This window comes from Phoca vitulina, unplaced genomic scaffold (assembly GCF_004348235.1).
Source record: "Phoca vitulina isolate PV1807 unplaced genomic scaffold, GSC_HSeal_1.0 scaffold30, whole genome shotgun sequence".
Lineage (NCBI taxonomy): Eukaryota > Metazoa > Chordata > Mammalia > Carnivora > Phocidae > Phoca > Phoca vitulina.
In genome coordinates this window covers 14837136-14909224 of record NW_022589733.1, presented here as the reverse complement: position 1 = coordinate 14909224, position 72089 = coordinate 14837136, and positions in this window count along the sequence as shown.

Sequence of the window (72089 nt, the reverse complement as noted above, 5' to 3'; positions counted from 1 at the left end):
ATTTTCTCCAGAAGCCTCTCTTTTTGTGGATCAAGGACAGATTTTATAGCAGGAGACAGAATTTCCTGGTCTGACATGAAAATTCTTACACAGAGTAAAGATATAATACTATGACATCAGATTTTATGGAGGGTGAGTATAAAAAACATCATTTTGAGGAACATGTCTATGTCTTCTCTAAACTTAGGGTAGAATCTATTGTCTATTATACTTGGCAATGCTAGTTATATTCACACATGACTGATAAATACCATTTTACTCTTCACTGATAGGAGACACTGTGCAACTAGAAGGGACTTTAATATTTCCACAAAACAGCAACTTTATAACACAGTATATTTTATATTGCCCTTGTTTCTCTTTCTAAAAAATGAAGAGTAACAGTAACAATTTTTAAAATATGTGAACCTAGCAACAAAAGTTTAACAAATCAAATTCTAATAAATCTAATCACATAGGCTTGGTCAAAAATATACCACTGTTTTTATATTAGTATTTTTTTCTATTTTAAATTTATATAGATAGGTAGATGATAGCTAGCTAGATAGATAGATAGGTATAGGATGTGACAAATAATACTGGGTAAAACACAAAACAGGGAAATATATATATATGGGTTTCAAAAACTTTTATATCTATATCTGTATATCTATATATCTCTATATATATCTACATATATGTATAGATATATATATCTGGGTTTCAAATAATTTTATTTCATATATTGTAACAAAGTATCTTACTATGTAATGTAAAATTATAGTACTTTTAATATATGCAAGAATATGCATAATATTGAAAATGTGTTTTGTGTAATGCTCTGGTGTATATGCATACCTATGAGTACTTACCCCCACCCACCTCTACCAACACACACATTACATTTAAGCTATATAATACTATATATACTGGGAGTTAAACATAGTTTTTATTTTCAGTGGCAACTCTGGATATTTAATAGTTATTTTCTAAAATGCTATTTTGAACAAGATTCAGATGGCTCATCCAACTGCCTTGGGAAAATATATGCATATTAAAGGATAATGCATATTAATATGCATATTAAAGGATATTGTGGTAAAGGGAATTGTTGGAAGTGTATTTCTCATTCACCACTTCTCAACTAAGTATATACAACATCAATGCATATATTGTTCTATATCCTGTGTGCTCGAGTGCGTGTGTATATAGTTAGTTTATTTTTGAAAGTGATCCTAGAGATTAGTAGTGAGGAACTAGAAAGGGAAAATAAGGAAGAAGAAAAAGCCAATCAAAGGGTACATCATCAAACTGGTTATTATTGTTATAGGCACCTGGGCCTCTATTTCTGAGAACATTTAAAGACTCATGTGGAATGCACCTCAGAGTTGTCCATCCTGGGGACAGAAAAGGGAGTACCCAGTTCTTCTACTGCATTAGTCAAGACTTGACCATGGGTTGTTATTGCCTTTGATCTTCCAAGTTTGTGCATTCAAGGGGTTAGGTTCCTCCTGATATCCCATACTTTGACATCAGAAAAATCCTAGGACACTAAGAGAGAGAAATATAGTTCAGCTGAGACAATCAACTCTAACTTGCAAAGCTTGTTATTGCAGTAATGGCTGGAATAAAAGGTGGAGCATGAGAAATGGCTGAAACACATAGGTCAAGATAGATAGATAGATAGATAGACAGACAGACAGACAGACATATATATCCTTATATAGATAAGATCTTCATATGCAAGCATTTGTTTCCACCCAGTCTTTTTCCAAAAAAGGTTTTATTAACATTTTAAAGTACACATGTATGCATCCCTATATGTACATACACAAATGAAAATGATTTTCCATGGGAAATAAATGATTTCCCATGGTTTAAACCAAGGTGAGCAAACATTTCAGATAACACATTGAATTAAAATGTGCAAAGTACATCATCATTATCCAGGGCCATCTTGGTACAATCAAGCAAAGAAGCCAAACAGGTGAAGCAACACCAATACAGGGGCTGTGTTTAGGGTCAGAATTTCAACTCTGTGGAAACACCCTGGACAACACCAGTGGTAAATATTTTAGGCTTTGCCGGCTATAAAGTCTCCAAGTCTCCATTGCAAATACTCAGCTCTACCATTACAGGACAAAAGCAGCCTCAGGAAATTAATAAATAAATGAGTGTGGCTGTGTTTCAATAAAGCTTTATTTACAAAAGCGGTTGGTAACTTGCTGGACCCTAATTTTAATAATGGGAAAATAATTTTTGTAATATGAGATTACATATATATATACATATAAATATTACATACATATAATATCTAATATATACACACATATTTGAGGTATTTATTAAATTATTTAATAAGAAGTTTGGAAAACAGAGATAATGAAGAGAAATTACTGAGCATGATCTGAGCATGATGTGTTAAATCCTATCAAGTAAAAACAGAATGAATGAGAGGTACATGCTGAGAGCATAGGAAATAACATTAATATTGGAATCAGGAAACTTAGTTCCTAATCCTTTCTCTGCTACTTCATCTTTGTCATTTTAGGCAAAACACTTAAATCATCTGTGCTTAAATTTCAACATTTTAAAAAATGGAACAATATTAGAAACTTGCAAAATTGTTGTGAAAGTTAAATGTAACTGTATGGAAATGCATCAACTCTGTGCCTGCCATACAATAAACGTTCAATAAATACCAGTTAAATCTCAATCAGATAGCTTACACAGAAGCTATGATCATTTAAGTTACTGAAACTGACCTCTGTGTCCACACATGTTGTCTGTATCTACAATAATAAGGCCATTTTGCCTAAAATCACAGATCAGCTGTGTGAGAGTCAGCAATAGTACGTTCTGCCAATGGTAGGACCCTGACCGAAGCCTCATGGAGGAATGTCTAGGCAGGAATTCAGGTATCGCAGCAGCCCGAGGTAATTTCTGAGGCTTCTTTGGAACATGAAATTCTATGATCCTGAATCACATCTCTTTTTGCTTTGAGAAAATGTAATTAACATGGGGCACCTGGGTGGCTCAGTAGGTTAAGCATCTGCCTTCGGCTCAGGTCATGATCCCAGGGTCCTGCTTCCCCCTCTGCCTCTGCTCCTTCCCCCTGCTCGTTTTCTCTCTCTCTCTCTCTCAAATAAATCAATAAAAAATTAAAAAGAAATGTAATTAACAATAATATAGCTTCCAACTTTTGGTAACAGCTGAATTATAAAGCAAAAGCTACCTAAGAATATTTCAAAGCAGAAATGCTAGCAAGCAATTTATTTTGGCAAGTGAGAGCATGGCATCTTCCGTCCTTAAAGATTATTGCCTAATGGATCTGCTTCCCTAAGAGATAGGTAACTATGTGACTCTCTCAAAATGAGCTCACATTCTGGAAAAAAAAAAAAAAAAAAACCTTTCCAGGAATATATCACTAAGGGATGGGGAAGTCTCATCAATTTCTTCAGTAGAGTCAGTGGGTTATGCATAACATCTTTTAGAATGGGTTTTAAACTTCAGTATCATGGAGTGAGAATTCACAGTTGTAACATTCACTTATCAAGGATCAATAAGCTTCATTCTGAAAACCCTTCCATCATCAGCAGGGACAGGAATCTCCCTGCAGTTGCTGTCTTTCTTAGCTGCAGTTTTGGAGTGCCCACTGTTTCAAGAAATAGTGTAAGCCCCTGTCAGAAGTGAGTGCAATTCAGCATGAAATCATTCTTCTCACAACATCACTTCTTTGGGAATGCATCTCCAAAGTCATTAAAGGTTTACTGAGTGCCTCTTAGGATGCTGCTTATGTGAAATGTGGTGAAGAGATGCAGAGACATGGATAGGAGGGGAAAAGGAGCTAGTATCACCCAATTTAGCTAGGTTAGTAAAATGTTTCAGTAGAACCTTCTGGGAAGTGTTCTTATAACTATACTACCATTCAGTTGATTTTCTTGTTGCAGACTGATGATAACTTTTCATTCTTAATTTAACCAACATTCATTGCCACTTAGTCTGGCTCATATCTTGGATAAATACAGAATTAACATGATAAATAAAACTCCATCTCTATTTTCAAGGAGCTCATATTCTAATTGAGGAAATACATGATTTAGGGATTATGAAATCACCATGAAGATGCTTATGTTACGGAGGTATCTCTTTGCTATGTATCTCATCTTCTATGTATCTCAGCTTCTATGTGGACATTTCTCAACAAATAGACACAGATAAGGAGGGGGACAATATTTGCAATAGTGTTAGATAATATTAAGTTCAGAACTTATGTACAGCCCCTGGTGATTGCCTCCTTCTGCTAATTTATTCACTTGACTTTCCTGGTTTCTCCCCTTGGCTAATTCTTTTGGCTCTGTAACTCAGTAACTGTGACCTTCTCAACTCCATTATTTAGAATTTGAGTTTCAGTTAATTTTTTCTGATTTTAATCTTGGCACAGTTTCATGCAAATGTTTAAGTATGAGCACATGGCTTTATATACCAAATTTTCTGTGGGAAATGCAGAACACCCTCCCCACCTCCCCAGGGCATTCATCCAAGGACTCCCTAAATTCATACACCTCTACTCAAACTCACTAAAATTTTAGAGGATCTGGATAAATACACATGATGTGCAGGAAATGTAATCTCACAATCTTTCCTAGAGTCAGTTAAGTCTTCCCAGAGGAGGAAATATTTGAGATGAGACTTAATAGACAAAAGCATTTTGCTACATAGATAAGTTTAAAAGAGCATTCCAGATGGACAGATTCTCATGTTCAGTTGTCTAGAAAAATGCAAATATACTTCAAATAACCATAAAGTCACTGGGAATTGCCAAATTATCAAGTCAAAGATGAAGTGCTTAGGGAGACATGGTTATATCATGAAGAGGCTTGTAGATCTTGATAAAGATTCAAATTATAATATATATCATCATGAACAACCAAAGGATGCCAACAAGACAGTGAATTAACAAACTGTAATATAGTCATCAATTCAAAGAAGATGGGTTAAAGAAAGTAAAAAGCAGAAGCAAGAGACAATGACTAGAGTCAAGAGGCCAAATGGCAAGGGTCTGAAATATGACACAGTGGTCAGGGATGGAGAACATGAAAAAAGTGGGTTTTGAAAATATTGTCTGGGGAGCCAGTGTCATAATAGATGGCAAGTTGGCAGAGCTACTTACAGATTTGGAGGTCAGAGAGAATCTGATTTGAAGACATTTATTTGGAAGTTTTCTGCATAGGCATAATAGCTGAGACCATTGACATAATTCAAATTGACTAAGGGAAATGTGCTGGGTGAGAACAGAATATCAGGGATACAGTCTAAGAATCAGGAACCACAATTCATTCAATATTTATTTTTTTTAAAGATTTTATTTATTTATTTGACAGACAGATACAGCACAAGTAGGCAGAGTGGCAGAGGGAGAGAGAGAAGCAGGCTCCCTGCTGAGCAGGGAGCTCGTCACGGGGCTTGATCCCAGGACCCTGGGATCATGACCTGAGCCGAAGATAGACGCTTAACTGACTGAACCACCCAGGCGCCCCCATTCAATATTTATTGATGAGCCTTTTTTAGGCCTAAAATTGGGATACCCTCAAGACTCTAACAAAAGAGGGGTGGGAGAGATGCAAGAAAAAGAATTTCACATTTAACATATTTTGAAAATAAGAACAAAATACAAAATGCCATCACTGAAGTTCACTTACTTATTTATCAGTTTATTTTATTAAAAAAATATTCAGGAAGCACCTTTTATTTTGTCAGGCACTATGCCAGGCAACTTGGATGCAGCAGTGAAAGAATCACATAAACTTGGTTCTCAGCCTCTTGACGTTTTCTCCTTGTACTAGCTCCATGTACTATCACATGACTTCACCAAATTACAATCTGTGGCACATGCTGTTGACAAAACGTCACTTGTGGACTAATGGGTGCTACAATTAATAACTAGAAAAATAAAATCTGACAACATAATGAGGATTATGAGAGAGACACAAAAATCTGCACTGCATTTCTCAGTGCTGGGGTTATGTGAGTAAATTCATGCATTCAAATAAAAACTTATTTTATCTTCTGAGGTAATTCACCTCTTGAGAGAGAAAAATAATCGACTGGGAATAGAGTGAATATGATTTCAATTGCATTGTCCTTTAGACTTTTACTAGAGAAGACAGTTGATGCCATAAGTGATTATAATGTATTCTGGATGTTCACCCTCACTGACATGAATACTCCGTTGTGTTCTATGGCTAAAAAACACACTCTTCCAAGATACAACTTTACTAACATTAAATAAAAATCTATATGGACTGCTTCCAGTTGTCTCTTTTATGACACAGGTGCAGATTTTATCCTGTGTCAACTTCTACCTGTAGAAATGATACTTTGTTTAATGGAAAGAGGAGGGGAAGGAAAAACAAGAACGAAAAATATCGGTTTATTATTTTGCCTAACTGGATACACTCAGCACCTGTGGTTTTTCAGACATATTCTAATATCATGTAGTGGGAATGTTTCAGTAGGACTTGTTGGAATAAACTTAAGACAGATGAACAAACCCAGGTTGCTGAGTTTCAAGAGAATCATTTGATGTCAAAAGCAATTCTAAGTTAGTACTGAACCAGAGTGTTTAGTTATCATTGGGGAACCAAGAGGTCCCATCTAAGGAAGGACACTGAAAGAAGAAAAAGTCCAGATGGATGGGGTATCTCAAAGTCCAGGGAGACAGGTGAGGCAGAAATCTGTGGTAGGCAGTAGCACTCCAAAGTGAGAAAATTACCAACTATGTTAAGACTATGTATTTTGTGGGTTTTTGCCTCTTTGCTTTTCTTTCTGTGTGTGTCTTTGTGTGTGTGCATATTTTAGGGTCAGAGAAACAGGTAGCAAGAGATGCAGACAGATGTCTCATGTTAGGACTGGGTTTTACCTTTTTTAAATGTTTGTTTTGCTTGGTTTTGTTTGTTTCTTTGTTTTTCCAAAGATCACAGCAATATGTCCAGATCAGGTACATAGCAAGTTGGCAAGTTGGCATAATTAAAAGGTTAGATTAAAATATTAAATTTCAATTAGAACAGAAACACATCATGTTTGGAGCATATATATATATATATATATATATATATATATATATATATGCAGTCTCTGTATGTATACATGTGAGCTTTGTTTGAATCCTTTTTGGCCCTAAAAGAAAAGTTAAAACAAAAAGATGTTACCTCCAAATATTTCTAAGTGACATTATGTAAACAAAGTGTTTGGTGACTGTGTTTGTCTCCCTATCTATCTATAGCTATCTATCTGTCTGTCATCTATCTATCCATCCATCCATTATCACCATCACCATTATAATCTATGTTCCCTTTAACACAGTATCCTAAGGAAGAAAAAAAACAAAAACATTTGATAATTTTAGAATATAGCCAAGTGACACTTGGGGAGATATACTATTTGAACCTTAGTTTCTTGTGAATAATGTTGTTTGGAAGGTATATATATGTATATAGAGCATTTATCACATTGGTTTTGGTAGTTAGGTCTTTTGTGAGAGATTTTTAGTTGGTTTCTGTTTAACATACTTTTTTCATACCACCAATGAAATGGATTTTAACCCAAAAACAGGAGGGGAAATTAAATTATGTAAAACTGGAAAGTTAATATTTATTTATTTTTATTACCCTGAACTGAAGATGATGACATTTATAAGGTTAATCCTTAGGGCAGTCATTCTGTAGGATTCTCAGTATATGTAGATACTCTTGCATTGTGCCAGAGCTCTTGGAAAGACTACATGCATTTTCTCCCAAGGTGACTTTACTCAGATGTTCTATGGTATGTAGATACAGATGATTGCACAATCCAAAATTTACTTGTGTGTGTGTGTGTGTGTGTGTGTGTGTGTGTGAGACATGCTTACATCTTTCAAGAAACATTAATTGAAATAAATATTATATATGTACTTACATGTTAGAGAGGCAACCAAAGTTGGTATCATTGGCTTTTGTTTCTTTTCTGCTTGCTATTTCTCTCTATAAAAATATAACCATCAGTGCTTCAAGGAAACCTATAGGTCATTTAGCATAACCATCTCAAATTACATAGTTGAGAAAATTAATGTCCATAAAAGTAAACTGACTTGTGGTAAGTCCTATAGCAGGACTAGAATGCATGTATCCAATTTTCACTCCAACCACCCCCCAAAAAGTCATTTTCCTCAGAGACTTTATCTGTAATCTACAGTTACACTCTATCTAAAAAATTTCTGAGGCAACTATTCAAGTTCCTGTGACTTTTTCTAAAACTGAGTCACTCTAAGGAAATGAGGACAAAATTTTAACCTTCTATCATTTATAACCTGAATTAGGATCCAGCAGCATTTCATACTTTTACAATAAATCCTGATGCTGGATATTGAAGAACCATAATCGAATTCAAGCAGTTTTATTTTCTTTTTCTTATCTTTTACTGCCAAGCCAAAGGCATCTCTAACATTCTACTAATAGCTACACAAGAGTTAGCTGCTATGGAATATAGGTAGATTAATGGAGAAGTAGTAATGATAACAACAACGATAATAAATACTTATTGTATTTAATATAATACTTACATTAGTTTGCTAGGGCTGCCATAACAGTACCATAAAATGGGTGGCTTACACAGCAGAAATTTATTGACTCTCTTATAAAGGTTAGAAGTCCAAAATCAAGGTGTCCACAGGTTTTTTTCCTTCTGAGGGTTGTGAATTTATTCCATGCCTCTCATCTAGCTTGTAGTGGTTTTCTGACAACCTTTGACATGCTTTGGCTTGTAGAAATATTACTCTGATAGCTGCCTTCATCTCCAGCTATTTTTCTTATGTGCGTGTATGTCTCCAAACTTCCCTCCTTGATAATGACACCAATCATATAGGACAAAAGTCCACCATAAAAGTCTAATTTTAACTCCATTACATCTATAAAGACCCTGTCTCTAAATAAGGCCACATTGTGAGTTACTGAGGGTTAAGACTTAAAAGTACGTATTTTTGAGGGACACAATTCAACCCATAACAATAACAGTGAGTAAAAGAACAATAACAATGATTAAATTCCCAAACATGTTTAATAATCACAACTCTGAGAGTAATATATTAGTAGCCTAATTTTATAAAAGGAAATAAAAAGTTGATAACTTTTCTAAAGCCATGTAACTAGCAAGACATTCATTTGCAAATGATGGTGACTTTGCACATCAAGTCACATTTGGCAATGACTGGAAACATTTTAGTTGTCATTGAGGATATTCTATTAGAATCTGGTGGGTAGAGTCCAGGGATGCTCATCCTAAACCTTCTAAAATGCACAGGACAACATCCCTTCCCCAATAGCAAAGAACCCAAAATGTCAACAATGCCAATGTTGAGAACTCTTGGTATAAGAGTACAATCCAGGCCTTGAAACACATCAGACTAACCCTAAGGCCTGTGTTCTCAACTACTAAAGGACAAAATCAGTAGAAGGAGGACTTCTTGCCTGTCAGGAGCTAGTGTTCTGAGTTTGTGTATAAGTGGTCAGGAGAGCATGGCTCAAAATGGTGGGAGTGGAAGTCTACTTTTCCTTAAAAGCCTCATAGGCACTTTCCATCCTAACACTAATTTTTTAAAGTTTATTTTGCTGTTTCAATGTTAGTAGTAATGTAAATTTTCAGATAATATTGGAAAAATGCAGAAGAGTTGAAAAATAAAAATCGCCTACTTATTTAACTACACAAAGCCACCCATTTGATATATTTTAATATATTTCTTTCTGGGCTGTTTCTTTAGCACTAATTCTGATGGTTTTGGTCATACTGCATGTGTGCTATAATTTAGTGCCTAAATTTTAAAAAATAACAGAGTATATAGTATTTTTCTTATATGTGAAATCAGTATTTTGAACAAATTCATGTAGTTTTCCATATACAAGTCATATTATTTCTGTGTAGTAAAATACCTTAGACATTAGGTGGTATCCAATTTTTTTTCTTTCTTTTATTTTCCTTTTCTGTCTTTCCATCTTCCTTCCTTCACTCATTACATGTAATTTACTTTTTCTTATAATATTTGTCTCTCTATAAAACAGATAGCCAGAATTAGGATTAATAAAGCAAATAGTATAAAAAGTATTCTTGGGGCACCTAGGTGGCTCATTTGGTTAAGCATCAGACTTGATTTCGGCTCAGGTTATGATCTCAGGGTTGTGAGATCGGCCCTGCATTGGGCCCCATGCTGGATGTGCAATCTGCTTAAGATTCTTTCTCTCCCTTTCCCTCTGCCCTCCCCACCCACTCTCTCTCTCAAAAAAATTCCTAAATCATTTTGTCATATTCTTTTTCCAAAGTGTTCATCTATCTTTCCTCATCAGGATGTGCATGTCTGTTTTTTTTTTTTTTTAACCCTTTCCAGTATTGAACATGATGATTTAAAGGTGAAAAGGCATATTTCATTTTCCTGACTTAGAGAAGTCTATTACTTTTTCTATGGTAGCCATTGTATTTTCGCACCCATATTTTGTATATCTTTATGTTTTCTGTTTGTGTAAGAGAACATCTATGTGGCTTCTATGCACCCCATTCAATAATGATATTTTAACATTTTACTGTCAAATTTATTTGAGACTCAGTTCAATCTATTTTTTCCTCCATTACTTATGCATTTTATGTAATTTTAAATTATAAATGTTATAATTAATGTTATATATATATATAACAAATTATAAATGTAATTACAACAACATGGGTGGATCTAGAAAGTATAGTACTAAGTAAAATAAGTCAATCAGAGAAAGAAAAATATCATATGAGTTTATTCATATGTGGAATTTAAGAAACAAAACAAATGAACAAAAGGAAAAAAAAAGAAACAAACCAAAAAGCACTCTTAACTATAGAGAACAAACAGATGGTTACTAAAGGGGAGGTGAGTGGGGGAATGGGTTAATTAGGTGAAGGTGAATACTTATTGTGATGAGCCCTGAGTAATGTATAGAATTGCTGAATCACTATATTATACACCTGAAGCTATGATAACACTGTATGTTAACTCTGCTGGGATTTAAAAAAAATAAAATTAAAAAGAGAGTTGGGTAAAATCACTATTTACTGAAATGACAATGAGACAGGTAAGGAGAAAAGAGCAGGCTAATTTTTTCAACAAGTGTGGTAGATGAGGGAGTTGTAGCTGCCATAGAAGGGAGGGAGTCAAAACATAAATGGCTTCCAAGGAGGAAGACTATTAAGAAGTTGGGCAATTTGCCCTGCCGAACTCTTGAGGGACTCAGAATTTGGAGGTGAGGAAGGTGCAAAAACATGGGGATTCTTTATGTATGTGTGTATATATATATTTTTTTTTTCTTTTGTTGAGCAGTTAACATCTCACGGGTTTCCTTTTCATGCCACACTCTTGGAAGATTACTCCTTCCTCTCCCACTGATTCTTCTTTCTCACCAGAGAAAAGAAGCTTGCTATATAGAAATATTTAATCAAAACATTTACACTCAGCCATGCTAGTCGAAATGCAAAGCTAAGATGGAAAGACAGTTAAAGAAAAGTGAAAAAAAGTAATGGTCTATATATTATACTGTGGGACATTTTCTTCATTATCCACCCTAATCACAAAATTTAGGAAGCATGGCCTGTACACACCAAAACAAGAAATTAGAGGATTTTTCTGTCGAGAAACTGAATGATCCCAATAAATACCCCTACATGATATTTCCAGGACAATGTCAAGCATGTATATGTAGACAATAAACCGAGGATCCCTGACCATCACTAATTCTCCTATACACAAGTTTTAGTACTTTGTTGAATAGACAGCCAAGAATCACCAGATGTTTCAGGAAATCTCCAACATGAAAAAGACTAATTTAAGCAAACAGAATATGATAAAATGCAAAGAACAAATAAAAATGAAAAAATCTTTAAATATGAAAATGATTTGTACATAAATAAAATAAAATCTGTATGTCCTTAATCATTCGAAAGTTAGAAAGATAACATTGAAAGAATTTACAGAGTAAGCCAAAAGCAGAGAGGTATGGAAAATAGGAGAGACAAATAAAAAAAAAAAAAATTGATCAGGAGGCTCAACATTTAATTCAAGTTTTAAACAGAGAAAACAGTAAAAATAAAGGCTAGGAAATCCAAAAGGATCACCAAGAACCTAAAGAAAAACAAACTATTGTGTGCATGCGCGCACACACACACACACACACACACACACACACACACACAGAGTAACATGCAAGCATGCACATCAAGGCATAGAACTGTGAAGTTTTAGAATCACCAAGGATAAAAAGGTAATCCTTAATGCCTTCTAAAGAGACTAGCAGGTCGGGGCACCTGGGTGGCTCAGTCGTTAAGCATCTGCCTTCAGCTCAGGTCATGATCCCAGAGTCCTGGGATCGAGCCCCACATTGGGCTCCCTGCTTGGTGGGAAGCCTTCTTCTCCCTCTCCCACTCCCCCTGCTTGTGTTCCTGCTCTTGTTATCTCTCTCTCTGTCAAATAAATAAATAAAATCTTTAAAAAAAAAGAGAGACTAGCAGGTCATGTACAAAACAATGTAAATGCACATAGTATTGGACTTGCCAACATTAATACCGGATAATAAAATATATTGCAGCAATGTCTTCAGAATTCTTATGAAAAAAATAGCTGCTTCCTATATTTCTATATCAAACCGATCATCAATGAAATGAGAGAGCAAAACACGGAAGGGCTAAAAATTATATATATATATATATATATATACACACACACACACACTGTATGTTTTTGGTAAGTATTGAATAAGATGTGAATTCAGCTATTTCATTATGGTTATGATATCCTCATGCATATTACAAGCTACTGCCACCCCTTATTCAACATTTAGTTTACATCAGCCACTATGCTAGAAGTGGCTATCTGTTACCTCGTGTGATTATTACAGCAGCATTATAAGGCAAGTACTGATCCTCAGAGTAGTTGAGTAACTTATCAAAGTTTACACCACAGAGAGAAAAGCTAGGATATGACACTAGATCTATCTGAGATTCAGAACATTTGTTGGAAGCAGGAGGATGCACAGCATTAGGAAACATTGAATACCCCTTACCAGAAATGCCCCCATCTACTTGTGGGCGCCTCTTGTTACAGAAACTGTTTCTTTCCCCTGGGTCTAGGGGCATCACTTGATCAGGTGGACGTTTCCATGGTGACACAATGCTGGGCTGACAACAGTCTGTTCAGAGAATTTTTTGTTGGCTATCTATCTATCGATCTATCTATCTGGGCAGGAGGGAGGATGGGCATCTAGAACTCTTTTGTCTAGTTTAATTTCACCGCACTTAAAAACAAACCCTGCCCTATAAATATGGTTGGCACCAATGATCTATTATCTATAACTGTCTAGGAACGAGGGTAGTCTGCTCACAGAGCATCATCAGCTTATCTTCTCCTCAGCACTCAGTCAGGGGTAGGGTAAGCTGTGCCAGCTGGAGCTCAACACACAGAACTCATCCACTATTAATAAATTACTTTTCAGGCACTTAGTTTCTTCCAGTGAAGTCCCCATGCAGTAGTGGACTGAAATGAAACGTAGAATTCAGCTACATTCTCTTTTCTTACATATGACAAAATAAGGCTTACAATATTCTTTACACATCAAGATTATTTGGTGCTGGAACATAAAAACAACAAAATGACATTTCTTCCAATACATTTTTTATCTTTAAAATTATTTTTTTTATTTTCAAGTATGCACAATATACCTTCATGCTCTGTTCCCAGTCTCTATTCATACAGGGAAGAGAAGACTTGGCATTGAGAGGCAATTTAATAAAGAGCAAGTAACAGACATTATATGCCAAATCTCAGGACCAAGCATGAGATAATGCACTATAACTCACATTTTAGTGTTATCTGGCTAGCCTTGTTAAGCCACCCAACCTTATTGGACCTCAGTTTTTCATTGTACAAAGTGAATGGGTTGGGTGAAATCAGTATTTTTGAAGGTGGAACACTGCACTAATATGGTGAGATAATTTTTCAAGAGTCCAAAGATAATGAAATAGAAACAAAATAATAAAAATATAACCATCAAGATTTGGAAATGGTTTACTTTAAAAAAATAAAATGATTGGTTTCAGTTTTCCACTTTAAAATATTTGTTGTTTGAGATAATAAGAGAACACTTTAAGCTGGCTCACAAAAAAAAAAGGGGGGGGATTTGATTATAACAATATTTGCGTCTTAATTTCACAGACTCCAAAGCCTGAGAAGTATTATAGCTAGAGGATATAGAAACTGGAACACTATCACTGATCAGACATCTTCTCCATCTCTCAAGATGTATATTTTATCTTTTCTTTCCATGATGTGACTCTTTCTCCTGCCTTGCTCTGCATTCATATATGGCTTAGCTCCTTATCCTACATGTATTTGAGTGTTTGTACAACTTAGCTTACATTGTCAATAGAGAGAATTATACAGATACCTATTAAGCTAATGAATTTTCTGGTACACACAGCTGCCTACATGGGGCCTGTAAACTGAGAAAGTGAAATAGGCAATGGCTGGCCATCTTGATATGCTTTCTTAGTACGTAGATCTACAATTAAAATTTAAATTGTGAAAAATCTGAAATTTACCTTATCTAGGTCTGCAGTGAACAGAGCGATATTAGTTCGTTCTTAATGCGTGCGGTGACTAGGTATTACTGTAGTGGTTTATACTGTTGCTTTTTTACCCAAATAGACATTTCCCATATGTGGTGTTTGCAAATATGGTTGTTATTTGTCTTGCAAAAGGAATGATTGACAATCCCTAAATGCAATGATCCCTACCTTTCCTTTGGGTTTTGGAGTTTTATAAAGGTATAAGACAACTTCTGCTGAGGGGATATCTTAGTTGATTTTTTTCTTCAGTTCAGCACTTAGCTTGTACCAGCCATGGTGTTTAAAACCAGTGACACACAGGTGAAAAGGCTGAAATATGTTTGTTTTTTGTTTGTTTGTTTTTAAATTTTATTTACTCATTTGCCAGAGAGAGAGTACAAGCAGGGGGAGTGTCAGGCAGAGGGAGAGGGAGAATCAGGTTCCCCGCTGAGCAGGGAACCCAATGTGGGACTCGATCCCAGGATGCTGGGATCATGACCCGAGCCTAAGGCAGCCACTTCACTAACTGAGCCACCCAGGCATCCCAAGGCTGAAATATTCTTAAGGGGCCTACAATGTGCTAGCAGAGACAGACAAAATAAGTGATGCCGATGTTTTATTGTAATAACCATACCAAGCTTTAATAGCGGAGCTCCTGAGAAACCTTCAGTGAGGACTGTCCTAAAGAAATAATGTGGTATTGTATCCTAATAAGGAATTGAGTTCCCTATGATGAATATTGTAGGGAGAATAAACACTATGAATAGAAACATAAAGGCATGACATGAACAGGGTTGACCATACAGTGTTAGAGAAATGCTGAGGTCAGTTTTGTAGTTGCAAGAACAGTTCTGGGGTGGGAGACAATAAATTACCCCAATGAGCATTTGGATTAATTGAATTAAGACAGTCTTCTAAGGAGAAACTGACAACGAAGGCTGCCTTGGCTCCCCTTAATCTTCTCACTATGGATTTGCTGTCAGAATTTTGCTACCTTTAATGAATTGCGAACACTGTGTGTGTAATTTCACCCCAGAATTCTTCTGAGAGTCAACTCTACTAACATATTTACCATACATCCAGCCAGCTTTGCATCTTTGAGTTGCAAGTTAAGATACCCTAAGGCTGATGAGAAGAAGCTCCCTGTACAAAGACTGTGAGGGTGATTTGGCTCTTCTAGTTTCATTCTTTCCATCCCCTGCCCAAAAACATCTGACAGAAGACCTTGGAAGCTAGTTAAGAAGCCCTTGTACTAGAGAGGGATGCTGACTGAGAGCAGATAAGGCCCAGTCTGGGAGGGGCCTCATTAAAGTCTTGCTTTAAAATATGGATTTAGTAAGCATCAAATGTCCTCTTGTGTAGCCCATTAGAATGTTTCCCACATAACCTCAAAAAAGAAATATACTAGATATATAAGATGTAAATCATTCTCCCATATCTCCTCATCTTTTTGCACAGTGCTGGGTAAGTAGTAAGACTCAATAAATGCTTGTTTAATTGATGATATTGGCAGCTCATTCACTTTATTCTAATTAAATTTCTCTCTCTAGGTGTAAAATGGCTTTTCATTGAGCACATTTCAGATAGAAGTTTTTAGACAGAAACAATGGAGCCACAAAATGAACTCAAATGCTGTTTGGTTTGATGAGTGCATTTTATTATCTGCTGTTTGCTAGCAGTTAGATACCAAAAATCTGAAGTTTTGTAAACACAAGGGGGATTAAAGTAGGGTGAGCTCACCAACTATTTGTGATGCTTTTCAAAGCAATTCGGATGAACTATCTTGTTTTTTATTGCTTGTTTTGCTTTGTTGTAAAAGATTCTTTGAAGCATATCTGCTCTCAGAGGAACTTGGTGAAAGTGGCATTTGAGTATTTAAGAAAAGAGCCTCAGGACATATAAATAGACTCTCATTTATCCAGAGGAGAGTAAGTTGGGAAGATCTTCTTGCACAACCCACTTCAATCACCTCCCCAAAAGATCTTCATTTCAGCTTCACTGGTGAATCTGGGAAGCTCATATGTGTTTTGTCACAGCTGTGTGTGAAATATTATGTAATTAAATTTTACATTACGTCAGTCCGCCTGCATAATAAAATGTCATCTGGTTAATTTTGGTTTCCAAATGTACTTTATAACCAACTCAGAGAAAATATTACATGTGATTCATGCCACAAATTGTTATGTAGGCATGTCCTAGCATATTTATGGTATTATACTGCATGCCAAATGATGCACTAAATTCAAATATGGACATGCTAATTTCCCTTGTGTTGACAATATGAAGTTCTAAGCATTATTCTTTAATCAGAACACAACCAGTTCACTGAAGTCATAAAGTGGACTTCTCCCAAATCTGCTTACTTCCTTCCTTTTTTCAAAGAAGTAAGCTCATTAATTCTTCAAAGTATCGGTAGACAAATGTTCTTAAAAGATTTTATATATATTATATATATCCATATATATATATGTATATATATATATATATATATATATATATCTTACAAATTCACAGTTTAATTACAGAATGGGATGCAGGGATATTCTGGAACAAATATTACTTATCTGACTATAAATGTCTTTGATAGTCTTCCTTGTCAAAATTATTAGAAAATAATACAGGTAAACAAATTGCCTGGATATGGGAAATGCCTGAGATTTGGTATGGTGTTTTATCAGGCTGTCTTAACCAGAAAAAAATGGAAGTGATGATATTAAAGAGTATTTTACTGTATAATGGAAAAAATGTGCCCTTAATTTTATTCTTTTTCCAGAATTTAGAAATTATCTGGAAGAGAATAATATTAATTGTGCTTATACTAGGTTCTATGCATTGGGCTTTGTAAGTGTTATCTAATTTTATTATTACCAAACCTATTGTGGTTGGCTTAACTTTTTTCTTTCTTTTTTTCCTTGTTTTTAATATGAGAAAAACTGGGATTTGGTCAGGCAGCTACATTATGATAAAAGTGTAACTATTGGGTAGATTCCAAGATGACATATAAGTAACAGGTGAGTGGAGAGTGTACCAGGTACCATGTTATTTAAATTAAATGTATGGATTTATCAGCACTCAAGTACTAGTTCATTTATTTATTTAACAAATACTGTCAGCAGTTCCTTGAATACAATGGAAACAATGAAAACAGTGGTACTAGGGATAGTGGCCAGAGGGTAGTTTGGGAGAACTTTAGCTACTTTATTAGGACTCCAACATTACTGTCAAGAGAGTACCACTAATGTGTATTATAATATGAATGGTCCCTCCTGGAGTTATGCAATGTAATGTAGCAGCTCCTCTTGTAATTTTGTCAGTGCTGATTCCCCAATCCATGCAAGATAAACAAATAATCCAAGTAATAACAGAGTTTACTATGCAAATGTAGCCCCCAGGAAAAATCACTAATACACAGATTGACAACTCTGAGGTCCTCTTACACAGATATGTTAGATTCTCTAATCTTAATGAGCTATTAACACTGATCAAGACAAAATTTGTTTGTTATGTTTGAAAGTTTGGAAAGGTTCTTTGTTATTTACATATATTCATTCTCATTCATTTTTTTTTAGTCAACATTGCTTGAGTAATAAGCACATCCCATGCATTATTGTAGTCACTAGGGATGCAATTGTCAAAATAAAACAAAGTCAAATCCATCTATTTTCTTAGCGATCTCACATGCTGGGGGAGGGGAGAGTTAGGATAATTAAAAAGTACATTTTTAGGGGTGCCTGGGTGGCTCAGTAGGTTAAGTGACCGACTCTTGGTTTTGGCTCAGGTCATGATCTCGGGGTTATGAGATTGAGCCCCACATTGGGCTCCACACTTAGCACTGAGTCTGCTTGAAATTCTTTCTCCCTGCCCCTCTGTTCCTCCCCGTGCTTGTGCTCTCTCTCTTTCTATAAAATAAATAAATAAATAAATAAATAAATAAATAAATAAATAAATCTTTTTTAAAAGGGTACATTTTTATAGAATGTGATAAGACTTTATATGAAGAAAGGGCAAGATGCAAAGAAAGCTCCTTGGAGGGACACCTAACACCACTGGGGGGTAAAAAGAAAGGCTTCTGGATTATTCTTTATTTGTCCCCCAGATCCATTTTCTACCCTTCTCTGTTTTGTCTTGATCTATGCTGTCTAAAGAAGGCATCTCCTGAGTTCCCATACTCTCTAACTTCTCTTGGTTTTGGCCAATGGGAGGCATCAACAGGAGATAAAAAAGGCACGAGAAGAGAGAATATAGGGATTATGCTCCTTCCTTTGTGCTTTTCTGTGGCTCTGGAAATGGCTTAATTCCCCTATAAATATAGTTGGGTGGACTTTTCCCAAAACTCCCATTCATACTACATTCTAGATAACTCAGTCATTCCCCTTGCATTACCCATTCTAGCAGTGGTAACAGCTTCCAGCTATCATAAGCCCACGTGTGACTCATCATCTCTTCTTGGTTTCCATAGCCTTATCTACAACTCTGTAAATAATTCCTCAGTTACATTCTCTTTAGTTAAATCATTCTGTGTGTGCCATAATTTCCTTTCAGGTTCTAGATGAGAGAGTTTCTTTAAAAAGATAAGCCTTAGATAGTCTGTAGACTACAACAATGAAGAATGTTAGCTTTATAGTTAAATAAACTCAAGTTAAGATGTTCAGTGTACAGCTTAACCCTGTGAGGAATTTATATTGGTCTCTCTAAAGCTCAATCTTCTCATCTGTAAAATCACAAGATCTGGAAAGCCATGAAAAAAGTTTTGACTTTGTCCACAAGGCAATGAGAAGCTACTTTTATAAGCAAAGAGATGTCCTGACTGTTTCATGATGTCAAAAAGATTATACTAAGATTTTTGGGCCAGAGAGAATAATGTGTGTAACACTGAAAGCCAGAAGACTGAAACTTTTTTGTTTTTGTTCTTAAATTTTAGACAGGGCAATTCTATAAGGGTGATAAGAGAAGATCAAAGGGTTGATGTTGCTTATGCAATGTTGGGTGAGTGGCTTTCATCTCATTTCTAACTCCCTCTCGTTCTCTCTCACTCTCTCTCTCTCTTTTTTTTTTTTTCATTTGCTTTCATTACACTGATGAGTCAGCCTATCAGGAAAATGGAAATGTGGTTGAAAGCAGAGATGGGTGTAGTGTTTTTACTAATCAAGGCCTCAGGAAGCCTAGATTGAGTAGAATTGAGAATTGTTGGTGAATCAGTAACGTGAAAGGTAATTGTAAAGACTTGAAGACTTAATAGGGATTACATTTCATATGGCAAGAACCAGCCATCTACAACATATTCAGTTGATCTGGGGGAGCAGCTTATGATCCTAATGGTTGAAATTAAATAATAATAAATATATCCAATAAGAGAACTAAATTAGATACAAATACAGCTATCTAGGGAAGCTTCATTTGAAGTTGTGGAGAAACTAAAAAATGTGGATTCTGGTAGTGACTTTATAAATACTTTAAGTGTCTGTGGAAAGTAGTATATAAATTAAGATTGAGAATATATTTGACCCTTAAATCACATGGGGATTAGGGGTGTTAAACTTCCTCCCCAACACAGTTGAAAATCCATGTATAACTTTTCGCTTCCCAGAAACTTAACTACTAAAGCCTTTTTTTTTTTTTTTTTAAAGATATTATTTATTCATTTGAGACACAGAGATACAGAGAGAGAGAGAGCATGAGCAGGGGGAGAGACAGAGGGAGAGGGAGAAGCAGGCTTCCCGCTGAGCAGGGAGCCCCATGTGGGGCTCGATCCCAGGACCCTGGGATCATGACCTGAGCCAAAGGCAGACGCTTAACTGACTGAGCCACTCAGGCGCCCCACTAAAGCCTTTTGATGACCAGAAGCCTTACCGATAATATAAACAGTCAATTAACACATATATTCATGTTATATGTATTATATATTATATTTTTATAATAAAGTAAGCTTGAGAAAAGAAAATGTTATTAAGAAAATCATAAAGAAGAGAAAATACATTCACAGTAGCATACTGTATTTACAGAAAAATATCCATGTACAAGTTTGAACAGTTCAAACCCCTGTTGTTCAAGGCTCACCAGGCTTTTCATATAAAATAACAAACACATAATGTAGGGGATATGTTGAATATAAATTAGTTTAAAAGAAGAAAGGAGATGCTACCTTATAAAAGAGTTGAAATAACAGTAATATAGCAAAGTGGTTAAGAACATGATCTATAAAAATATTCAGACAAAACTGAGCTTGAATCTGGCCTTTGCCAATTATTTCCTCAGTGACTATGGACATATTAATTAATCTCTCTAAGCTCAAGTTTTCTCATCTGAAATAGGGCCCTGGCCTCAAATTCTGAAGATAAATAAGTTTATTTATATGAATGTTTTGTACAGAACTATTGCTCACATGTAATTGCTGCTATTATTACTGTTAAAAATTAAGTTTTCATAAACAGAAGAAAGTCCAAGAGGTTTATAGGCCATAGGTAAATATCCTTAAATTGATGATTATTAAAATACATTAATAGAAACTTTTTATGATAAATATTAAGGAAAGTCTAAATGATGTATTATTAGTTATCACTCTTTCTCCCCTCTCTCCCTTTGTATCACTTTCCAATATTCAAGTAAATATCATCAAGTAAATACTGGAGATTTGGGGGAGACTTTTCTTTTATAATATAATTAATATCATTATGCATATTATGCCACACATTAATTTAGAGATCATTTCAAGTAGAGTTCATGAAATAATCCAAATAATTACGTGTTCAATGTTGGAGTTGATGCCTTTGGAAGTATAAATAATTTCACAACTAAAAAGATATCTTTAACTCAGTCCAATTAAACCAACTCAATTGCTATATGGTGGCAATTTAAATTATGTTCCTATTTTTAATGAATTTATTACCTGCTAAGCATCACCATGCAAATTATGTGATCTTCTCCTGCAGTAATTCTTTTTTTTTTTTTTTTTTAATTTTAAGAGTGTAGAGAGACCAAGCAACTGTAAAAGAAGATGGAAATTTGAGCCCATAACTTTTTTCCACAGTAGATGAGATAGTACATGAAGTATCTCCTGACTGTGCCCTCATTTGTGATGTTCAATGAATATGGATTAGCAATTAACCATGGCTACACTCAAAGCTAAGATAAATTACAGGAATAAATTCAGGGTAGACATGTGCTGTGCAATTCGTATTGATCAGCTTGCAGAAAATGACCCCGGAACTACTTTCAACTCTATGTGCCTAGAGATAGTTCTTGTATCAATGTTTTGTTTTTTACATAGGAGCTGTCATTAAAGATGGTGGAAAATTGCTAAGAAAGCAATTAGTCTAGGATATACTCCAGAAGAATCATATTTATTTGGAAACTCAAAGAAAATAAAATCCATGCTTGCAATCTCATAGAATCATGATTTTATTAATAGCTCAATGATTCCCCTTATCACTCTGGATTGTCATTATCATTTACTCATCAGTTATTCCTACTAGCCCATGAACACCTTGGGAATTGATGCTGTATTTTGATGCTCTATGCACTCAATATCTGACATACAGTAGAGAGTGATAAATGTAGGTTAAATTAAATAAGGAATCTGGCATTCTTTAGAGCCTTGGAAAATACAGAATATTTTCTCATTCCACACATTTGATTTTTTCTCAGTAATTCTATAGGTCAAGATTTTTCACATGAGGAAATACAGAAATATTTCCAAGCTATAAAGAAGAACAAGGACAAGCCCTTTTCTATTCTCAAAAAAAGATTAATCAAAAATTAAAGCTCAATGATTTTTATATATTGTCAACATCAACCCTTCTTTGGGCAGAATAGCAAATTGAGAATGAGTTTTAAGTATTTTACTAAAGAAGACATAGCTAGTAAATAACATTTTTATTATCCAAATGGGCTCAAAATAAAGCTATTTATACTTGATATTAGGCAATAGAAATCTAGCAGGATAGGGTGTCATTTATATTTCACAAAATGTCTAAGAACTTCCAACATATATGGAAACACAAATGAATTATTTCCCAAGATAATGGTTTATTCCAGTGTTGGTTTCTTCCATCCAGGACTTGTGCCTTCTAAATTTTTAAGAATAACTTGAAGGTTCTAGATCACTTTGAGACTGCAGAAACATAGGAGATTTCTTTGACCGCGTAAGGATGAGAAATGTCTTGATTTCAGCCTCAGATAGTCAAATGTGACAAAAAATATGTATAAGATCCAGGCTAGCAATATTTTATTAAGTTCTCATCCTGATGTCAATGTCTCTTCTAAACTACATTCCAATGACAAAAATTCAGAGGGATTGGCTGCTAATGTCTTGGCGTTCCTTTTCTTGATTTTGAAATCTCTGGGGACAGACCCAAACCTTTCTATTTCTACTTTTGTACCCCTATGTTTTTGTTGTTTTTTGCCTTGTTCTTCTTAAATCATTTTCCACAAAGAAGTCAGAGTCATATTTTAAAATATAAATTAGATCATGCCCTTACTTGGCCTTACGTAAAAATAATCTCAGTGTCTATAGAACATAAAATTATATTCAAATTCCTTATCAGCAACAAATTTTCATATAATCTTGAAACTCTCTAACAAATTTGAGCCACTTTCTCCTTCCTTCACTACAATCTAGTTCTCTAATTTTCCTTTCAATTTTTAAAATAATTTTTTTTAAGTTTCAGACACTTTGTGCATACTCTCTTCATCTTGGAATTCCATTTCCCTCTTGTCTTATAAATCTTCCATTGATTTTTTTTTTTATTGTTGTTGCTGTCTTATCAGGTCTTTCAAACTAAACTTATTCCAGTAGATTTCTTTAATTGATCTCCATTGGGATAGTATTTTGTTTATTAACATCATAGCATTCATTTATCACTATCTGACTGAATGATTATTGTTCCACCTATGCATTGGCATTCTTTCTTCAGTAAACATTGTGTTCTGTGAGGTCACAGGTGATCTTTATTTTACTAACTACTATAGATCAATTACCTAAGATAGTTCTCAACATATGTTAGGCACTAGTAAGCATTGCTTGATTTAATAAGTAAAAGAACAAATAAACCATTGTCTTGAACATACTAGCCACCACATTATTATAAAGATGCCTGAGGGCTGGTATGGATCCAATTCAGGGTATACATATGCTGTTACAATGACAGAGTTGTAAAGTTAAGGGTCCAACTTCTAATCATCAACTATATTCTCCTCCATTTTTTAGATAGTCCTCATTGGCCAACAAAATGCAGACGATTCAGAAAATATACACGATTCTTTAGTATTCCTCTCCATGGGCTTATTGTTTAAAGGGTCATAAATAATTTGCTTTGAAATTAATAATTATTATATTTTTTATTAATAACTTATTAACCTTCCCTATAAATGTATGCTACATGTAATGTGTTTATATAGATTTATATTAATCATTTGATAAAAAGAAACTTATCACTCCTAAAAAGATGCTAAAATTAATTTTTTCTAGTTTGCTAAGTTATATATTCTCTGTGTGTAATACCCTCTTAGGTAATAAGATGCATGCCATGTTTGGATAAGATTTTTCAGGGCACACTAGCCTCAAAAGATTCCCTAAGGGCCTAGGAAGAAGCTCAGGTTCTTTTCTTTCCCAGCACTGTGAGCACAGCATAGAGGATCAAGGGAATATTGGCTGAACATTGCAGCTCCTTACCATTCCAAAAGTGGCAGAGAAGAGAAAATCTGTTTATCTCTATACCATAATGTCTAAGGCAAATTAATGACAGACTGAATTGATGGAAGAGTTCAAAATCTAAGGAAATCTCATAATGAAACTTTGTAAAATGATTCATCTTCCAAGACAATTAGAATGGTAAATGTCTCATGGTAAACTGATGAGGATACGTTTTTATCAGTAAAGAAAAACAAGGCTTACTTTGAAGTATGAATTTAGTGAATATTTACTGAATGAATACATATACCTGAGGCTATTTTAATCAATAAAGTGTTTATCCATCTATGTATTTTTTCATGCATTCACCTATTTAGCTAGCTGTTCAACATACTTTTGAGAAATAGTTTTATTTTAGGTACTGGATTTGATGGTACAAATAATATATTAAGCAAAAATAGTCAGTTCCTCCCTCTGATGGAGAATTTATCAAGTCATAACACACATTCTTAACTGTAATATATTGTAAAGGGCACCTGATAAAAATAAATGAAGCATAGTAACTATCCAAGGAAGAGATACATATATATATATATATAGGAATAAATATGATTCAAATTTTTAAATACCATAAGAAGTACATGTTCAGTATTTCAGCACCAACACTTGCAATTGGATTAGGACATTAGGAAACATTTTGTGGAATAAGTGTCATACAATCTAGCTGAAGAATGAGCAAGAATTTGGGGGAAAAGAAGGCAAGAACATTTCAGGCAAAAACAAAAGCTCTTCAGAAGGAAAACAAATACAATAAAGATGAGGTACATAGCAATGGATACAAAATATGGTGGTATTATATTGAGTTCATTATAAGCCATGCAAAGAAGCTATGACTTTGTCCTATCTATAGTCGGACCTTCCAAAGCGTCAGGGAGAGTGAAGAAACAAACATTTTTTTTGTCTTTAAATGGATCACTTCAGTAAAACTATTTGAATTTGTTAAATATATATGTTATAGATATAGCTATATAGACATTCATAAGCAATAGCTAGATGTTCTACCTCACTTATTTTCTTAAAAAAATAAGATATAAGAATTATTTTTCTACTTTATAAATGAGGAATAAAGTACATTTTTCTAGGTTATTCAGCTAGCAAATTGCCAGGATTGAATTTATGTCTATCCAACCCACTAAACTTGTTAGTTCCTATTACTTGTGCTAGACATCTGATACTTTCTTCCTAAGACTAAAGAAGAAGCAAAGAGAGAGAATGAATTGTACCAATCCAGGTAAAATGGTTATGTCTAGTACATGGGCAGTGACTATGAGAATAAATTCAGTGTTTAAAATGATGGAGTATAAAAATAAATAAATAAATAAATAAAATGATGGAATATAAAAGAAAACATGGAGGATGTATCCAGGACAACCGATGCACTGATGGTTTTTATTTAAAAAGGAGAGCTCAGAGAACATGGGAAGACAAAAATACTTAAAGAAATAGTAGAAGTATGCTAAACATGATAATAAATAATAAAATAATTCAAAAAGATCTTACTTGATTAGTAAGCAAATTAACCTAAAGAGTCTACATGCTAGACACATTAGTATATATTCATATATATTCATTCCAATTTTTCAATATTCCATCCTTCAGAAAACTATCTTTCTCCCATTCCATGTGGTCCTAATTGAACTGCCAATCTTAGCAACCTATCTGGCTCTGTGAAGATAGACCATAACATAGGGCCCGGTAAAACACACTCTCTATTCCCCCAGTGATTTTCGTTGTTAACTCAAGTATTAATTCAAAGGCAGTTGCATCACTGAGGCTAAACCAAGCAGAGGAGTCTTCTCAGAAGTTGATCTGCAGCAATTGGATGAAGAAACTCTATTTTTACAAGACAAATTCTAAGGCTAAGGAGTGTGGCTATGGAGCTGTGACATACTTTTTAACTGCTATATGTGGAAAGCTTGTTTTCAGAGTAAAACTGGGTAGAGCTAAGCAGAAAGAGAAGACGGAGGGAGGCCTATCACTTCATGACCCAGTTCCAAACTGTGAGAAGAGAGCGCCTGCAATTCTCCCTTTCAATCTGTGAGCTACCTTGGCATTCTTCCCAGGAAACAAAGGCATTTTGATGAAATCAACCACTTAAGACATGCCTTGATAAAAATGATGGATTTCAGGATAAAGGGCAAAAACTAGAAATATGCATGCATTTTTTTAAAAAGTAAGTAGGTGATGTACAACGAAACAAAATTCAAGGTAGCTTCAGATTTTTCCTTGAACTAAGACCCAGAAAATAGAACATCAAAGACTAAATGTTTGAGTAGACCCAAAGGAAGAGTATTGAAATGAGTGCACCTTATTCTATGATAGTGGAGACACGTTACCTGCTCTTCTCCATCAACACTGTAATTTCCCAGTCCAGGTATTGTCACCTCTTGTCATTTCCTCTATTACCATCTCCCTGAACATCACTGAACTCTGTAACAAATATGTTAATCTCTCTTGTACCTGGCTGGTAGGAAGATTGATTGAATCAAATGAGATAGTGCCATGAAATAAGTCTCATTTTCATGCTTGGTTCAAAAATTAACAAACTAAAGATAATATAAACACAGTTCACAAATATTGTCATATTGTAACTATATCAAAATCCATATTAGCTTTACATTAAAACAACTCTGATTACATCTGGTATCTTTTAAAAATCATTCTATGGGATGGCTCAGTCGGTTAAGCATCTGCCTTTGGCTTGGGTCATGATCCCAGGGTTCTGGAATCGAGTCCCGCATCAGGCTCCTTGCTCAGCGGGGAGCCTGCTTCTCCCTCCACCTGCCGCTCCCCCTGCTTGTGCCACTCTCTCGCTCTTTCTTGCTCTCTCTCTCTGACAAATAAATAAATAAAATCTTTTAAAAAAAGTAAAAATCATTCTATGTGTTTCAGAACTCATATTTACCACCAAGATTTTTTCTTCTTTTTTTCCTTTTCTCCTTCTCCTCTCTCCCCCTCTCTCTTTCTCTCTCTCCATCTATTTTGAATTAACATTCACACACATACACACACACACAAATCACATAAGACCACTAAACTTAAGAGCATAGCTGAATGAGTTAACATGAGTAAACATACGGCACCACTACCCAGATTAAAATATATACTATTCCCAGTACACCAACTTGTATAATTTTCAGAACCAAGTAAGGAAGTATTCATAATTGAGATTAAGGTCAGAAGGCTATGTAAACTCTGTTCACTATATCTTCCTTAAATGAAAGTAGAGTAACTAATTACTGTAAGCTCAGCATGTACTATCTGTGATTGATCCTGACATCTCCATGAGATGTGAAAGTTGAAAAGGGAAGTAACCTGCTTCATGCTATGAACCTGGGTCTGTATGACCCTCAATGTTCCTTTCCGTCCTTATGGATTCACAAGCCTTGTTCATAAACCAATTTCAGTGTGTATCACTGCTGTATGCAGTGCTTACCATCTTATACATTTGTAAACCCACAGGAGAATATGGATCTAAAGCTCAGGGACCATGACAAATCCTTATATTGCCAGCATTTAGCACAGAGCTTAGAACATAGTAAGTTTTGGGCGCCTGGGTGGCTCAGTTGGTTAAGCGACTGCCTTCGGCTCAGGTCATGATCCTGGAGTCCCAGGATGGAGTTACACATCGGGCTCCCTGCTCAGCAGGGAGTCTGCTTCTCCCTCTGACCCTCCCCCCTCTCATGTGCTCTCTCGCTCATTCTCCCTCTCAAATAAATAAAATCTAAAAAAAAAAAAAAAAAGAACTTAATAAGTTTTAGCAAAATTGTAAGGGGAATGTTTGGATGGATGAAACAAAAAATGAAGGAACTCCAGAAAAGAGTGGGAAGAAAGAAGAAAAGAAGGAAAGAACAATATAACAGCTATAAAAATGTTAAAATTTTCTTTTATTTTTTCTGTTTTTTCCTTTCAAATGTGTGTGAATAATGTGTAGGAGAGGATGGTCCTAAAGAAGAAACTAAGGAAGGAAGGAAGGAAGGAAGGAGGGAAGTAGGGAGGGAAAAAAAGGAGGGAGGGAGGGAAGGAAATGAAAATAAGGAAGTAAAGGTGAATATTGCATAATATAATTTTTACTCACATACTCCATCTTTACCACCACCTCTACCCCATATCACTTTACCACTTCCCAGAAACAGTATTTGCTCTCTAAGTGGACCTAAGTCTGTGCTACAAGTTCAATTTCTGAATACAGTGAAAGATCTCTTGTATAAAATGAGTTAAAAAAAAAAAAAAAAAAAAAAGGGGCACCTGGGTGGCTCAGTCCGTTAAGCAGCTGCCTTCAGCTCAGGTCATGATCCCGGTGTCTTGGGATGGAGCCCCACATCCGGCTCCCTGCTCAGCGGACAGCCTGTTTCTCCCTCTCCATCTGCCTGCCACTCTGCCTACTTGTGCTCTCTCTCTCTCTGTCAAATAAATAAATAAAATCTTTAAAAAAAAAAAAACAAGAAACAAAACACTCATGCAAATGGGGTCCCATGGCTTGTAAATAGCAGTTAAAATAATTAAGATTCTCTAGACGCTGATAATGGACGGTTAACAACACTTTGACATTTACTAGATTCTCATAAAAATATAATTTTTATTTTCCAGTATCTCATTGATAAAAACATAGTTAAGTATCCAGACCTGCTTTAAGTTTCTGCTAAATGATTCAAAACCAGCAAATTAAACTGTGGGGCACTATTACAGTCTGTTCAGAGTTGATTATGCAAATATGGTGACATATAGTATTTCATGTCTTCGGGCTATCTGCCTTGGTTTAGTACTCAGAGATTCAGGCAGTGTAAAGATTTGAGAATGAAAGTATTAAAGTTGCTTAAAAGTTCAGTTCAAATTCTGTCAAAATTGGGCTGAACCACTTTGAATTATATTAAAACTGAAGGACTGTCTGTCTTAGCTCAAGTTTCAAAGCAATCCTGGAAATGGCTGACATGACCTAGTGATTATTATTTTCCTCAAGTATAGACAACCAGTAACACTCATAAAATGCATTACCTTATTTTTTGAATTATTACCAATTAATGGATGGTAAATATGGGTTAAATCTGAAGAATGAGTATTTTGGCATAGTGTAAAAGGTGCTTTAAAATATGGATAAAAGCCAGGATATTTAAGTCACCTGTGTAAAAATTCCAATTAAAAACATATTAAACTTTATTTGTCAAAATACCTCAATTAAATTGAAAAACATTATATCTGATGTATATTTTTTGAAAAGCTCTAAGGTTTCTCCACTAAGGTAAAAACATAGAATTTCTATGTTCAGTTGTGTTGAGAACATTGATATAGGTAGTAAACTTAAAGAGTTACTTAAAAAAAAAGAATTTGCAAATTCACAGCAACAAGCAACAATGACATTTTAGCCACTACTATTTGTTTGTTTCCTTTTTGTTTTTTGTTGTTATTTAATTATAGAAATGTACATGGGTTATTTATTACTCCAATATGTTTTTATTTTATCAAGTAAAATTTACACAAAATGGAATGTACAGATCTTAGTACTCATAGACAAACACATACACAAAACACATATGCATGTGCGTGCGTGCACATACACACACCTGTGTAATCATAACCTCAACCAAAATATAAGATATTTCCATCAATCTCAGAAATTTTCCTTCAGCTCCTTTCCAACTAATCTCGTCTTGCTAAAAGTACCAGTATTCTTATTTCCATCACCATAGTTTACTTTTGGTCTTCTTGAATGCCATGAAAATGGAATCCTGTAGTATTTACTCTTTTGTCTTGCTTCTCTTGCTCAGTGTAATGTTTTGGGTATTGTTTAATGTATCAAATCATCTTTATTTTATTTATTTTTTATTTAAATTCAATCAGCCAACATACATCATTAGTTTTTGATGTAGTGTTCAATGATTCATTAATTGTGTAACACACAGTGCTCATCAGATCATGTGCCCTCCTTAATGCCCATCTGACTACCCCATCCCTCCATCCCCCTCCCTTCTGCAACCCTCAGTTTGTTTCCCAGAGTCAAGAGTCTCTCATGGTTTGTCTCCCTCTCTGATTTCTTCCCATTCAGTTTTCCCTCACTTCCCCTATGGTCCTCTGTGCTATTCCTTATATTCCACATATGAGTGAAATCATATGATAATTGTCTTTCTCTGATTGACTTATTTCATCTTTAAAAAATTTTTGAGGAGTTTTTCCTTCTAATCATTTTTTTATTGATTCCCTTAATGATAAACATTAGAGTTGTTTCTAGTTTTAGGTTGTTTTGAATAAAGCTGTTTTAAACCATCTTGTGCAAGAATATCATGAACATATTTTCATTCATTTTAGATAAATACCTATGATAGGCAGAATAATAGCCCCTCAAAGATATCCACATCTATTGTCCAGAACCTGTGAATAAGTTAGTTTCATGGGAAGGGTAATTGAGTTTGAAGGTGGAATTAAAGTTACTATTCAGTTAACCTTAAAATAGATTAAATAGGGAGCATGTTCTGGATATCCAGGTTGGCCCAATATAATCACAAGTATCCTTAAATGTGGAAGAGGGAGACAGGATAGTCAGTGTCACAATGATGTGATGAGGGACTTGGCCATTGCTGGCTTAGAAGATAGAAGGGGGGCAAAGCCAAGAAGTGTGAGTGGCCTCTAGAAGCTGGAAAAAGCATGAAAATGAATTTTCATCCCAAGTTTCCAGAAAGGAGTGGAGCCCTGTCATCACCTTGATTTTACCCCTGTGAGACCCACTTTGGGATCCTGAATTCCAGAAATGTGAGATAATAATTTTGTTATGATTTGAGCCACTAATTTTGTAATAATTTGTTACAGTAGCAATAGGAATGTAATACAATATTACGGAGTGGAAATGCTAAGTTATATGGTAGGTTTATAATTAACTATAAGGAGCTAACATATTTTTAAAACCATACCAATTTACATTCACTCCCATCAGCAGTACATAAGAATTTAGGTGTTTCGGGGGTGCCTGGGTGGCTCAGTCCTTAAGCGTCTGCCTTCGGCTCAGGTCATGATCCCGGGGTCCTGGGATCGAGCCCCGAATTGGGCTCCCTGCTCCACGGGTAGCCTGCTTCTCCCCCTCCCACTCTCCCTGCCTGTGTTCCCTCTCTCGCTGTGTCTCTGTCAAATAAATAAAAATCTTAAAAAAAAAAAAAAGAATTTAGGTGTTTCAAATTCTTGCCAATATTTAGTGTTGTCCATCTTTTAATTTTAAGTCATGTTGTTGGAAGTGAAGTATTATCACATTTTAGTTTTATTTGTCTGATAACTAATTATGTTGGGCACATTTCCATGCACTTATTGTCCATTTGTACATCTTATTCTGGGAAATGTCTGTTCAGGACTTCCGCCTGCTTTTAATTGTGTTGCTTGTCTTTTTTTATTATTTGGGCATAAGAGTATTTAGTATATTCCAGATATAAATCCCTTGTCAGATATAGGTGTTGTGAATATATTCCTCCCATCTGTGTCTTGTTTATTTTTTTCATTTTCTTTATGACATCTATTGATGAGCAAAAGTTTTAGAATTTGATCAAGTCCCATTTATCTTTTTAGTTTAATATTTAGAGCTCTCTGTGTCCTACTTAAAAAATCTTTTCCTAACTCAAGGCCATAATGTTAAGTATTCTTCTATTTCTTATGCTTTAGAAGCTTTATAGTTTTAGCTTTTACTTTTGTCTATGATGTCAGGTAGGAATCAAATTTCAATGTAAAACTGCCAACTTTTAAATAAAATTTTATGTGCCTATGGTTCTGACATAAGAACTCCTGAGTTGTGCAACCATATTTACCAAGGAAGTACATTATTCTACCATTATTTGATTTGGGGAATTGTCTTCTCTTTTGAAAATAAATAATACTGAATTTAATATATATTTATGTTTCCAGAGAACAACAACAAAACATTAGTGGTGATTGGAAGGTGGTGGTATTATACATAATTCTTTTCTTTTGTATTTTTAGGTATGCTCCAGTGTTCTAAAGTTGACATACATTATACATTAGTCACACATATTACTAAAGTAATTCTGCAAAATATAATAATCACACTTTATTCACCATAGAAGAAGATAGAATGGTTCAATTGCACCTTTTTATGTTTAGAAGCTCCTAATCAAGTATTAATATTCTGTAAGAGTATTAAAATATTCATTTAGAAACTTTCAAGCTGACTTTTTTAGTATCCTTTCTCCCAAACACAAACATTTCAAAATGGTTTTTAGTGAGGATAACGCATGCATTCATCTAATCATCCATCTATCTATTCTTTGTTTGTTGAAGACAAGTTTAAGCCCCTTATTATGTCCTTTGCCTTAGGACAAAGGACATAATAGTTAGGAGACACATAAATGATTACAAAATGATCTGTGACTTTGAGGAATTCTCAGGCTGGTGGCAAGGGGGAACAATAAATTTATTATTTTTATAACTTTCATATCTTTGCTGAGATTTATGTTTTCATTTGTTTGAAGGTAATTCATAGTTGCCGTTTAAGTATTTTTATGATAGTTGTATTAAAATAAACATTTTGCAATATTTTTTTTTTTTAAGATTTTATTTATTTATTTGACAGAGAGAGAGAGACAGCGAGAGAGGGAACACAAACAGGGAGAGAGGGAGAGGGAGAAGCAGGCTTCCTGCTCAGCGGGAAGCCCGATGCAGGGCTCAATGTGGGGATCGATCCCAGGACCCCGGGATCATGACCTGAGCCGAAGGCAGATGCTTAATGACTAAGCCACCCAGGTGCCCCCATTTTGCAATATCTGCATGTATCAAATCATCAAATGGTACACCTTAAACTTACACAATGTTATGTCAGTTATAGCTCAAGGCTGGAAAACAAAAACAAAATCCTTATTCCAACATCTGATTCATCTCAGTTTTGATGTCTGTTGATTGTATTTTCTCATGCTTGTGGTGATTATCCTGGTTCTTGTTATGCTGAGTGATTTCTTTTCTATTATATCTTGGATATTTTTTATTTCATATGTTATGAAGCTCTGGATTCTAGAAAATGTTCTTTTTAAATGATCACTCTCCCTTTTTGAGTGTAGTGGGAAGGATGCATAGGTGTTTATGTTCAACTTCCCATTGGGACTCTCCAAATCCACCCCAGCATAAGTGGGCATTGACTGACCTGGGCTTTTTGCAGATGGGTGATGTGGAATTTTAGCTGTCCCCCAGTCCCACTGACAGCTTCCCAGTGAAACTGGAGCGCTGACTTGTACCATCTCAGTTTATCTGAGTGAGGGGGTAAGCCCACTATGGCTTGGGTAGACAAGGAGGTCTGACTCTTACCACTTCTACTGCAGAGTGGTGACGGAAGCTCAGCTCCCCGCTGAGACACACTGCCACCAAAGGGGAAGGGTGGGCTAGTAGTGACAAATAGCCACACCTTCTATCACTTCATTGTATCTTGTTGATGTTGGATGGAGGTAGAGCTTAGCTCCCCACTGAGTCCATTGACTCTGAGGGTGGATAAAAACAGAGTGCCTACTAGCCCTTACTCATACCATCTCCTTCAGACTTGTTAATGTTTATGTGGGTCAGCTCTCCACTGAATGACACTGTCACTACCTTGGCAATGGAAACAGAACTCTGTCTGGTTCTACTATGTGGGGATTGAAGGTGAGCTCCTTGCTCAGCTGATTATCATTGTCTCAGCAGAGGAACTGTAATGCTACTCACCTGATTGTGATGGGCAAGGCATGGAAGATCAAATCTGTGCTTGGTCCTGCTGACATGACTAGGTTGGGAAATAGGAGCATGGCTGACATTTTCTACAAGGCGGGGGAAGGTAGGGTGAAAAAATCAACTCCCCACTTATTCCTTGATATATGCTTTCCAGTGGTATTTGGCTGTAGTTGATTATGTATTGCCAAATATATATATATATATATATATATATATATATATATATATATATCCTTTTGTTAGGCCACCCTTTCCCCTATCCTGTGGCTGGGGCGGAGGGGTGGGAAAGACTTTTGCATAGAGCTTTTTTTAGTCTGTGCCTATTAGTGTTTCAAGGTTGGAGTCTTTTTCAACTCCCTGTGTGGGATGTATGGGAGGCAGTAAAGCACCCAGGAGATTTGCTGCTGTGCAGCTCAGGTGTCAAGCACCTTAAGCAGCCAACCTTCTTTCCACCTTTCAGAGTTTGTCTATTCTTGGTTCCTACGGTATTCCCAAGCTACTTTAATTGTAAGGAAGAAGACCTAGGAAGAATGGGGCTGCTCTATTTTGGTGGATCCAGAAGCTGAGCTTACTTTTTGAAATAATTTTATTTGGAAATAGTTCTGAAATATATAATGTTAGATATGGTTGCAATATTTCTTATTTGTTGGAATTTCTCAAATATCCTTTGTAGTTTTATTTCTGCTCATAGATTAGAAAACAGGCGCAGAGTTTAATTTAGTCAACATTGTTCATACAACTACTGAGTAGTAGAACTTGGATTTGAACCCATTTGTATCTAATATAGATCTTATGATCTTCTAATGAATGCAGTAGTGTTTATATTATAGTAGAAGTATTAGAAGTATGGGTGATTTAAATACTCTTTGTAAGGTTCTTTTTTTAGACAGCAGAAAAAGGTTTCAAGGGGTGACAATTCAGATTTCCCTATTTTTGTCCCAACTATAGGCTGAATGAGACATACCTATGCTATTTGGCTAAGCTTTTACAGTGTCTCTCAATTAGCGATTGTTGCTCTGTTTACCATCTTAAACTAGTAAAATTCTTAAGATTCCCGAAAGTGTCTCCAGTCATATAGATTACTATTTATAATATTCACCTAGACATCCATTAAGGCCATCATTTATAGTGATACCTCTCTCACCTATTCATTTAAACCTTTTTTTAAAGATTTTATTTATTTATTTAGAGAGAGCACGTGAGTGTGGGAAGGAGCAGAAGGAGAGGGAGAGAAAATCTCAAGCAAACTCTGCACTGAGCATGGAGCCTGATGTGGAGCTCGATCTCATGACCCTGAGATCATGACCTGAGCTTAAATTAAGAGGCAGCTGCCCAACTGACTGAGCCACCCAGGTGTCCCTCATTTAAATCCTTACAAACAAAATTCTGTATATAAAGTAATTATCATTGTGTTTGAACAATGATATGCAATATATAACATAATTATATATGTTATATATAACATGTAATATGTATGTATGTATATACATATATATGCATATACACACACATAAAACACTCAATCATTAATTCCTTTTCCTCATAAGACTTGCAGAGGAAGTAAGAAGCAGAAAAATTCTTTCCATAATTGAATTAGGTTTATCATGTCAAGATACGTTGCACTGGGCTATATCCATGTTTCAAATATATCCATAAATCTATATGACCTCAGTTTCTATTTAAACATGACCTGCCAGTTCATTAAGCTGGAGTAGAAGTCCAGGCCTCAAAGCTCTCTCTGCTCTGTAATTAGATGTTTAATAACCTCTGTTACACTAGGTGATATAGAATTCGTTTTATTTGGCTTCGTTTCCAAATCAGTGATCTCAGATTTTGTACTTCCTGAATATTCCTGATCTTCTCTAACTTTCTAGAATTAAGATAATAACAACAACAAAAACAAATCCCCACCAAAACAAACAAACAAACAAAAACAAAGAAGCAAGCAAAAAACTAAGAGAAGATGTTCCCTAGGGAAAGAGATGTTGAACTCAGCTTTACCTAATACTCTGGTAGGATCACTTGGGAATTTCAAGTAAGCACACAAATGAATGTACAGTGTGACCCCTAAAGACAATTTTTTTCTTCAGTGTTTAAGGAATGTAACAATATATAAAGAAAATCGTTTTAGTTGGTGTAATCTACTCTAAGCTGCTACTTTTCAGTTGGAGACCAATATGTGGAATTCCCATATTATTCCATTTTAACTGCATTCCAGATTTCAGTAAAATCACATAGGGAGACACAATGACATTTATGCTTACTTGACTTTTAAATATTTTTATTTTTTTTTAAGTAATCTCTACACCTGACATGGTGCTTGAGATCACAACTCAGAGATCGAGCATCAGATACTCTACAAACTGAGCCAACTAGGCACTATTCTTACCTTACTTTTAAGTGTTTATAATAATAGAGGTAGAGTCAGCACATATATCCAACACTTTTATCTACTTTTCTCATAGAAAGCAGTAGTAATATCAGTAGTACAAGTAGGAGGAATAAAGAGAAAGAAAATTACTATTACTAGTACTGCTCAATAATCTAGCATCCCTAAAACTGAATCATGCTAGGGTCTTTACCTATTTTATTTCCACCCAAAATCAATTAGAATTATCAAAATACCCAATTTGTGTATAAGGTAACTGTGGCTTAGAGATGTTGAATAACTTGACCAAAAACACACAGGTAGTTATTGGCAATAGTAAGATGAGATCCAGGTAATGTGAATCCAGAGCCTACACTCTTAGGCATTTTGCTATGTAGATTAGTGTAATAATTAGTACCCATTATTATTATTAAAGTCACAGAATTTGAAGTAATTATTCTAAGTGTATGTATATGATCTGTGTATGTCATGTATGCATGTTTGCATGTGCATGTCCAAGGCTCCAAGGACAATCGTATTAATGCATTCATAGTTTTTACAATTTTTAGAAACAAATGGTTTTGGGATAATATGAATATACCTTTATATTCATGTAGGTAAACTAGTATCACATAGATTAATTTTTACACACAGATAATTTGTAGAAAAGCAAACAGTAATTCAGTATATCAGTAATCCGTTGGGATATTGTCCAACAATTGAATTTAAATGCAAACAAAACCAATGAAGCAAGATATCTTCTTTTGCCCCTCCAGATCCACTGCCCACTCTTCTCCAATTTGCTCTGTTTCTCCCCCCACTCATTCTACCCCCACTGAGACTGTCAGGTATGGAGTTTACCAGTGGAGCTCCTTTATGCTCTGGCTTCCCATTGGCTTTGGCCAATTGGGAGCCATGACAGAAGACTGAGGGACAGGGAAGAAAGTGAGATCAGAGTATTTATTTCCTCTCTGAAGAATCACCTCTTACTGGTTGTTTCCGAATTAAATTAAAGCTCCTCTCAAAGTTTCTTGTAATATAGGACATTCTCCTTTTAGATTGCCTTAACCTCTTCTATTTAGTTATCTCTTTATACCTAGGGGTGGTTAAAACCTTGGATTAATGCGCTATCCTTTGTGGTATAACTTAAACTTCTCTACAAAAGTTTTAATAGTGTCTTTATTAATAAATTCTTAAAACCTTACAATCTCTGTGTTCCATCTGTTCCTTGCTAGGATGCATATATTAATATATATAATTTAAAGAACCACCTGCTTTATTCCTTATAGAATTTCTTATAAGAAAATAACTATATTTTAAAGCACACATACATTCACATGTATTTCCAAATCTAGTATTCATTAACTTAAATCTGGAGGAATTGAGAGAAAGATTATGTGGGTCCAGTCCTCTCATTTAACAATAAAGTAGGAACCTCTCCTAGGTCATAATGTAGGACAATGATCTAGATAAAAGGGTAATTGTGACCTTGGGATTCTATGAAGTTGGTATTTTTCCTATGTAACTTGCTTTTGTGCATTGCACATATTTATACAATTCAGAATCCCGTACTTATATCCATCGGATTGTATTGCATTCAATGCATTTCTTTCCACAGAAAACATATTGCATTCTTTTTTATATCACATGATTCTTTTTGGTTTCCAAATATGATAATATAGAGTAAAGCATAAATAAATAGCTTCACTTAATATGTCATTTTCAAAATTACTTTACTTTTGTTCCACTGTGGAAAGAATTTAAATCAGAGCAACAATGAGTTGACTATAAAAAAAATATATATATATCCCATTTGACAGGCATAAGCTCTGAAGTACAAATATATTACAAGTTTTCCTTAGACATGTCCTGTTTCTCTTCAGTGGCCAAATTGATTGTCCTTGACAAATTAGCCTGGTCAGGCACAAAATAGACCCAGTATCACAGTGTCTATGGATTTCTTTTCCTGCTGGTTACCAAGCTGATCAGGTGTAAACTATCTTTCTGACTGAAATAATTAGAAAGACACTTATCCATGGGGATTTTTTTTTTTTTTTTTACCCACAAATAGTTTCCCTTTACTGTCTACACTAGCATTTCATGGTATTTTAAAATATTAACCATTTATCTCTTATGTACTAATCTAAAATTCATTAAGTGTTTCAAAAAGTCCAGTCAGAAACAATCCTATTGAAATAACATTCTGGGGCGCCTGGGTGGCTCAGTTGTTAAGCATCTGCCTTCGGCTCAGGTCATGATCTCAGGGTCCTCGGATCGAGTCCCACATCGGGCTCCCAGCTCAACGGGGAGTCTGCTTCTCCCTCTATCTCTGCCTGCCGCTCTGTCTACTTGCGCTCTATCTCTGTCAAATAAATAATTAAAATCTTTAAAAAGAAAAAAGAAATAACGTTCTGTTGGGGGTGGAGGGGCTTTGTTTCTCTTTTTTAACTCCTTCTGAGCACTTGGATTTATACTTAGTATTCACATATGCTTCTCATTGTTATTACCTGTGCTGTCTGAAGGGATTCTTTAATTTACAACATTGTAAAGATAACAAAATTATAAATTGAGAATGACTTAACTTTCACTTCAGAGTGATAATGAGACACAGTTCATGATGCATTTAATGTTGTGTAATTATAAAATTCAAAAATTTAGTATTATACACTATATTATGATAGTAAGGTTTAATTCTCCCTCTACTAAAGGACTAATGGGAATTTTTGAACAATATGGCCGAGAAAGGCACAGTGTGGTCCCAATTCCTTTGTCCATGTTCCTCTGTCATCTTTTTGTGCCCCATGACTTTCTTTTCCCATACTCTCTGTGTTTTTATCGGTCAATTTTAAAAGCTGTTATTCCTATTAGAAATTTATCCTCAACTACAATTTATAAATGTCACCTTCCAATGTTACATTTAATCAGCTGATTTCTGTGGATATTTGCTTCTTCAATTAATTTAGCAAAATATTTTGCTCTCACTACTCATTCAGGAAAGAAGCTTCTCTCTATAATTTAATTGCTTTCTATTGATTGTGGGTTGATTCACAGCATGGGTCAGCCTATAGTAGAGCAGAGTCATACTCTGAATGTTGTTCAGGCTAAAGGATGCGTTTCTTACTGGACAATGATAAAAAGTCTTGGATACCATAACCCTTCTTGTCTATAATCTTTTAACATCTATTTATCACTCATGTTTCTCACTCTGATCCTCACCCTCATGTTAGAACTCCACTGTAGTATCATCATGTTTGTTTCTTTCCTGATTGTTTGCTGTTTATCGTTTCATCATTCAATGTTCATATTGAGTATACTACCATTTCATTATTTCCGTTTGCTCTTATAATCTTGTATAAGGGGAATTAATCTCATATTTTTAATACTTTATTTATTTGAGAGAGAGAGAGAGGATGAGAAGGAGGAGGGGCAGAGGGAGAGGGAGAAGCAGACTCTCCACTGAGCAGGGAATCTGACACAGGGCTGGATCCCAGGACCCTGAGATCATGACCTGAGCCAAAGGCAGACACTTAACCGGCTGAGCCACCCAAGTGCCCCTAATCTCATATTAAATAGGAAGAAACCCCTGAAACCTAAAGAGTTTAGATGCATTCATAAAAGTATTTTAGATCTAGGTTTCCAATAGCCAGTGCCTCTCCAGCCCTATTTCTTGCTTGTTGTCACATTTATGGTCTATTTAGGTCATAAGTAAAGTGTTCTTGATTTAGGAATGATAGACCCCATCCAACCTGCAATCAAATATGAGTGGTTCTCAAACTTTAGCTAGCATCAGAATCACTTGGAACATTGGTTAAAACACAGGCTTCTGGTCCTCATCCCAAAGAACCATTAATCTGTACTATTTTTAGAAATTGTATTCCTTTGACCAGTTGGTCTAAGGACACATATCTTACCCAGTTCTAGCTAATATTAAATAAGAATAAATTAGGTAGGGTGCATTTCTTTTCTGATATGAAAATATAACCCCTTCCTAGAATAAACTGTGGTGCACTTTTGCCATACCTCTTCCGTCCTGTTATAGAAAACATAAATATTCAGAGGTACAACAACCATCTTTAGCAATGTCATGGAATTGTGGGGTGAAAATCAGAAAGATGTAAAGCCATAACTCCTAAGATGATAGAACAGAATAATTAGAAGGGTTAGAGTCTTGGATAACACCATTCAACCCCTGTTCTAGCTCTGGATAGCCTCTTTGCAGCTTATAATTTTATAAAGACTAATAAACTCCTATTAAACTAAGCTAAAGTTGGGGCATCTGGGTAGCTCAGTCGGTTAAGCATCCCACTCTTGATTTCGGCTCAGGTCATGATCTCAGGGTCCTGGGACTGAGCCCCACACTGGGCTCCACACTGGGCATGAAGCCTACATAAGATTATTTTTCTCCCTCTCCCTCTGCCTCTCCCACTACCTCAAAAAAAGAAAAAAATGAAGCTAAATTTGCTGAGGAATGCATTTATTTTCTATCTCACCTTATACAGGCACCCAATAGTTTAGAGGAGCTGGAATTTCAAATTTGGTTTTGCCAAATCTGTTTTTTGTTTGTTTGTTTGTTTGTTTTTTAATTTGGTATCCTTGAACACTCATCTTTTTCTTTCCCTCATGAATTGCTGCGTTCTACCACTAGGTCCTCTAACCCTGCTGTCTGCTTTAATCACTTTGGTGCCTTTTCCTTCTCTAAAAGGAATCCAAATGCTGGTTTTGTTATTGAGGTCCATCAGAGAATATACCAAAATGGAAAAGGCAACTTGCAAGAAATAGATTTCATCAAAAAAGAAAAAACAAAAAGAAAACAAAAAGAAAAAGAAAAAAATGCATATCAAAGTATCAGGACAGAGTTGTACGATGAATTAAACATGGGAATGAATTTAAAATCTCTAAATCACGGCACGACAGCTATTTAGGTGCTATTGTGTACTCTTGGAAAACATAATCCAGCTGTTCTATAAAGTATTACAGCAGCCTAACCTGGCAAATAACCCTGATCCTGAGCATGTTTTACTCCGGGCCATTGCCTAACATATGGATGGACATTCCTGCAGCCATCAGCACAAGCCTAAATGCACAAACAAGCAAAGTTGGGCATGGCTCCACTTGACTCAATGACTTGGCATAATGCAGTAAGTCTTGCACAGTTAACAATTTCTTGTGTTATCTTGGAAATCTTTGCTTGTCACACAATGTAAAGACACAAGAAATCATACCTTTATTCATTATTTTAACAATTGCCTTTGTTGTCAAGTTATAATCAGAAAAACAAAGCCTGTTTTTATGGTTCTTAAAGTAATTTCATATCCTTCATCTTATTTGAATCTTGAAATAAATCTGTGTACAACCAATGAGACAAATATTATCAGCATTTTATAACTGAAGTTATTAGTAATTGGAATATCAAAACATGGGTTAAAAACCTACAAGGTCATTTGTCCCTGCCTATGAATGAATGGAGGGTTCAAACAGCAGATTATCTGGCCACTGGCCAATGTCTTTTTCTTAGGAGATATAGGGACTTGTGCCTCATCATTAGGAATCAGTGCTAGCATCAAGACTAGAATCTCGATGAGCTGACACTCAATCAAGTATAATTCCAGTAGGTGATGATTCTTTTTGTGTGAAGTTGATATTACATTCTTTCTTCTTGATTTCAAGTTTAGAAATATAATTGACTTGGAACTTTGGATCCAGAACGTCTTTTATGCCATATTCACAGTGGGTAATAATACCCCTTTTCGGGCGCCTGGGTGGCTCAGTTGGTTAAGCGACTGCCTTTGGCTCAGGTCATGATCCTGGAGTCCCTGGATCGAGTCCCACATCTCTGACCCTCCCCACTCTCATGTGCTCTCTCTCATTCTCTCTCTCTCAAATAAATAAATAAAATCTTTAAGAAAAAAAACAATACCCCTTTTCATTACTGTAGTGGTAAAGATGGAGGTGCTTGCATCTGAAGGTCTGTGTTATCTCTGGTTGAGTCCCAAGAAAGGAACAACTTAAACCACAATGAAAAGCATTTTGATTGTCATTCAATGTCTGTTAAATTATAAGACTTTCCTTAAAACAGGAACAGAAATATAAGACCGAGGTAGAATTTTTTGGTGATTAGGAGATAAAATATAGAAATGTAAATGGAATGGAACAATTGGTATTATTTATATGTATAAAAGAGTTTACCTGGTGGAGGAAAAGCAAATGGTAATGGTTACTGTGATGATTCCATTAAATTTTGATTGAAATACAAAGATAAGAAGGGAAAGCATTATCATTATAAGATTTTTCCAAATTAAAGAAAAAAAAAACCTTTTAAGTTAAGATATATGTAGATGTTGATAAATATATAGATATAGATACAGGGATAGATGATAGGCAGACAGACAGATAGACCTCACTCCATATGAAGTCTTTAGACATAGAAACAGGTTTATTATTGTAGTGGATTGTTATGAGAATTGTAAACCCACTGCATTTTACAAGTATTAATCAACCACCATTTAGTCAGTTCTTCCTCTGTAAAAAGCCCTGAGAGAGGCATTGTGGGGTATGCAAACATGATTAATACTTTGTTCATGTCTGCATTAAAGAATTCATCATATTGTTGAAAACATGTTTGTGTCTTACTAGGCTGCATGGGGAAAGAGGTGGGAGAAAGGTATCAGAGACAGGGAATCAGAAACAATAATTGATTGTTCCTTTTTATGCCGTTCTTATCAAGTAACATGATGAATGATAAACATTTTATTTTGATCTGTCCACAATCTTGTTCTTGTTGTCAAGATTAGGAGAGACATATCAGAAGTTGAACAGAACAAACATGGAAGTATCGTTCTGAGTTATACAGACCTTTAAATTAAATGTTCCATGACAGGATAAGCAAATAACTCCAGGGCATATTCCTTCCGACTTTGCTAGTTCTGTTTTTTTAGTGTTGGTTAAAACAAACAAATTGTACTTACAAACTATATTTTATGTAATAATTTTCTTTTATGTAATAAAATGGAGGATATCAGTCTTTCAACTCATATTAATGGGCCTCATTAATTTTGTAAATCATTCAGAAAAGATGTATTTCTTGGTTGTGTGGAAAGAGTGTTGGTGTTCACAAGCAATATCATGAACCTGAATTTTATCTTTTTGCCAACATGGAAGCAAACAAACAAGAATGATAATAACTGGGGTGCCTGGGTGGCACAATCGGTTAAGCATCTGACTCTTGTTTTCATCTCAGGTCATGATCTCAGGGTCCTGGGATCAAGTCCTGCATCCAGCTCTGCCCTCAGCACAGAGTCTGCTTGAGATTCTCTCTCCCCCTCCCTTTTCCCCTACCACTAGTGTGTGCTCTCTCTCTCTCTAAAGTAAATAAATATATATTAAAAAAAAAAGAATCATAATAAAATTTATATTTGTCTGTAAACAGACATACACACATATGCTGCATATATGCATGCATTTTCTCTTATTAATATGACAGAAAACAAGAATCATGACTGAATGTACATTTGTGTAAACATGCACATGCACACACACAAATATACACAAATTCTTTTTTCCTTAGAGGAAAGTGACAATGTTGTCATGATACAACTGTTTAAGTATTTTGTTTTCACTGATAGGACAAGCCACCAAGATTGTGTTTTTAAAGGCATCTCACTGAACATTGGAATCTGTGAACCTCAGTTAAGACACTCAAGAAACAGAAAGAACTGATTTTAAATAACTTTCAATTGTTGAGTTACTCATGAATTAAAGTGGCCAGATTCAGAGTTCAAATGGTGGCAACAAGTCTCAAGGAAGTTCCAACTTTTAGCTGTTTTCCTTTCTGCAGTCTTAGTCTCTACAGCCACATAGTAGTAGATGAAGGAAGGATCCTAACATACTCAGAGATTCATGTCCATACAGGAAGAGTTTTTTCTGAAAGCCAAGTATCTATTAGCCCCATTGGTTTGATTTCAATATAAGCTTATTCCTAAACTCTAAGGAAAAGAAAGATTGTAGATGGTCAGCTCATGGTTTAGTCTTTAGGGTCCTGCTGCCTGACTCTAACCTGTCTCCCTTGATAACTATGATAACTATAGTATCTTGATAATCTGATATCTTGATGACCTTGATAACAGTATTGCTTTGAACAAATTACTTAATCCTTTTGCTTCCTATTTGCATTTATAGAGAGTGGATAATAACAGTACTTGAATCATATTGTTTTATCAAAATTATGTGTTTGATTCATAGAAATTGCTTAGCACATCTGGTACAAGGGTGTCTTGAATAAGAATATAGTTACGATTGTAGTTATTATTATTATTATTATTATTATTATTATTATTATTATTAGAGAGCTCTACATCATGGAAAGTCCATGAATGTAGAGTGGCAGATGAATGGATATCCAAAAGGAAATTCAGTTATTATTTTTTACAAGTAAATATATAGCAGGTTATATCAAAATAAATATTTATACAAGTAGTTAAATAGCCAATGTTTGATCACTGTGGGGAAATGCCATTGTGAGTTACTGGAGAACTCAAGGTAACTTTGAGAAATCACCTCTCAAGTTTGCCTTGTTAATGAGTATTCTAGATGCACTTCCTTAAACCCCTGTCCCTCTACCCCAAAATCTACATCCTTATGCTACATCTTTAAAAGAGTTGCATTAAAAAGTATGTGGGGAGCTAGAAATGGGGCAACTTTCAGAAAGACAAAATGAGTAGCTCAGTGAACCCTCTTTTCAGTAAAACAACTACTTTAGTAGAAAATTTTATTTAAGAAGAAAAAAACAAACACACAAAATCAAAACCATTTACATTCTCTAGAAATTGTCCCAAGCAAGGGCAAACATCAAGTGGCAAAACATTTATTCAAGAAAATCCTAATGAATCTTAGTAAAGACAGAGTTTGTGACATGTATGCCAGAGAATGCTCCTACTCCCAGCACTCCAAGCTGTAGGTAATGAGAGCTCTATACCAAAAGCTGTGTACTGTGTGGATGTGGCCAGAATGTGAGGGTTCCATCTCATTCCAGTATACATTCCAGAGCTACATTTTCACTCTGGGTACAGTAGGCTGCAAAAGGTTTCTCATCACCCACAGCCTAATGATGTAGAAACTGTGGTTTTGATGAGAATAGCCAAGAGGACTATGGCTCTTTTACCCAAGGTAGCTCCTAATCTTAGGGTGAAAACTCTAGGTTAAGTGTGGTAATCTGAGAATACTAGAGCTCTGATCGCACTCACTTTCAAATGTTTATGGGACAGAGGCTTCAGACTGAGAGAGGCAAACCAAGAGCAAGGGATAACATCATGGCTGGACTTTGGCTCATAGAGCAGAGACACCATTCTGGAGGAAAGAGGTTAATGTCTCTGCCCATAGCTCTGGTGCAGTGATGGAGAGGTTATACCAGGGGTAAAGGCAGCATTAAGGATGGAAATATATGTATCTCACTGAAGGGACTGATTATATTTGAAACAGACCAAGGAGAATTCATTGCATGTGTAATAAAATTGTTGAAAATGATGGAGTACTTGGTAGAGTACAGTGAATGGGGGACTGGTAGCTTCATGGTATTTAGAGCAACCAGAAAAAATAAATAAATAAAAAACAGAAAACAGACAATTCAGAATGATAAAAGAGAGAATAAGGGATATAGTCATAAAGAGCTTTCATAGGATCACACAAAATTTGGAGGCCAGGAGGCTGTATGAATGTACTAGGCTATGCCCACTCAGGAACAATCAGAGTAGGATGGGAAGATGCGAAGCACTGCCTAAGCCATACACAAATCAATCAACAAAGGCATGGCAGGAAGCATGTTTTTTAATTGATTGACTGATTAAAGAAGGGAGAGGGGCATAGAGAGAGGAAGAGGGAGAGAATCTCAAGGAGACTCTCCATTGAGCTCAGAGCCTAACTCAGGCTCCATCCCATGACCCATGAGATCACGACCCATAAGATCACAACCCGTGAGCTCAGGACCTGAGCTGAAATCATGAGTTGGATGCTTAACTGACTGAGCTGCCTAGGCGCCCCAGGAAGCATGTTTTTAAAAGAACTGAGAAGAACCTAAGCTTTACCTCTAGCTGATTTTCAGGCTCACTGCAAGCACTATGTGAAAGCTAAGGCTGAGGTATAAAAGGCCTGGCTAGGCATTGGAGGAATACCTCAACACAAAGCCAATTTGCAAATAATGGAGAGTAACTTCCTTTTCTCTCCTCTCCTCTTCTCTCCTCTCCTCTCCTTTCTCTCCTCCCTTCCCCTCTCCTCTCCTTTCTCTCCTCCCCTCCCCTCTCCTCTCCTTTCTCTCCTCCGTTCTCCTCGCCTCTCCTCTCTTTCCTCCCCTCCCCTCTCCTCTCTCTCCTCCCCTCCCCTCTCCTCTCCTTTCTCTCCTCCCCTCCCCTCTCCTTCCTCTCCTTTTCTCTCCTCTTCTTTCTCTCCTCCCCTCCCCTCTCCCCTCCCCTCTCCTCCCCTCCCCTCTCCTCCCCTCCTCTATCCTCCCATCTCCTCTCTTCCCCCCTTCCGCTCCCTTCCCTTCCTCTCCCTTCCTCTTTCTTTTCCTTCTCTTCTCTTTTCCTTCTCTCTCTCTTTTTCTCCCTCTGTCTTCTTTTGCTTGAGGTAATTAGGAAATCTGTCTACTGTCTTAGTTAAACAGTACAATAACATATTTTTCTAAGTATTAAAAAAAAAATGACAGCTAAGATTCTTATATCCGGTAAACCTGTTTTTCAAAAGGGAGATCAAAATAACACATTCCCATGTAAATGAAACATGGAGAATTAGTAACTGGAAGATCTGGCTTAAAGGAAATGCCAAAAAAAGTTCTTTTAGCCTGAAGAAAAAAAGTGATATCAGATAGCAATTTGAATCAACATCAAGAAAAGAACCCTGGAAAAGGTAATTATATAAATTACTACAAAAAACAGTACAATTATATATTTATTTTTGTTTATTCTCAAATGATTTAAACAGTAATTACAGTAAATAATGTATGTTATACCTATAACTTATGGAACTGTAATACACTGAAGAGTAAAAGCACAAATGAGGTGAGTAGGGAAAAAATTAGAAGATGTATTGAAATAAGGAAATGAAAATTCAAATTCACATTTAAAAAATTAAGGAAATCAGAAATGATAAATTAAAACAGTAATATAACAAATTCTATAAATACATACTTCCTATTCTTTGCTCAACTTTTTAGAGGGACAGAAGATTATACAAATTAATGATTATAATATCTATCTACCTACCTATACAACCATGTATATCATATGGCAATTACCAACATACTCCTAAAGAACCAGTCTGTCAAGTAAGCAATCATAAGGAAAATTAGCAAATACTTTGATATGAATGAAAATGAAGATACTATATACCAGTGCTTATGGGATGCAGCTAAAACAGTACTTAGGAGGAACTTATACTCTAACCCCCGTATTTTAAAAAAAAATCAAAGTAGTAACAATATTCTACCTTAAGAAACTAGAAAAACAAAAGCAAACACAAAGCAATTATTAAAAAGTTAATAATAAAGATCACAGGAAAATAACTTCAAAAGGACTTAAAGATTTTTAAAAATTTATTTTATTTGAGGGAGAGAGAGAGCAGGAGCAGGGGAAAGAGGAGAAGCAGACTCCCCGCTGAACAGGGAGCCTAGTGTGGGGCTCAATCCCAGGACCTAAGATCATGACCTGAGCTGAAGGCAGACACTTAACTGACTGAGCCATCCAGAAGCCCCAATTTAAGAGGATTTAGAAAATCATTTGAGAATATCAGTGAAATAAAAAGGTGTTTTTTTTGGAAAAGAGTAATAAAATGGATGAAACTTTACTTGAACTGACAAAGGAGAAAAAATACAGAAGATGAAAATTATGAAAATCATACCAAAAAAGGGGACATAACTACTAATCTTAGAAAAATGAAAGGATATATAAGGTCACATAAATGAATTTCATGCCTACAAATTAGATAAATTATATGAAGTAGGAAAATTCCTAGAAGAACACAAACTAACTAAACTGACTCAAGAAGAATAAATTCTAAATATGCATGTAAAAGAAATACATTAAATTAGTAATTTAAAACTTTCCGCTGGGTAAAGTCCAATACCAGATGGCTTCATTGGTGAATCCAATCAAACTACTAAATAAGATTATTTCTGAATTTACTCTTTGAGGACAGACTAACCTGATACCCAAAACAGACAAAAATAGCACAAGAAAACAAAACAACAAACCAATGCCCTCTATGAAAATGGATGCAAAATATTTCAACAATATATAAAAGTATTTTATGCCATGACCAGGAGGGATTTATCCCAAGATTCTGTGGCTGATTTAATATCTATAAACTGATTAATATCTAAAAATCAAATAATATATAATATTCAAAGAATAAAAACAAAAACCCTATTAAATGCTCATCTCAATCCAACATCCATTCATGATATGTATACTCAAAAAACTAGTAAAAATAAGGAAACATTTTAACCTGATAAAAGACTTTAAGGAAAAACACCCCACAGCTAAAATCTTATTCAATGGTGAAAGAATGAATATCATTTCCTAAGATTAGGGACAAGACAAGAATACCTGATTTCACCACTTTTCTTTTTACATTGTACAGGATATTCTAGGACAATTAAGAAAGAAACATAAATGACATCTAGATTGGAAAGGAATAAATTATCTCTATTTGTGGATCACATGATGTCTTATATAGAATACTCTAAGGAGTTCACTAACACACACACAAACATAGTTAGAACTGATAAGAAATCCGGGCGCCTGGGTGGCTCAGACAGTTAAGCATCTGTCTTTGGCTCAGGTTGTGATCCCAGGACCCTGGGATTGAGCCCCGCATCGGGCTATCTGCTGAGTGAGGAGCCTGCTTCTCCCTCTCCCTCTGCCTGCTGCTTCCCCTGCTTGTACACTCTCTCTCTGTGTCAAAAATAGGTGAAATCTTAAAAAAAAAAAAAAAAAAAAAGAACTGATAAGTAATCTAAGATACAGGATACAAGCTCAATATACAAAAATCAGTTGTATTTCTCTACATAAGCAATGATCACTATGAAGATTAAATGAAGAAAACAATTCCATTTACAATGGCATCTAAAAGAATAAAATACAATACTTGGGAAAAAAACTAATAACGAAGGGCTGAAAACTACAAAACATTGCTGAGAAATTAAAGAAGATTTAAATAAATGGAAATATATCCCATTTTCACAGATTGGAAACCTTAATATTGTTAAGATGGGGACATACCCAAAATTGATCTACAGATTCAATGCAATCTGTATCAAACTCCCATCTGGCTTTTTGGCATAAAGTGACAAACTTATCTCAAAATTCATATGGAAATATAAGTGATCTAGAAGAGTCAAATTTATCTTGAAAAAGAATATAAACTTGGAGGTCTCATACTTCCTATTTTAAAATTTACAACAAAGCTGCAGTGATCAATACAGTGTTATTCTGGCTTAAGAATAGGTATCTATATTAATAAAATAGAATCAACAGTCCATCCCCCCCATCTTTCTAGTCAATAATTTTTTTTGACAGGAGTATTTAGACATTTCAATGAAGGCAAGATTCATCTTTTCAACAAATGGTATAGTGACCTCTGGTTATCTGTATGTAAAATAATGAAGATGGCCTCTATGGCATGTCATATGCAAAAATTAAATCCAGCAGTAATTTAAGTGTAAGAGCTGAAGCTAAACTAGCTATTAGAAGAAAATATTGGAACAAATCTTTGTGATCTCAGATTAGGCATTGGTTCTTAGATATGACACCAAAAGCACAATTGGCAAAAGAAAACAGGTAAATAGTTCTGTATCAAAAATAAACATGTTCATGCTGCAAATGATACCATCAAGAATGTGAAAAGGTAACTTAAAGAATGGGAGAACATATTTGCAAATCATATATCTGACAAGGCTCTTGTATACAGTATATATAAATATGTGTTACAACAAAAAAAAGATACATAACCAAGTAAAAAATAGGCAAGTGTTTCAGATAGACATTTCTCCAAAGAAGATACATAATGTCTAATAAACACACGGAAAGATGTTCAATATTATTAGTCATTTAGGAACACACATCAAAACCTTAATGAGGTATCACTCCATACTCACTAGGATCGATACAAGAGAAACAGATAGACAAAATAGATGTTGATGATGAGAAGAATTTTGAACCCACAAGCATTGCTGGTGGGAATGTAAAATGGTGCCAATTTGGAAAACGTTTTGCCAGTTCCACAAAATGTTAATTATAAAGTTATTACATAACCCAGCAGATCCACTCCTAGGTATAATACCCAAGTGGAACAAAAATGTGTGTCTACCAAAAAAAAGAAAAAAGTACACAAAGTTTCAAAAAAGTATTATCGAAGACGTAGAAATAATTCAAATACCTACCAACTGATAAATGGATAAATAACATGTGGTGTTTTCACACAATGGAATATTATTCAGCCGTAAATTGGAATGAAGTATTGATATATATTACACCACACATAAACCTTGGAACTGTTTTGTTAAATGAAAGAACACAACCACATATTATGTTATTATGTTGAGAATAGGCAAATCCATACAGACAAGAAGTAGACTTGTATTTTTCTAAGACTGGGGATAAGAGGATAAGGATGATAATCCCTAATATTTTTTAAATTTATTTTTTGCCAGTAATAGAAATGTTTTAAAATTGGATATGGATATGGCTGTGTTTGTATACTTAAATTTGGTGAATTTCTGTTATGTGAACTATATTTCATTAAAAATGGAGTGGAAGAAAAAGAAAGAAAGAAGGCCTTAGATATTTGTAAATATTCTCAAATAATGATTCAAGTAGTATGCATGCTTTGTTAAGCCACAAACATAAAAGGGACATGTCCCTTTTTGTACAAGGCAGTACATATTACATATTTAACCTCTCATTGGCCCTCTTCTGTGTGGATAGCATATGTGACGGATGTCTCCCTCAAAATTCTGGGGCCAAGTAAAAGTGTATAAATATGGCTTAATCTCCTGTGACTGTCATCTGTTTTTATATTCCTAGCTAATGAATTGCAAACTTTGTCCAAACTTAATATGGGTGTGTGTGTGTGTAATTTTCCCCACCCCAACTGTCTAGTCACCAATGATACAATAGATTTTCTAAGACATCAGCCTAATTTCACATACCTGTAACCTTTGAATATAGGAAAGTAGAAGTCCATCATGTGCTATTACTTATAGTGTGTTCATATAGACTTCTGTGGCTGTATTGTATAAAAAATGTAACCTATAGCTCATTTATGAAGGACAGTTGACATGAATAAGAAGAGAAGTATACAAGGAATGTGCACAGAACAAGAATGCCTACAGTCATTCTACTCTGCTACTTCTTGTAGCTACTTGGGGCAAAATTTTTTACCTTGACATATTGCATACCACCACCTGGAGAAAACTATTTTATCATATTGGAAGCATTTTTTTTAGGAATGTATTTACAGAAAGGCTAAAAGAGCTTTCTCCATCCTTTGATAGGGAGACTTCAAAATTGATGTTATCAAACCTTTGGAGCTGCAAATGTGTATAATGTGGACTGGGTAAATCTCAAATGTCAAGTCAATTAAATCTCAGAAGACACTTGCACAGCTAAACTTAAAATTTCCATCTCTTCATTATCTAAGATCAACTTACTTCATAGGAATTCAGTAATGAATATAACAATGGATAGTATGTCATTTATGAAGAAAGTACATTACTATCCTAGTATAACCTCTAGCAGAATTAATTGAATCGTAGGAGTCTCAGTGAAAATGGGCTTTCTGTTCTGCCTCTTCCGTCTATCTAAACATGACCCTAGCTTCCTGATTCTTTGATGGTCCATACTTTACTTTGGTCCCAGGGTATTTGATATAAGTATCTGGAATAGTGTGAAATTTCCTTGATGGTACCTGAATCCTCCATACTTTTGGGAAAAGTATTAGGGCTGAAAAGCCCCTGCTCTCTGCTTCCATAACTTTCCCTTTCTCAGTTATAGCTCTTATCACATGATATTGGCACCGTCTGTTTACTTCTTATTTTCTCTACTGTTTTTTTTTTTTTTTTTTAAAGATTTTATTTATTTATTTTGACAGAGAGAGACACAGCGAGAGAGGGAATACAAGCAGGGGGAGTGGAAGAGGGAGAAGCAGGCTTCCCGCCGAGCAGGGAGCCCGATGCGGGGCTCGATCCCAGGACCTGGAATCATGACCTGAGCCGAAGGCAGACGCTTAACGACTGAGCCACCCAGGCGCCCCATCTCTACTGTTTTTGAAGCCATGAGGGGAAAGGGCAATGTGTATCTTCCAAAATTCTGATCATTAGTAACTAACACAATTAGGGGGAAAAAGTAGATACTCAAAATTAAATGTGAATGAATTAATGGGTGAATAAACAAATTAATTGAAAGCATGAGATATTTAATTTTTTATAGGCTTGATACTAGAGGAAACATTTTAGGTCACCCAGTCAAGGTCTCTAAAGAAAAAAATGGCATTTCATTGTTTTTAGTCAGTGAACCACACTACTGGATAAAGGCCAAAAAGTTAAACTACCATAGGGCAATTCTTACTGTTTTTCTTTATAGTGAACCAAATCCCTCCTTCTTTTAAATTTGCTTTCCTTAGAAGCAGGACAAATCATGTCCAACATCTCTTTCCTATTAAATTTTAGCTATTGGGAATGCCGACATGGAGATTTTATCTTTATGTGCTGGATAGCTCAAGTTTCTTCAACTTTCATTCCTCTGATGTTTCAATACCAATTGTGAATCATTCACAAAAAATTTATTGGAAATCTATAAAAGAGCTAGGCATCAGGCCAGACAATCATCCTGCTTATCCTCTGTTCCTGTTCTAATTAAAACAGGAAGCTAAGAATATTAAAATTTATTACATAATTTATTTTCTTGAGATAAGTGGCAAAGGAGAACTCTAGTAAGGGATAAAATATCATATTTTCAGTGAGAAAATTATTTATAGCATTATAATTCCAGATTAGATATTTCTTGAATGTCAAGTTTTTCTTACTCTTGTAGAAAGATTGTTTATTCCTATGGCTGAGAATAATGTCTGGTTGTTATTTAAACTACCACACACACACACACACACACACACACACATACACACACTGTATTACCTGTGTTTTAAATATGATAAAACTATTTTAGATAATAACCAAATATATCCAGACAGCTTACCTGGATGTATAATCTTCTTTTAAAAATCTCAGTTTAGCCCTTTTGATACACTTGTTTTACACAATTCATTCTAAGGAATGAAGGTTTAGTTTTCCTTCCAATAGACATTAAAGGCAGTGTTTCACCTAAATTCTTCAAGAATTATCTAGGTCACATTCACAGTTTTTAACTGGCATGGTAAAAACCTTTCTTCCTTTCCCAGATGACAGAGGCTATGTAAGTGTGTAGGAAGATGGATAGGGAATCATGGCTTCTCAGTCTTATTCTCACATTTTCCTCAGTCCCAGGAGTAATTTTTCAGCTTTTCAGATTCACAAACTTAATTTCACTGGTTTACAATGTAAGAGGCTGTAGCCTTGGTGAATTGATTCATGCTCTTCTAAAACACAAGAGACTGCTACAGAAGCCACAATACCAAGACATTAATTTATATTTTTAAAAGTTCCTAATGGAAGAAACACTAATGCCTGTTCATTAGAAACATCTGCCCTCAGGAGAAAAAAAAAAAAAAAAAAGAAGAATCTACAGTTATTTTGTTCCTCCAACAAATAGAACTTGAAGTGCATTTTTGATACATACTGACTTTCACAGGAGACCCTAAATGCAGTGATATCAACATTTTTTACTCAGCCACAGCACAAAACTCCCCATCAAACACTTTCTTATCTTGACCAATAAATATAAACTCATTGGAAGCATTAGTCCCTGTTCCGTAATGCCTTAACTCATCCAATGTCACTGTCCTGGGACTCCTCAAAATTATCTCTGCCCAGTTTTTTTAGACAAACCTAATCAGGATAATGCTGAGAACTATACATTTAATCTGATCTCCAGTGAGGATTAGGAATGATTTTGCAGACAGATCTTATCTCATGCCCAGTTGAGACCTTAGGCACCTGGTTGAGTGGTCACAGATGTCCTCCTTTTAGTTACCTTAATGACTTACTATTGCATTCTAATGAGTAATAGGCATATATTTTGGATATACCAAGAATACTGTAAATTCTAAATCCCTTTAATTTGAACGCAAGATCCTTTTCCCCAAACCAGATTTATCAGCTGCAGCACTTACCTCAGTAAATGGAAAGTCTATGCATACAATTATTCAAGGTAGTGTAACATAAAATGCCTTGATCTGCAATCTTGGAGTACATAAATAGGATATATTATTTATTTAATCAAATTGCAATGATTTTATGTCCCTACCAACACATAGTGTCATAAAACCTAGTCTTTTTTTGGGGACTTGCTCACCAAATATTTCCATAAATCCCAAGATATCTGTGGGTGAAAATAGTTATTTCTTTTGGCTTCTGGAAAAAATATATAGTCATTTGCTTCCAGCCATACCAGTGAAATTGTTGCAAGAGTTGCCCTCACACTGAAAGATTTCTGTAAAAAAAAAATAATAAAATAAATAAATAAAATAAATCACTTAAAAACAGAGCACCAAAGAAGGATAAAACACAACAAAAAAACACATGACACATATAGAAACAAAACTAAAAGTAAAATTATATCCAGTTGTATCAATAATGACAATAAAAGGGCCAAACCATAAAAAAATAACAAAATACAATGGAATAAAATTAGAAATCAATAACAGATGGAAATTTGAGAAACTCACAAATATGTAAAAATTAAACAATATACTCTTAAGCAATGGGTCAGAGAGGAAATTGCAAGACAAGATGGAAAATATTTTGAGAGAAATAAGATGAAACACAACATTATATATAGGATGGAGCTAAAGCAATTCTTAGAATTTTATAGCTGTAAATGCCTATATTAAACTAAAAAAAAAAAAAAAATTTAAACATCAGAAACCAAACCTTTCCCTCCAGAAGACGGGAAAAATATAACAAATCCAAAGCTAACAAAGGGAAGGGAATAATAAAATTAGAGTGGAAATTAATGAAAGAGAAAACAGAAAAAATAATAGAGAAAAGCCAATGAAACCAAAAGTTGTTTTTTTTTCTTTGAAAAACTCAATAAAACTGACAAATTTTTCAGTAGATTGATCAAGAAAAAAAATACAAGGCTCAACTTATTAAAATCAGAATAAAAAGAGTAGGTAATACTACATTAGAGTAATAAAAGGATAAAAAGGAATACTATGAAAAATAGTACGCCAGTAAAATAGGCATTTAGATGAAATGGACTATTTCCTAGAAAGATACAAACTACCAAAACTGATTCAAGAAAAAGAGAAAATCCGACTAGACCTATAACAAATAAAGAGATTGAATTAATAATGTTAAAACTACCCTCCAAAGACACATTCTCTACAAAACATTAGCAATAAAATCCGGCAACATATAGCAAGTTTTATATAATATGACCAAGTGGGAGGACACCTGGGTGGCTCAGTCGGTTAAGCATCTGCCTTTGACTCAGGTCATGATCCCAGGGTCCTGGGATTGAGCCCCGCATTGGGCTCCCTACTCAGCGGGGAGCCTGCTTCTCCTTCTCCCTCTGCCCCTCCCCCTGCTTGTGCTCGCTCTTTCTCTCTCTCCCTCAAATAAATAAATAAAATCTTAAAAAAAAACCAAAACAAACCATGACCAAGTGGAATTTATCCCAGAAATGCGATGTTGCTTTAACATCCATAAATCAACAATACAGCATATTAATATAATAAAAAAAAGAAAACAGAACAAAACAAATAACAAAACAGACAAAACATGATCATATCCATAGATGCAGAAAAAGCATTTATAAAAATCCAACACTCTTTCTGGCTAAAAACACTGAACAATCTATGTATAAAAGGGACTTAACTTGGTAAAGAGCATCTATGCAATACCCACAACAAACTTCACAAGGATGTCTGTTTTCACCACTTCTATTCAACATTATACTAGAGGTTGTAGCAACATCAATTAGCCAAGAAAATGAAATAAAAATTATTTATATTAGAAAGAAAAAGAAGTAATACTCTGTTGCAAGATAATGTGATCTTTACATTGAAATTCCTAAGGAATCAATTAAAAAAAATCTATTAAAATTATTAAACAAGTTCCGGAAGCTTGCAGGATACAAGATCAGAATGCAAAAATAAATTATATTTTTATGCACTTGCAATAAACAATCCAAAAATTAAATTAAAAAAGCTATTGATTTTCAACATCTAAAGGAATACAATACCTGAGAATAAATTTACAAAAGAAATGCAAAACTCATACTATGAAAATTATTATTTTTTAAGAAATTAAATAGCTAATAAAGAGACATTTTATGTTCATAAATTAGAAGGCTTAGTATTGTAAGGAAAGAAATGCGTATCAAATTGACCTACATATTCAGTGCAATCCCTATCATAATACCAGCTAGCTTATTTGTAAATTTACAAGCTGATCCTGAATTCACATGGAAACTCAAGGAACCCAGAATAGCCAAAACAATCTGGAAAAACAAAAATGGATAACTTATCCTTCCTGATGTAAAAACTTACTACAAAATAATAGTAATTAAGATAGTGTAGTACTAGCCTAAAGGTAGACACATAAATGAATAAGATAGAATTGAGAGAAAGAAATAAAATATATCTATGGTCAACTGACTTTCAACAAAATGCCAAGACCATTCAATTGGGAAAGAATAGTTTTTCAAAAAATAATTCAACCGTATATCCTCATGCAAAAGAATGAAGGTGACTCATACCTCACACCAAACACAAAAATTAACTAAAAGTGGATCATTGACTTAAATGTAAGAGCTAATTCTGTAAAACTCTTAGTAAAAAAGGTAAGGATAATCTCTGTAACCTTATATATGACACCAAAAGCACAAGTGACCAAAAGCTGGGGTGAGGGGGGGGTGGCGGGACAGAATTGGACTTCATCACAATGAAAAACTCTTGTGCTTTAAAGGATGCCATGAATAATGTGAAAACATATATAATTAGAGAAAATTTTGAAAATCATATATGATAAGGTATTAATATCCATGATATAAAAAGAACTGCTGGAACTTGATAGCAAGAAAACAACCCAACTTAAAAAAAAAAAAAAAAAAATTGGCAAAGAACTCCAATAAATATTTCTCCAAAGAAAATATACAAATAGCCAAAAGTGCATGGGAAGATCCTGAATATCAGTAATCATTAAGGAAATGCAAATCAAAATCACCATGAGATACCACTTTACCTTATTAGGATGGCTTTTATTTTAAAACAAAACAAAACAAAGCAAAACACAAATTAAGTGGTGGTAAGGATGTGGAGAAATCAAAACCCCCATACACAGCTGTTGGATATATAATGGTACCATTGCTTTGGAAAACAGTCTCTTAGTTCCTCAAAAAGTTAAGCACAGACTTATTTCACTCAGAAATTCTGGGTATACCAATTATACCAGTTATATACCAAACAGAAATGAAAGTGAATGTACAAACAAAACTTGTACATAGATGTTCATAGCAGTATTACTAGTAACAGCTAAAAGGTATATGCAAACCAAAGGTATACCAACTGATGAGTGGATAAATAATATGTTGCATACCCATACAATAGACTATTTTTCAACCATAAACTGAAGTACTTATATATGTTACAAAATGGGAAAATTTGAAAACATTATGCTAAGTGAAAGGAAGCAATCATAAATGACAACATATTACATTATTTTATTTATATGACGTATTCCAAATAGGAAAATCAATATACAGAGAAAGTAGATTAGTGGTTGCCTAGACCCAGGTCAGAGAGGGAGATTAGAGGGTGACAACTAAAAAGTACAGTATTTCTTTTTTGGGTGATAAAATTTTAAATTATGTCTGAAACATTTTGCAAATTATATATATATGTGTGTATATATGTGTATATACACATATGTATATACATATATATGTGTATATATGTATATATGTGTATATACATATATATGAATTCATTATCCCAACTGCCTAGCACAATGAATTCAAGAACAAGTTTAGAATAGATACCTCCAGTACTTACCACTTATGTCACACTGAGTAATAGTTCAACCACTGAGGGAGACCTTATTTTGTTAACCGGAAACTCTATTCCATAGTCCTTATCTCCCTGTTAGTTGGCCTTGGATTATGCTTTAATTCCCATTTTGGATGATTTAACCAAGTAACACCCATTTGGTCTCACATGTCCTTCAAGAGGAAGGAATCATAAGTAAGGTCACATCTAAGCCACAGAACAAAAACCAAAACAAACCAAACCAAACCAAGCAAACACACACACAAAAAAAACCAGTCTTGTGCCAAAGCCAAGAGGATTAATAGAGATTCTCAAGGTTTCTTGTTCCTAAATTTCAACCCTCCGCTGACATATATTCCTCACTATACCAAAAAAAAAAAAAAAAAGTTATATTTCTAATGTCCGAGCTGGCAATGTTTACTGTTATGTTTAGCAGTTTCTTTGGTGCATTGTACAGTATAATGAGCCTATAAGTCACCCTCTAAATTTAGGGTTTCATGGTCAAGTACATTTTGAAAATAACATGTTTGGATAATCTTAACATATATTCATACATTAAAATTTCTGCAAATTTATGAGAGTCAGAATTCAGTTTAACTCTGAGTAATGGTCTCCCAAATAGAATTGACTAGAAAATATCCCACTATTTCTTTCTTATTTTCACTAATAAGTGGAGAAATTGGTATTCTAAAGGACACACATCAGGAAATGCTGTGTGGGTTCCTACATTATAAAATTTTTCATGTAGCCAGATTCAAAATGAACTTACTGACAATTGATTTAACTGCAAATGGGCAAGACAAACTACGATCTTATGAAATCAAATACCTCTCTTACAATGTTCAGATAGACCTGCTGAATCAATTTGAAAAATATTGTGATTTCCCAATGATGAAAACTCAGTCCAATGTGCTTCAGTGTTCTAGATGGTAGTCTGTGTATTGGCATTTGTAACCTTTCATTGGCTCTACATGTACGGGCATGGTATAAGCTATGCTGATGTTCTTTGGTTGTCTCAAGTCAACTCAGACTGGTTGTACAAATCCTTTCATTTTCTCTGCAAAATATTGATAGAACACTTTTCAAGTAAGGCATTACCGATCTATGCATGTTTGCATTTATTTTGTGGCTGGCAAGAATATTTAACTAAACTATTTATGCTACGTTAATAATCTCACCCTGAAAACAAAGGAAAAGACATAAATAAAATATTAAATAGGCCATATTCACGTGGCTTTAAGGTAAATGAGAGGTAAACATTTCCACATTGCCCAAATAGGGAGAGTTACATGGGAAAATATTCCGGTAATGTGTTGCTTCTAGGCTGCCAATTAGTATTATGTTAAAATGGCTACAACCATCTGGCAATTTCAGGATGTTGGAGATAAAGTTGTCATTAAATTTAACCACATGAGGTCCAAACAGAATTTTTAGTTTTCCTATAGATATTTCAGCCTCACTATCATTCATATGTCCATTTATTTACTTAATAATCATCAATGCACTAGTTGCAAATCACTGACTTTTGCTATGGAAGGAAGAGTGCTAAGTAGGGGTTATATGATTACTGACATCAAGAGATTATATTCTTAAGGGAAAAAAACATTTACACAAATAATTATAAGACAAAGAAAGTTGTAAATTTTATAATTTGGGGAAATGAAATAAATATTAAATGCCTCCTGTGTATGGGCAGTATGCTATACCTCATAATTAGAGGTAAGAATATTGATTTCCTAAAACTGCCAAGGGACCCTTAGGCTAGGAATGACAATCTTTATAAAGAAAAGAATTTTAGGGGCGCCTGGGTGGCTCAGTTGGTTAAGTGTCTGCCTTTGGCTGAGGTCATGATCCCAGGGTCCTGGGATCGATCCCCATGTTGGGCTCCTTGCTCAGTGGAGAGTCTGCTTCTCTCTCTTTCCCTCCCCCCCACCAACTCGTGCTCTTTCTCTGGTGCTCTCTCTCTCTCTCTCTCAAATAAATTTTAAAAGTTTTAAAAAAAAATATTATATCTCCAAATGTGGTTACATTCTGAGGTAGTGGGAGTTCAGGACCTCAGTATATGAATGGGAATGAGGGACACAATCCAGCCAATAACATTAAGTTTACTTTTTTCTCAAGTCAAAGATGGAAACTCTAAAACTCAAAGTGGATAACCAAGTTACCATTGGAGAGTAATGTGTCTTATGCTCCAAAACTCTTCATATCAACGATAATAGCATTTTCAAGAAGCCACCATGTTTCATGTTCTGTGTTAGGAATTTACATGTAGCGATTCATTTGGTACTCACAACAGTGCTATGAGATAGGCATTGACAATTACACTATTTTGGAGCCAAGAAAAAAAAAAAAATGAGTCTTAGATTAAGATACTGACTCAATGTCACATAGTCAGTAAGCACCAGAGCCTTGCTCTAAATCTTTTGTGCTCCAAATTCATCCTTTCTTTTGTGGAACTTGATAGTTTCAAATATTCTGACTCATAAAAAAAAATCAGCATGTGTTATAATATTTGACTTTATAAATAAGACTTAACATGAATGAAATTAGTATGTTTGGGAGTTTGGAAAACAAACATAAAAGGTTACTTATTGAACACATTGGCACTCAAACAAGGGCCCAGAATTAAACCTCCAGAATTAGAGGGGAAAAAAAAATCAGTATTTAAATAGACTGTCTTTTGAAACTGAAAAAAAAAAAAAAATAGATATACATTTAAAATATGCCATGATCTTTTTGCATTACAATCTGTTTGAGGAGTCAGCATGTTATAGTAATATTACTTTTGTTTGATTAACATTTCATTGATAATAAAAAGAACCCCTTACATCCTTAGAAAAATCCAAAATATCTCTGAGGATGCAAACTCAGTGAATTGTGATTTAGAGACAAAAGGAATAGGAACGAGACTGGCACTTCTATCTAATGGGCAAAGATGTAAATGAGCAGTGGTAAATCAAAGGGAAAAAATGAGCACTTGATTTTGAACACTGTCAGGTTGAATAAGAATGAGCCAGTCCATCTGTCTGAGTTGGTGGAAATGTGCGACCTCTGGAAGAGGTGGAGAGGGATCCTTTAAGATGAGAAATGAAAATGTCACCAAATTTTTGAGAAAATACTACTTCCCAGGAGCAGATTAATGAAGCAGAAGCAAAGCTCCAACTGTCAGCAGCTGAATTATTAAAAGAGGAAAAGCAGAATCTGTGGACAGGTGCAGGCTTGTCCAGAAATTGAAAAATCTTAAACCAAATTTACAAGTGAATCACAAGGAGTTTCATTTGACTTTTATCTGAACACTTTAATGGTTCATTTGCTCTAGATTTTAACATTTTTAAGAGTTCATGTTTTTCATACATCTATACCAATTCTCTTCCAAAGAGGAATAGTCACAAATCCGCATCAAGAATTGCAGATGGGAAAGTGGGAAAAGAAGGCAAACTGGTATTATGTTAGTGCACTCATCATATATGTGCTTCCAGTTAGATATCCCAAATGCAAGCTTACCTTTGAAAGAGTTTCGTAGCAGGTGAACCAGAATAATGGATTAAAACTTGCATTTTTGGTCAATAGAACTAGGTTTAAATACTCTCTATAAAAATATTTCATGTGTGACCATGAGCAAGTTCATCTAAAATCTTTAACTCAGATTTTCACTTGAAAATACCTCTTGATTAGAGTATATTGTGAAGATTAAAATAAATAAAATATACAGCATGCATCTGTTTCCTTTTCTTTTCTCTGTAACCTCTGCTCTTCCAGCTTTACTCTGGTCTGTGTTTTGCCTCCCAGAACTCATCTTAAAGGAAGAGCTTGACTTCTCTGTATCATTTTCCTTGGCTACAGAAGAAACTATTTGAGATCCATAGTTAGGGAAGGGTCAAACCCATGCATGACAGTTTGCAACCTTGAATATAAAAATGAACAATTTGTCCAACTATGGGCAGAATATCAGGACCACTCACAGAGGCTTTCTTTTCTTAAGTAATAATAAACATGTAGAATCTACAATATCATTAATCATTTGGATGCCAGGATTCAGAAATTGTGCCTATAATGTACAGCCATTAATTGCCCTAATTCAAGAATCTAAAACAAATTTAGTGTATAAACTCATTGATTTCTGTGGTTGAGCAATTCATAAACTTTTCAGTGAGTCCTTTTTATCTAGGAATAATGCAGGTTTAGCTACAAATTCACATATATACTTTTATTTTTCTAAGTATGTAGATTAAATATTTTATCAGGTATTACTGTAGTAACTGCCTAAACGCCTTTGCTGTAATCTCCTTATTTGTTATTTATAACAACACATTTATACATATAATAGAATATATGTGTATAAGCATGTGTGTGCATAATTTATATTATTTTGCTTATAAATTAAAGAAGAGATTCATAATTACTATGGTGGATGCTGTCATGCACTGCACAGTCTCCCTTTAGGAGTGAAATGCTCTTTCTTCCACCTGATGGCAGTCCTGCCAAGATGACCCTTGGCCTTCAGTTGTCAGTCCTTCTTGTGACTCTCTCAGCTGAAGAAAATGACAATATCCAGTGTCAGGCCCCTTTCCTGTAGCACCCACCATACTGCAGATGATCACTACAAGGATACAAGGCTCAGCCCCCATATCTGAACAGGCATGCAGATCTCCATGAAATAAACAGTCTCCTTTCTCGGATGTTAACCCTAGGAATACTCCTTTCTAAAAATCCTGAATAGTTATTGCATCTCAGAATCTGCCTTCCAAGGAGAAATACCAGAAACAATGCCTGAAAGGAAGAGCTGGTTGAAATGGGAAAAGATGGACAGTTAATAACAACAGAAACAAAAGCAGAATATGATCATTGTCTTTTAGGGGTAGGGGAGGTTAATGAAGGAGGAAAGAAGGTGATAAAACATAGTGAAGTTGTCTTTCCCGAGGGAGGGATAGTGTCAAATGCACATAGGGCAATATATTCAATTGTGCTAGTGTTAGACGCCACATGCCAAAATTTTGGCTCTGCCTCTGTTGGCTTCCGTGTCTGTGGGCAAGACACTTAAAATATCCAATACTTGTGTGGGATCAAATGAGAGAGTACATGCCTGGCACATGGTACTGTGTTTGGTACATAACAAGCACTAAACAATTGAACAAATAAATAATTTGTAAAAGCTGTAATTGTTAACATCTAAATTACTCCTAGAGCTGAAGTTCAACAATACATCTTTCAAATAATCTTGTTCCATTTTGTATTATAATATAGAGTTCTACTCAGATTTGCAAGCAAAGAATACACAGAGTAATTATTTGTTCACAGAACAATCATCCCCTCCCCCAAAGGATTCATAATAGAAATCTTTTAAGATGAGGGTGATTTCATTTGCCAACTCAGATGCATTCTTGACTCTTTTACCCTGTTCTGCCCCAGAAACTGGATTGTACTGGTGTCTCCTGTACTCTTTGCCTGCCATATTAGTCTGGCAGATGAGAGACACCAAATGAGGTCAGAGGATGGGAGGAGACTCAGTGTTTATTTACCACAAATCCTTCCATGCCAGTTGACTGTGGGCCACAGTGTCCCTTAACACGGGCTAATAACAGGTCCCTTTATCCACCCAGCTTACTCCATGTTGTTGCAATAATCACCATCTCCTCCTGTTTCCTCAGTCCTGGTATTTGTTATATCTTTCTGCTATTGTTAGATCTAGAATATTTCACTATCCCTTGATTTTTTTCCTTGTATTCTGACCATATCTTGATAAAGAGCGACTTAATTTAGTTTGTTACAAATTAGCCAGCTTAAATGATCCATCTCTCTCCTCCTCCTGCTAGGACCTTGACTAACCTAAGAGAGTTTGGAGATTAAAAAATGTATTTTTCTTTGAAAAATTATATTTTCATTCATTTTTTTCAGAATCACTTTTCTTCATCACGTGGAACTTTAAAGCAAATTGAGCTGTAATTTGAAATCTCTGTAATTTTATTTATAAAGTAAAGAAATCTTGTGCATTCAGCTCTAAGTATATGAAGTGAGCCAATGGATTGATAAAAGTCATTTTAAAATTAAGAGACCTCAAGCAAAGGATTCACCCATAGTGATAAATGACATTTTTTTATATAAATATCAGCTTATTTAAAAAATAAATATTTTTTTTCGGGTAACTTAAAAAATAAATATTTTGGCTAACTTAAAAAATAAATATTAAGGAAAAAATAAAGCAGGTAAAGAATATCTGTATTCTCAAATATGTTCACTACAACTTGCTCAGTACTGAAAATTGCCTACAAATCCAAAAAAATTTAAAAATCACAATGTAAAGCATAGTACATTCAACCACTGTAATATTATGTAGGACCAAAGGTATTTTTATGAAAAAGAGTAGTATTACTTCAGTGAAAAGTATGTCTTCATGTTAGGTGAGAAAAAATTAAGACATTCATTTTAAAATGTAAAATTTCAAGAAGAAAACATGTAAGTATTGATGTGATTGCATCTAAGGTGTAAGGCATGGATAGCATTAAGTGCTACCTCAAATTTTTTGAATTCCCAAACTGTCAATAATAAGCATAGAAGTCATTGTCAGAAAAAGTATACATTTTTCTAATTTCTAAAATGAAGCAATTAGTGAAAAAGATTATTTCTTCGTATAAGTATTTTTCTTTTAAATGTATTTGAGGGGATGGTTTTGTATTAGTAATATATCTAAACTTGTCAGACTCTGGAATTTTAAAGAATGAAGTGAACAGCCCCCAAATTACCACTTTTTTTTTTTTTTTTTTTAAATAAAGACCTTATTTTAGTCTTAGAAGCTTGGATGAGAGGAATGTAACAGGTATCACCCTAACTCCCTCTAAATTATACTTAATTAATGTACTGATCTTAGTATTATCTCCTAGAACTGAACCATTTTCATAAGAAATCACATCAGTTCAATATAAAATTTTCAAAGACAAAGAAGTACTAAGATAACAATGCAGGAGATTTCAGAACAAAATCACCCTAATTCCCTGGGATTTAACTCCATAGGCTTTTTTGTCCCTTCGACATATTCTTATTTCAATATTGTCAGAGAAATCATAGGAATTTGGCTTGATGTTACTATTCAGTTAAGAGTGAGGAAAAATACTTTTAAAATATTTTGGGGGCTGAACAGATATTATCCAGTTTATACAATACTGCTAATTGTGCCCCAAGACAAGTTACATCAATAAATAATAAAACACAAAAGAATTCTTTATGATAACAATGCATCAGGGAGCGTAACTCCCAATTTGGAAATTGTGGTACTTCTAGTCTGCTTGTTCTGGTTCTTTCAACACCCGCTTTTTTCAGGGAGGCCTGATAAACTATGCATAGTATTAGCTTTCATAGCATATGTCCATCACATGCGTTCTTTGTCAATGAATGTACAGTCCTTCAAGGGGAAGTGGTAAAATGTACTTAATACTTTTCTCTTTTTGTTAATGAAGGTTATTTTTATTGTCCATAATTATAAATAATATTATGATAGTGACCCAGGTTGACTTTTTTAATAATGTAAACCTAAATCAAGGCAGATTTAAACATGTAAATTTATTACAGAAAATCTGTATTGATATTTTCAATTCCATAAGGTCAGATCAGTTGGGCCCAGCCCTTCTAGTTTCACTTCCCTTAAATGCTATACTCAAAATATTTCTAACATCTTGAAATCCCAAATCTTTTCTCCCAAATATCTGCAAGTCTCTCTAGTTTCCTACCTATTCTGTCTTGTGTTTCAATTGCCTTAGCTTTATTGTCCAACCACTAAAAATTCTCTTTATTCTCTCAAAAAGACCCTCAAATGTTACCTTTTATATGAAGCCTTTCCTAAGTGCCCCACTTAGGATTAATCTCTTTTTCTTTTTCTTTTTTTTTTTTTTTTTTTTCCCTCTGATAGAATTTTACATGCCTATATGTTAGCATTTACCATATTGCGTTGTTGTTTTATAGCTGTGACTAACAAGTTAATATCAGGCCTAGTCTCTGCAGGCTTGGCTGAGAGCAGCCTTGACCTTGGTGTCCCTCATCACTCTACTAGTAATGTTTCCTTAGAAACTTTAGAGTTAAGATAAATGTACAAAGTTGTTCTGCCTCACTTGCTTTTTGGGAATAGACCTGGTTTTGTGAAGCTGGGTAGTCAAGCAAGTCTTGGACCTCTGTCTCTCAAATGGTATAAAAGTTTGGCGGAGAACTGAGGGGATGGCTTCTTTGAATCAAATCGACCCACAGACACCTTGGGTCTTATTCATGGAAGCCACATACGGCCTGCACAGGTAAGGAGGCAAAAAAAAAAACTGTGTACTCACTCCAGAAACTGTCTGGTCTCTCGGTGAGGTGACAATGCTCTACCTGTTGTATCCATTACCTGGAATACTTTTTTTTTTTTTTTTTTTTTTTAAGATTTTATTTATTTATTTGACAGAGAGAGAGACAGCGAGAGAGGGAACACAAGCAGGGGGAGTGGGAGAGGGAGAAGCAGGCTTCCCGCAGAGCAGGGAGCCCGATGTGGGGCTCAATCCCAGGACCCTGGGATCATGACCTGAGCTGAAGGCAGACGCTTAACGACTGAGCCACCCAGGCGCCCCTTACCTGGAATACTTTTATAAAGCTAAGTAAACATAGTGTTTGACAAAAGCTTATCTTTATTTTGTGAGTCTGATTACCAGCTAGAATCCATACTACTGCTTTGGCGCTGCAACTATATACATATATTGTATGTATACTGTATTGTATAGTATATATATTATATATTATATTTTTATGATAATTTGCTTATATTTCTGGGTTTTTTAGAGTAAAATTTGTATTGTGCTTCTCCTTTCAAACAGTTTTCTTTTAATATCTAGTTCCTGGAAGATTTCTCATGTCGTTGGTTTATAACATAATTTATTTATAAAGATGGTTTAAAGAAATAAAATAAGAACAACAGAAAAAGGTATTAAGAAGATACTATCATGGTTTGTTTCTAGCAGTTTAGTTTTTTCTCTTCCCAATGCAGTTGAAGTCTGTTTTATGAACCATATATAACTTCTTCATCTCCCTTGACTCAAACCAACATTGTAGAAAACATGATTTTCCAGAATGATATTTTTCAAGTATACTGTAATGACTTCCATATTAACTTTGTTGCTTAAATTATTTGGACCCCTGAAGAGTTGTCCAGAATGCCAAGGTCAGCCTCATCTCTTGCCTTAATGATCCATATGCTGAAATATCTGGTTGGATTTTGACATAGTCCATTGTGAGGTGTGAGGATGCGATTAGATAACAGAATTCAAAGACGTGTTTTGGTTTTGTACTTTGCATTCAAATGGGACTCAGCATGAGAAAATAGATAATATATCTATTTATCTAACTATGTAGTTCATACATTGAAAGATGAATAGGAATATCATTTGGCCATGGGTATTACAATCCTTATTTAAGTGCTGGTGCATTTCTAGCTGAATACTAAGTGATTGGCCATGGTGTGGGTTGCATTCTATAAGACTGAGGCCGTGGAATGGAGGGAATCTTAGGGATTAGATAAACAAAAAAAGAAAGATAAGATACCTACCAGAAAGGATTCAGATAAATACCAATTATATAAAACATACAGTTTGGGGACCATAGACAAAACATTACTTATTAAGTAAAAATTAAGGCCGATTAGGGATAAGTTTGGGCAGGCAATGTTTAATTAGGATGGAAAAACACATATGTATGGATTTATTCTGTTGTTGTACATTATCAGCATTATATTAGAGCCTGGAAATGAGTATTAGTCATTAACTCAGTTTGTAATGGTGAAGATTGCTGAGTCTGACAACAGAATTTTCATTTGTTTTTATTTATTCTTTTGATTTTTATACATTTTACTGTGAAAGAGTCAGGTTTATTTCCATTGTGCAGCAGAGACTGGTACAACACCAGTTTCTTAGGATTTCCTGGTTTTAAATATCCCTCAGAAAACTGGAAGTAAAGGTAGTTAATAATTTTTATGAAAGTTAGATCATGTTTAGCTGGAAAATAACAACAACTTCTTCCCAAAAGTGGCAGAATCATAGTCCCAGAAATCATATACAATATGATATGGAAGAACCAAACTCATTTCATGTGAAGAATTTTTTAAAAAGTGTTCTTGATTAAAGATAAACCAATGCATATAACATCAAAATTTAGAGTGAAATCAACAGGAGTACACAAGGAAAGCTATCATTGTCCTTGGAATTCCTTTAAGTCCAAAGCAGAAAAAAACAAAATAAAAACAAAAAATGAAAAACAGAGAAGAGAGAAGGGAAATTGATCAAGATTTTAAAAGCATTGTACAGTAGCCACTCAACCCACAAAGCAGAGAAACGATTAAGTGGGATGACTGAAATCTCTATTAACAAAACTCTTTAATAATATTGGTGTCTGTAATCTGCCAGTTTCTAGCCTTTGAATCTCATTTATGTTGTGTCTCTTTATAGCAGAAGAACCTAAATGATCTAGGATACTGCCAAAGACACCAGGAAGTCTTAGTTCTCATTTCTTAAATAAGAAAATTTTGAGAAGAGTCCAGTTAATTCTTCAAATTGTCTGGATAAGGTATTGTGTGGGGATTCTAATTTGATCCAGCATTCTTCTGGTTTATAATATCATAGGACATAGTTAACCAAATCTAGCATGAACCTCCCTACTCATCATTTCATTTTCATAGAACTTACACAAAAGGGCCAGCGTATTAAAAGAAGCATGTTTATCTTTCTCTCCTTTTATTACTGACTACCAACATTTCCTTGGAGAAGGACATTGGTACCATACCACACATATTTATGCAAATATTTATCATGAATAACCTGGGATGGTGGTCCCCAAATTTTCACCTATATAATACTAACTTTGTCTTTTTAAAAAAGTTTTTATTTAAATTCCTGTTAGTAAACATGCAGTGTAATATTAATTTCAGGTGTACAATATAGTGATTCAACACTTCCATACAATACCTGGTGCTCATCACAAGTACACTTCTTAATCCTATCACCTATTTAACCCATCCCCCACCCATTTCCCCTCTGGTAACCAGTTTGTTCTCTCTTGTTAAGAGCCTATTTCTTGGTTTGCCTCTCTCTTTCTCTCCTTTCTCTTTGCTCATTTGTTTCTTAAATTGCACTTATGAGTGAAATCTTATAGTATTTTTCTTTCTCTGACTGACTTATTTTTACTTATTTTACTTAGCATAATACTCTCTAGCTCCATCCATGTCCTTGCAAATGGCAAGATACCATTCTTTTTTATGACTGAGTAATATTCCATTGTGTGTGTGTGTGTGTGTGTGTGTGTGTGTGTGTATACACACCACATCTTCTTTATCCATTCATCAGTCAATGGACATTAACATTCCGTAATTTGGCTATTATTGATAGTGCTGCAGTACACACTGGGATGCATGTATCCTTTCAAATCAGTGTTTTTGTATCCTTTAGGTAAGTACCTACTTACTAGGTAAATACCTAGTAGTGAAATTGCTGTATCATAGAGTAGTTCTATTTTTAACTTTTTGAGGAACCTCCGTACTGTTTTCCAGAGTGGCTTCACCAGTTTGCATTTCTACCAACAGTGTAAGAGGGTTCCACTTTCCCCAGATCCTCTCCAACATATGTTGCTTCCTATATTGATAATTTTAGTCATTCTGACAGGTGTGAGCTGATACCTCATTGTAGTTTTGATTTGTATCTACCTAATGATGAATGGTGTTGAGCATCTTTTCACGTGTCTGTTAGCCATCTGGATGTCTTCTTTGAAAAAAATGTCTATTCATGTCTTCTGTCCATTTCTTAACTGGGTTATTTGTTTTTTGGGTGTTGAAATTAATAATTTTTTATAGATTTTGGATACTAACCCTTTATCAGATATATCATTTGCAAATATCTTCTCCCCTTCTGTAAGTTGCCTTTTAGTTTTGTTGATTGTTTCCTTCGCTGTACAGAAGCTTTTAATCTTGATGAAGTTCCAATAGTTCATTTTTGTTTTTGTTTCCCTTGCCTCCAGAGACGTGTCTAGTTAAGAAGTTGGTGTGGCTGAGGTCAAAGAGGTAACTGCCTGTGTTTTCCTCTAGGATTTTGATGGTTTCCTGTCTCACATTTAGGTTTCTCATCCATTTTGAATTTATTTTGTGTATGGTGGTCCAGTTTCATTCTTTTGCATGTTGCTGTCCAGTTTTGCCAACAATGTTTGTTGAAGAGACAGTCTTTTCCCCCATTGGATATTCTCTCCTGCTTTTTCAAAGATTAATTGACCATATAGTGGTGGGTTCTTTTCTGGGTTTTCTATTCTGGTCTGTTGATCTGTCTGTCTATTTTTGTGCCAGTACCATACTGTTTTGATCACCACAACTTTGTAATATAACTTGAAGTCCAGAATTATGATACCCCTAGCTTTGCTTTTCTTTTTCAAGGTTGCCTTGGTTCTTAGAGGTCTTTTGTCGTTCCATACAAATTTTAGGATTGTTTGTTCTAGGTCTGTTAAAAATGCTGTTGGTGAGGGGGGCGGAGCAAGATGGCGGAGGAGTAGGAGACCTGGATTTCCTCTCCTCTCAGGAATTCAGCTGGATAGGGATCAAACCATTCTGAACACCTACAAACTCAACAGGAGATCAAAGAAAAGAAGAGCAACAACTCTCTGAACAGAAAAGCGACCACTTTTTGGAAGGTAGGACGTGCGGAGAAGTGAATCCGAGGTGATATTCGGGAGGATAGACGGCGGGGGAGGGGCCTCCGACGGCCGCTTCTGGCAAGTGATAGAGCCACGGAGCACAAAATCGGAACTTTTAAAAGTCTGCTCCGCTGAGGGACGTCACTCTGGTGGCGAAGTGGGTGGTGGAACCCTCGCGGGACAGTGTGGTCTCAGGACCCTCGGGGTCACAGAAAGACCGGGGGTGCCTGAGTGCGGCAGAGCTCCCAAGTATCGGAGCAGGGAAGCCGGCTGCAGAGACGGAGCCCAGGCGCGGGCTCTCAGCTCGGGGCTGCTATAAACCGTGATCCGCGGCACAGTCGGGCCACAGCTCCTCCAGCAGGGACCCAACAAGCGGCAGATCCGGGGAGACTCACCTTCTTCCCCCGGGAGGAGAGGTGCGGGAGCGCACCGCGGGGATCTGCTGGGTTTGGAGACTCCACCCGGGGTCGGGTGCCAGATAGAAAGGCGCGGTCACAGGCCAGGTGAGCGCGGAGTGCGGCTGGAGACCGGGGAGACGGGAGTGACTGACTGCTTTTCTCTGGGGGCTTGCTGAGGAGCGGGACCCCGAGTTCTCGGCTCCGCCGGGGCGGAGACTGGGAGGCTGCCATTTTCACTCTCCGCCTCCAAAGCTGTACGGAAAGCTTGCAGGGAACAAAAGCTCGGGAGAGCAAACCCGAGCAGATTACTTAGCCCGGACCAGCAAGGGCGGGGCAATTTTGCCTCCGGCAAAGACATTTGGGAACCACGGCAACAGGCCCCTCCCCCAGAAGATCAGCAAGAACAGCCAGCCAAGACCAAGTTTACCGATCAATGAGAACGGCAGAACTCCAGCGC